This window comes from Anastrepha obliqua, chromosome 4 (assembly GCF_027943255.1).
Source record: "Anastrepha obliqua isolate idAnaObli1 chromosome 4, idAnaObli1_1.0, whole genome shotgun sequence".
Taxonomy (NCBI): domain Eukaryota; kingdom Metazoa; phylum Arthropoda; class Insecta; order Diptera; family Tephritidae; genus Anastrepha; species Anastrepha obliqua.
In genome coordinates this window covers 63,503,900-63,575,988 of record NC_072895.1, presented here as the reverse complement: position 1 = coordinate 63,575,988, position 72,089 = coordinate 63,503,900, and the positions used below count along the sequence as shown (strand labels likewise).

The window sequence follows — 72,089 nt, the reverse complement described above, 5'->3', positions numbered from 1 at the left end:
CCACAAATAGTGGGTGGATAGTGGATTTGTACAAATACTTACAAGCATTCTCTACATTACGTTTGTACATTCCAGTCGAACGAATACGTTTTAAGGAATTTATGTATGTACTATGCATACATACATGTAAGAGTGTAGTTGCATACATACGTACATTATCATTAGCAGTATTGGGGTATACTTGAAACAAAATTAAAAAAGTATGCACTTCTAGGTATTACATTTGTATGGAACTTCTCATATCTTGCGATGTAAAGCCAAGACAAAAACTAACAAACACAACTGTTTGGCCTAAAGCAACATTTAAGTATATTCATTACATACATATGTATGTATGTATGTATATTAGATCCTTGCAAAGCATTTACTGCTATTGGTGGTTAATTTCAAAGACATACCTTAAGCCGTCCTGGTCGCTATGCCATTCAACGCTTCATTCAGTGACAAATTATATAGCTTATGCAGTTGCTAAGCTATTATTAAAGCTACTAAGCCTCGGCAGACTACTTTTCTTCAGTGAAGGATTAGAAGGAGCACCTGCCACCATTCTTCATAAAAGATTTAAGCAAATGCATATGTAACTATTTATTCGTAAAAGCTTCATAATTTTCATTGAAAATCAATTTCCATTTAAATTTAATGCAAAGCTTCATTTACTACTTTAATTTCTAAATTTTAAACTAAACCGAATATTTTAAGGGACCCAAATAAATAATAACCAAGAACTGTTATTTTGCTTTAAATCCAGTGTTTTTACTATTTACTAAGTTTCAATCATGTACATTCAGCTCTAATATGCATATGTATGTAGACTTGTTTGTAAAAACAAAAAAATAGTAACAATTTGTGTATGTGTATGTAGTAATTATTGAATGCTCAAAGTAGAATAATTTTATTTTGCATAGTAAAAGCAAACGCTTATCGGAATTTTCACCTCGCAAACGGCCTCGTCTATCGGCATAGAGCTGACCTGCCGCAATGAGCAATTGCTCACTAGCCACACTCAATGTGAGAGCAGTTGATATGATGATGATCACGGTAATTTAAAAAAATGTGATACCAAATGTGTGTGTTGATACCAATATTAAAAATAACCTTAAAAACAACTAAAAGTTCGACGAAATGTTGGCCGAAGCCGAACTAAAATCAAACTTTCATATTGTGGCCGATGTTCGGTCGTTCTCTATACATACATACATATGTGCATATGTATGCTCCCAGCTGGCAGATTTGGCAGATATTTGTCAGATATCCTTCAGACTTATCCATAAGAAAGTCTGAAATCTTTAAGATTTTTAGCCGATATTTTTCAGAGAAACGAATTGAGAGGTTCACAGGAGAAACAAACTGACAAACTCATCGTTGGAAATTCTAAATTATTTGCAGCCAAACCTGATGGATATCTGTGAGGTTTCGGGGAAAAGGTCTAATGAGGATCTAACTCAAGTCACTTTATATTTATTTTTTTTTTATTTTATATTCAATTTAACATAAATTTTAAACTTATTTTGTAATTGTTTCGCCTCTTCTTTTCGGTCATGTCCATGCCTTTTGAAATATGAAATATAGAAAATTTATGTTATTTAAATCTTCCACATGTGAGTTTTTTGCCTGAAGTAGTATCGATGGCACTATCGATATTTTTTATATCGATCTCGATTATTTTCATTGATGAATTGTCCTAAACACTAAGAAATTGCACAAGCGCCGGTAAGTTGTTTTGTAGCAAAGGTCACATGAACAATTTCATGGTTAAATAATCTTTGATCTCTTTACTACATCTTTGTTTTTTCATTATATCTACTTACTTGAATTTTTTAATTTGAATTACGTTTTTTATCGTAATACCTCTGGATGACCTCTGATGCAGATGGACAAAAAAAGTTTTGTTTAATGCATAAATGTTTTATACATAAATTCTGCTGCTAGGCATGCTATTAGCCTTTCATCTCGCAACGGTCCATGGCAAAAAATGAAAAATGAAAGTACATACATACATACATTAAAAAATATAAACAAAATAAAAAAATATTCATTGTCCTTCACATTTTTCACATAAAATGAAATGATGTTGTGATCAAATCGGCACGTGTTAAAGTTTACTTTTGTCTGTTTTGAGTCGATGAGAGGTTTAATACGATAAGGTTCATATAGTTCATAAGTTCATATTAAATTTTTATCCTATACTAATCATTATTCGTGAATTAAATATAATTTTGGTGTTCAGCAAAAATGTTTCTTATTTTTATTTATAAAAACGAGATTATGAAAAAATTCATTAAATTTTCCTTAAAAATTCGTAAAATTGCTTTGGGTTCTACAAAAACAAACTTTGATAAAAAAATTAATTTTTTCTATTAGTAACATAAAATAAACCAGCATTTTACATTCAACCCAAAAATCGTGTAGACTGGTGTAGTCTAAGATTTAAAGGTGATTTCACTTGTTGTTCTTGACCGCCACTTGTCCCTTTGAGTTTAAGCTACCATATTCTTCGAAGAAAGTGGCCGGTTATTTAAAAAAAAATTAAAATAATAAAAAACAATGTTGACGCAGTAATATGTTTGTGCATCAGTGAGTTCAGATTTGTTCTAAACGTATATATAAAAAATAAAATAAATAAGTTGCACGTACACTTCTGTTAGGTGTTTGGCCGAGCTCCTCCAATTTGTGGCGCGCGCCTTGATGTTGCTTCACAACAGCCGACTTCGACCGGTAAATGGTTTTTTATGAGGAACTTTTTCATGGCAGAAATATATTCGAGGGGTGACCGCTATTAGAAAAAACCTACGCACTCCCGAATGGTAGTCACGCACCAGCGCATTCGGGTTCGACGGCCGCCTTACCGGAATGTAGCTAGTGCATTTACTTTGCTATGTATGTAATAAGATGAGTTGCGTATTTAGAGGTTGCAAAAATTCAAGAACCAACTGCGAAAGAACTTGAAGAGTTTTCGATTCCCGGCGGTACCACACATGGGCGGTATGCGAGGAATGCATAGTGCAGATGCACTAAAAAAATTGTGTCTTCGGACCACTTTACCGCAAAGGCTCTTGGATGGATATGTCCGATTGACGAAATCTAGTACTTTATCTAATATGCAAAGCTTATTTTCATGAACCCAAACTCAAGATATTGAAGATGTAAATATCTTGATAAATAAATAAATAAATGGTATGTAGATATTTTTTGATAATTGTGTGGCATACTGTCAGAGTTAAACGTTAGACTAATTCAGGTTTGAAGAAAATTAAAAAAAAATATCGCGACCTAACGGAGTAAATTTATATAAAAGAAAATCGTTTAAATCCTACGGCCTCTAATCATTCACTTTACCAGTTAAGATTATTTTACACACATTTTAAATGCACCAGATATCCTGAGGGGAACTCCGGAGGGAACCAGCTATTAAATGGTTCGATTGGTCTTATGTCCCTATACTCAATTCTGACAGTCGATTTGCAGGTCAAAATTGTTTCGGTCTTCCATCAGGGCTCCCCTGACTTCAACCTGATCAAGTATAGTTCACCGTCCGAAATACAAAAGACGATTTTTACACATGATGATTCAAGTTAGACTTTTCATTGCGGTCCGAGTTACACTAGGCATATAGTTCTTTTACATTTATTTTACAATTTTTCCCTAAATTTGTTATAAAAAAATAGTTCATTGTATAACAAAAACCTTATAAATTAAAGTTCCAAACTTTATACAAAGTTAACAAAAATGTAACAAATTTCAAAAAATTTCAATAAAAAAAATATTTTCAACTTTTTAGTGAATTTTTGATATTTTTTTTTATATAATTAGTTATATTATAATGTTACATACTACTATACTTAGTTACATGATCACCCTATTCCTATATTATACCTACTCTTAATTCTAACTTAATCTTACTCTTATATTTAATTACTTATGCTAACTCTTATGTAAACCAACAACTGCTTTACATACTTTCTCACACTCTACACCCACACGCTTACTCACGCACTCAACATACACACAACATGCATTCCTACATTCATTGCTAGTTTTACTTTCTCCCATTCTCATTAAATGTAAAATATTAGTTAAGCTTTAAGCTAAGAAGAGTCTTTGTAAAAAGGGAAGTTAAATAAAGTTCTTTGACAGAAGAAGACGTGTTTTACTTCATTATTATATGCTGTGTTTTCTGCACATTCTTCCATAAAAAATAAACCTATAAAATAACCTCATAGCATAGCCCATTATAGTTTAAAAGGGATCCCTTGGTGTACATAAAAAGTTCTAGTAGTATCACAATGGAACTACGACAGGTCTAAGTGTGCCATATTCGCAGCCACTAAATCCACACATTATAGCAAAGTCCTGCGAATATTTCCTTTGCGTAGTAAAATATTAATTAATGCACGCACATACACACGTAAATAGTATATGTACATATGTATAGGTATGAATGAGGAAAAAACTCGCACCCTCTTTCGCTACTGCCATTCCAACACGGAGGTGTGATTAATCAAGTTTGGCACGTTTCCATTGTGCATTCCTGCAAGGGGTAGTTTCGGGCGAGCAATAAATTGTTCAACTAATTTCCGATGTACTCGTTTTCTCACTTCTTGTAATATACCTACTATGATTATTTTTTTGTGATGAGAAGTAACTGAACATCAAAAGCATATCCAGATCCAGGTTAGGCACTGCAGAATGACCGACAGTTTTTTGTTTAAAACAAGATAACCCGTTTTTGGTGAAAATGCGAGATTTTTATCCATATCCGTATTAAATCATGAATGTGTTTGCTCTGGTTTTTACCAGCTAAGTTATGCTGCTTTCTGCAACGCCTTTAATTGATTTGATTTGAATTTTCTTTTTCCAGTCAACGAAGAAGAACTCTGCGGACTCTGTTCGTTAATGATTAACATGAAATAAAGTTACTTTACTTTAAAATTGAATTAACTTTTGGATAAGTGTCACTAAATTCCCAAAACTGTAATGTGAAGATTAGGTTTGGTTACGGCATTTGCTGCTCTGCTTAAGGGTATAGATGGGTCCTGGAGGCCTAGAGGCCTGATATCACTAGTTCTGACCCAAGTTCACTCTATATTCTTGTTACCTAATTTTATTTAAGGTGTTTTTTTTTTACAAATAAAATAGAACACATTGTGATTCATTGGTTTCGCAATAATGCATCCTGCCAACCCAATTTTCACAGACCCTGTTGAAAGTTTTTGCCTCTATTTCACGACTGGCTGGGATGATATTTTAATATCAGCTTTACCTTAAAACTAAAACTCATTACCAAGCGTTCCATTCGTTATGGAGTTCTAGCTGTATTATGGATTTCTGTATAGCATCGATCTTTCTGGACATCCCACTTAAAATCGGCACTACGATTGGGATATTTGCTTCCGTGGACTGAGAATCAAGATTTCGAGTGCGTAAGAGCTTTCACTGACAAATAAAATGAGCAAGAACTATTGGCAGAGTGTAATATTGAACAATTTTCATTTGAAAATTATGCACATTTTCGCAAAGGAAATAACTTTGAGCGCCAACTTCAAGCAATTGCAAAAATGCTGTTCTACCGACGGCAAACACGCCTACACAAGTGCTGCTAGTAATGGCAAGGAGGCAACAGCCATTGGTGCGCTTCTGTGCAATAAAATAATTTATAAACTCTGCGTTAATACTGAATTGGCACTTTGAGCCAAATTGGAGTATCTATGCGTGTATGTATGTGCATATTAGGCCGGGTCGATTTGTGGGGAGGCAAAAAAATCGCCCATTGCTCTGTGAAATTATATTCTAGGGGTCAAAATAAGAAACTTTGCCGAAGGAACCATACCTCCAAAACGAATTCTGATGTGCCCCAATTTGGGTCGAACTTTTTAGTTTCTTTTCTCATGTAAAGGCCAAAAATGGTGATATTTTGAAATGATTGTATGGGGAACCCCCCAGGGGAGTTCCAGGGGGTGTGCCACTGGCATGGGTGGATCGGCCGTCCAAAGTTAGTGGGGATCGGTCATACATTTGGACTCGATTGGAGCACTCTAAATGGGTCACAGTGGGATTTTTCGTTCGACCCAAATTGGGGGACATCAGAATTCGGTTTAGAGGTATGGTTCCTTCGGCAAAGTTTCTTATTTTGATCCCTAGAATACGATTTTCACAGAGCAATGAGCGATTTTTAAATCGACCCGCCCTACTGTATATGTATACATATTCCCATACGTATGCAATGCTCCAATTAATAAAAAGTGCACGAAATAAAATAACTCTGAAGTTAGAAATTTACTTGGAAAAAAGTGTCGGTTTTACCTTTTTCAACTCAGTCAGCGTTAGAGACAGAAATAACTTCTCTCCCTCAAAACGGCTTAGCAGTGGCAGTAGGCAATCGAATTTAGTAGAAGATGCGGAAACATTGCAGCTCCTCTGTTAATAAAATATTTTTCACTCAATTATTACCGTTCACCCTTTCAAAAATAAATTTTATTTCCCATACATATAAAGTACGTATTGAAATACGTATTATTTTTGCATTGGCTTGAGCAATGTTCTTGTTTTTATCTTACCGAAAACTTTAAAATAATGATTTTTTTTTATAACCTACTAGTACAGTCGTGTCTGGATATAATAAACTAATTATAATTGCAAGGCCAGTTCACAGAACTCAAGTTGTTCACTGTGAATAGGAAGGTTAACATTTTTTATTTAAAAACAAAAATTTATATTAAAAAAATTATTTTATATGCTTAATATATATATACAGGTGTATTTATATAAATGCCTGAGATCAATAGAATAAGTACTCGCTTCCTGTTAAAGTCTTCCGCTTAGGTGCTAAAATTCTTTGGTGAAAGATAATACGTCTCTTTAATTTAATTCCGAAATTGTTGGTTTAGCTGTCCCCCATATTTTTTCCAAAGAAGAAACACGAAAGTCTTTTTCGATTTTTTCAAAGATTTCATGTTTTTGGCTTAAGGAATGGAATTTTTCGAAGGCATAATAATACTGTGAATTTATTAGTATTCTGCTTAAATATACCTAACATAGCACACTTTCACTACCAAACTTGACGAAAAACAAAAAATTAAACGCTAACGTTAAATAAAAAAAAATTATTGGTGCGTACACTTCTGTTTGGTGTTTGGCCGAGGTCCTTCTCCTATTTGTGGTCCTCTTGTATTTGTTCAACAAATGGAGGAACCTACGTTTTTACGCCGACTCCGAACGGCAAACGGTTTTTTTATGAGGCAGAATTTTTTATGGCAGAAATACACTCGGAGGTTTGCCATTGCCTGCCGAGAGGCGATCACTACTAGAAAACGGCGGCTGCTAAATGACAGCAGTCAAATCAACAACCAAATTACAATATGGAGGAATACCCGCTCTCATTTCTGATTGTTTTGCGTTTTTCTTTTTGTTCTTCTTCTTTTAAAATTTCGTTCACTACTTAGAGGTTTTCGATTGTTCACTATTTAGAGTACTCAATGTAAAAAATTCCGTGTTGACTATATCCAGACACGAGCGTAGTATTATTCGTTTTCATATAAAAAATGATTACTCTTAGTTATGCTCGTTAACTATTACGGCAAAGTCGCAGCAACGTTGTAAGGCTTTTTAAAATAATTTCATGTTTTGTTATATTCCCTTATTTACATAGTTTTATGTAATCCTGGCCTCGGTTGTAAAAAAATCTTTCAATTCAGCGGACTGGATCTAAGCGCGCTGAAAAGGGCTAAGCGGTATAGCCCACATACATACATACATATGCATTTAAAAAAACCAAAATAATAACTTGGGTAATAAGGCCTCGGCAATGTTGCATTCTATGGATACATACATACATGCGCATACCTGTGAATGGTTGGTGGGACATGTATTAAGGGGTTAGGCCACTCTAGGATTTTCAAAATATCGAAATTTTTTTTTTTTGCTTAAAAGATGCTTTAAACTCTTTAGAATATAAAACAAAAAGTCCTATGCGTGAAAAAAATGTTTATCTCTAATATTTCGCACTTTTGCGCGAGCGCCTCTGACGTCTCTGAACCGACTATTCAAATTTAAAGCGTGTTTATCTCAAAACGTGATTTTTCAAAACGGCAAGCAGCATAACACAAACAATTTTTAATATTTTCACTTGTAATTGTACAAGGATCTTTAGAACATTATTCCGCACTGAAATACGTACGGATTTTTTTATTAATTAATTAGAAAAATTTTTATAAACAATTAACGGTTCCATTTTAGACGAAAAATTCTACTTTTGACTTCAAACATCTGCAAAATACACAAATTTCAATATTTCTAAAATCCCGTACGTATTTCTACAGCTATACTCACGTCGATTGAGAAGAATGTTTTTAATTTGGTTTAGGTGGACATTTACGTCAGTTGTACTGCTTGCCGTGAAGTGCCTTTTTCGCAGGGCGCGTTCAGAGATTCACTCCAAAGGCGCCATTTTGTAATATTTTTCAATAAAAATATTTGTAATTACACTTAAATACATGCTTAATAATATACTTAAAAAGTTTTTTCCTGGCACCTTTCTTTCAATGTAAAAAAAATCCTTAAAAAACTGCTTTTTTACAGTAGCTAGAGTGGCGTAACCCCTTAAGTAATGCATACATAATAACAACAAATTTTCAATGCTCATCAAAAAATGTCTTGTTAAAGGTACATATTTTTGCAGGTGGGTATATACTATATATACATAACTACATACAGCAAATCAACAACATCTCTAAAAACGTTATTCTTTCTTTTTATCGTCCTACCCATTCGCATAATTATTTTCTCAAATTACTTGTTTTGCTGCCATCGGCAGAAATCCGTGTTCAGTTATGTTACCTACCTTTTTACATTTTTCATGTCTCTCTTTCAAAGTACCAATGCGTCAGCTCACATTTACAACAAATTTAATGACGCATTGAATTACATCCAGCAAATGTATTCTTCCGCTAAATCCAGCTTCTGTAAAACACGTTTATTTCGAAAAATTTTCATTCGTTCGGAAAGACCTATCGTTTACTATTCGTAACCGCCCTATTGCTCTCGTAGCTAAGCTAACGGACAAATGACACGCATGCATTTGAGTGGGAATATTTTGAGTGCTGTTAAGCAGCGTTCATTGGGTGGCGTTACCCAATGAGAGTGTGGCATAGTTCACATAAAGCACAGGGCTGGTACGATGTATTCGTTCGTGCACACGCCTTCTACAGAGAGAAATGCAGAGAACATAGCTCATCGAGAGTAGCAAACAAGTCGTCGCTGTTCGCAGAGAACGTTAACATACACGTTAACATATACATTAACGTTCTCTGCTGTTCGTTTCGTATGAGAAATAAAAAATGTGAACAAGCCAAAGAACTCACCAGCTCGCAACTAAATAAAGCGTTGAGAAGAAATGTTAGAACAAAATTTTAAAAGGAGAAAATGTTAATGATGTTAATGCAATGAGAAGGCGTAAATGTTAAATAACATTTTTTCGAGCTCTAAATAGAAGTTTTTTGAGTTCTAAATAAACTAATAAGGCATTCTCGTTTATTCACCCCATTTGTAAGGAATTCACCACTTTTCAAGTGGTAAAATAATTGTAAGAAAACTTCTTGGCCTTTTCATATCGGAAAGGAGTCATATATAAAGCACTTAAAAAATACCAAAAAAAGCAGAATTGATCAATTAATGATTGATTTGCATATTTTCCACAAGTTGTATTGACTTGCTTTTGTATAGAAACAAAAATGTAAGAAACATACTAAAATAAATGTAAACGCGTTCAGCTGCAATCACAATTCGCCATATGCTCTCAGCTGCTCACAGGGAATCCAATGAATTGGCGATTAACGCAGGCGTTTTTTTATTGATCTGGCTTTTAGAAATTTAATTTCTCTACAAAATATTTCACACTGCATATGAACTTATGTGTATGTATGTAAATCAACCATAAAGACAATTATGTATATACATATGTATGTGTACATACATACTTGCATTTAAGCGGATAATGCTGCTTCCGTATGTTTTTATCGTCCACCAGCCCAAATTCCAAATATTATATAATAATATGCTTACAAAAACAAAATAACTTCATAGTCGTATTGGCGGCATTCTAAAATGTTATACAGCGCAACAAAAACTAATTCATTCATAAACACAATCGCATATTTTTGAGAGCAAAGCTCTTTCATTCATAAAACGAGCCCACCACATCTCATCGTGCGGACATCAGCCATCCATAATTCAATTTTTCTCGACGCGGCTCTAGATTTTATACTTTTTCGAGTTTAATTCACAATTCTTAAAGTAGGCTCCAAACGACGAAGATGCTCGCCAACATGCGCGTGAAGATTCCTCTCCTTTTCTTTTTTAAGAGCCCAACGCAACTTAACTGTGTATTCAGACAACCATTTCTAGTATTTTGGAGAACGATATTGTTGCCAAGACCTTTTCAGCTCTCATTTCTTTTTACCTAAATCTTCTATAGTCTCATCATTGTTCCGCTGGGAAATAACCCGACTTTTGCTAATTGTGGCCACTGCTGTTCTAACAGCTCCATGCATTAGTTCAGTCAATGTGCATATCTGCCTATCGCGTTCACTATCGTTCCTAGGGTTGAAGATACTGTTGCAATCTTGCGATCTATACCCTTTATAACAACAAAATCAATCAGGTCAGGCATCTTCTGGCGGCCAGATGACCAATATATTGGCTGTCCCGTAGATGCAACATCATGTTTTGAATTTGGTATGCAGCTAAAAAGTTTTCTCCCTCTAGGTGTGACTAGTCTAGAACCCCAGTAGTGATGTTTGGCATTGAAGTCACCTGCAGCTTTGGTCCAAGTTTGGCAAACAAATCTTTGAACTGTTGCTCGGTAATATAATTTGAGAAGGTGGGCAGTACACAGCTGCAATAGTAATCGTACCGAAAAATTCATTAAGTTGAATAATAGTGGCCTGAAGGCATTCTTCTCTAAACTCCTCTAATTTACAGTGCTTTAGACGTTTTTTTAATAAGATTACTGTACCGCTGTAGCGAACGTTGGTTCAAATCTCGGTGAAACACTAAGATTAAGAAAACATTTTTCTAATAGCGGTCGCCCCTCGGTAGGCAATGGCAAACCTCCGAGTGTATTTCTGCTATGAAAAAGCTCCTCATAAAAATATCACCCGTTCGAAGTCACAGGGGGCCAAATCTGGGGAATACGGTGGCTGTGGCATCATTAGTGTGTTGTTTTTGGCCAAAAAGTGGCGCACAAGCAACGATGTGTGAGCAGTGTCGTTATCGTGATGCAAGAGCAAATTTTTGTTCTTCCACAAATCCGAGCGTTTCTGGCGGATTGCTTTCCGCAAATTGCGCAAGTAATATTCCTTATTGACCATTTTACCTTGTGGCAAGAACTCATGATGCACAACGCCCCCACAATCGAAGAAAACGGTAAACCAAACTTTTACATTCGACCGAACTTGGCGCGCTTTTTTCGGTCTTGGTTCGTGCGGCAGCTTCCATTGAAATAATTGAGCTTTGGTTTCCACGTCATAATCATAAACTCACGATTCGTCACCAGTTATGACCCTCTGGAGCAAATTTGGGTCGTTGCGGACAGAGTCCAACATCTCATTAGTAATGTTCATGCGATGCTGCTTTTAGTCGAAATTGAGCAGATTTAGTACGAATTTTGTGGCGACCCGTCTCATGCTCAAATCATTGAAAAAAATCGAATGGCACGAGCCAATCGATATGTGTAGGTCGTCAGCAACTTCTCTAACGGTGATTCGACGATTAGCCAATACCATTTTCTTCACTTCATCAATTTTTTCGTCTGTTGTTGAAGTGCTCGGGCGTCCGGCATGCTTTTCGTTGTTCACATCTCCTCGGGCTTCTGAGAACATTTTGCACCACCGATACACGTTGCTTTGGTCCAAAGTAGCTTCTCCGTATGACACAGGCAACATTCGGAATGCATCCGCGCACTTAATTTCGTTTTTCACACAAAATTGTTTACAGGTTCCCTGATCTATCTTTTTGAAGAGCAAGCAAAGCAACTGTCAACAATTAACTGAACATTCAAAATGGCCGAACTCGTCGGCATGAGTGAGAGACATGAGTACCAACATATCGCCACCAAAAAATCGAAATTTCGTATATACGTAACCTGCGAAAATTCAAAATTCACGATACTTTTTGAACACACCTCGTATGTACGTATTTGTAGCTACGTGAGAAACCAGAATTTAAAATAGGTTACACTAAACTTCTGCAAGAGATGTACCCATGTACAGAAAGCTATGTAAGAACTTCGTCAATACTGATTATTTAATTTATGAATAGTACTAGTCGATACTTACCTACAGTATTTAACATTTAAGTAATTTCAAAATTATTTTTTTTCGTATCAGTTTAAGAAATTTCTATAACGCTTTGCGTTTCTGCATTTAAGAAAAGGGAAATTATTGTACAGTCATGAGAGTTCTTCCCAAAAATCTATATGTCTGTGTAAAAACGTTATATTTCCTCTGCTTATCTTATCTGATATTTTTTGCTTTGTACAATACTGATAAAAAAGGGAATTTACAGTAGTACACTAAAGAATGAAAAAAGGGAATAGAGTGCACAGAACTAAGTTTATTTAATTTATTTTTAATTTTTTTTTTTTTTGTTTATAAAGTGCTTTTAATATTAATCGGGTGGCTTTAGCTTATATACGTACATATAATTTATATTATTATTATTATTTATTAACACTCTACAAGGCTCTCATCAAGGCTCTCATCTTCCCTGTCCTAACGTATGGCGCAGAAGCGTGGACGATTACAACATCCGATGAAGCGACGCTTGAAGTGTTTGAGAGAAAGATTCTGCGCAAAATTTTTGAACCATTGCACGTTGGCAACGGCTAATTTCGCAGGCGATGGAGCAATGAACTGTATGAGCTTTACGACGGCATAGACATAGCGCAGCGAATAAAGATCCAGCGGTTTCGTTGACTGGTTCAGATTGTCCGAATGGATACAAATGCTCCGGCTCTGAAAGTATTCGATGCGGTACCAGCTGGTGGTAGCAGAGGAAGAGGAAGGTTTCCGCTGCGTTGGAAAGATCGGGTAGAGAAGGACTTGGCTTCACTTGGTGTTTTCGACTAGCGCCGGTTAGCACGAGAAAGAAACGACTGGCGCGCTTTGTTAAACTCGGCCAAAATCGCGTTTTCGGTTATCGCGCCAATTAAGAAGAAGAGAAATTTATATTATCGGTCTTTTTTTCGCCAAGGCTTAGCAAGTGGCGAATAGATGAAACAAATGAACATACATATGTCGGCAACGCGGGAAGAGTGCTACCTTAAATTACATGTGCTGGTAAGGCAGTGCGGCCTAATGAGCTATAGCGAATTCGCTAGCGGCGAATTTTACTGGATAATTTTGTTGTTGCTTTCGCATGCAAATTTTTCGTCAAGTTAATCGAGATAGATAGCGAACTGGGAAATGGCGAATAGAAAAGGCCTTATAATTGTATGTATTAACTTAGTATATGTAGGTATTCATAAATAAAGATATGCTTATAAATTCGAAGCTTTAATGAAGCATAAAATCTCAGTCTGATAACTTCAAAGGTGCAAGTGAGTAGACCCTGTTTCCCATGCTTTTTAAATTTACGAGTGAGTCCGCTTTGCATCTTCTGCGGTATTTTGAAGATTGTAAAAATGCCATTACAGAGGTTAATAACTATTTATTTTATATTTGGCTCGTAATACATACAAGGTGGCGCGAAATTAATCATCCGGTTTGTTTTTCAATAACTTTTGTATGGCTACTTACAATTTAGAAACGTCGCAAGGGAAGAACTCAAAAGAAAAAAAAAATGGATTGATTGATGGATTTCATACTTGAACTGCAATATATACAAGGTGGCGCAAAATTAATCCTACAATTTTGTTTTTAAAAAGTTTTTTTTTAATAAAACTATTAAAAATTTTTTTTTTATTAATAAAAATAAGTAATTGGGGTAATTTAAATCTTTATTTTGACCTTTACGCGCTCCAATGCTTGTATGTTTGTAAACCACAGGATTATTAAAAATTATTTATTTAAATAAGGAAAACAATATCTTATTATCGTTAGGTTCTAATTAAATTTTATTGACTTTTCCTGGAATTTTTTTTCAATAAATGAAAAGGTTTGCTAATTGTTTACACATCACTGTACGCTTTTGGATACAACTTGTCAGTTGCTACAAATTCATATACAGTTATAGTTGCGACTTCAAAGCCTAAATAGCACACAAGTGCAGAGCTACAACGAACAAGTGCGGAAATATTGACTTTATTATTCGCAAGTCATTGACCACATAAGGCATAAAAACTAATATAATGGGTGAGCAAAACTAATAATTTTTTTTCTTGTAAAATTGTGTGACTAACATCAAAATCATTTAAAAGGATGTGATTATATACAATATAAGAGGAGAGAAAAATAGTTTGGTATTTTTATTTACCTGCTTACATACATAAAAGGCCAGAAGTTTCAATGATAAAGTGAACTTAGTAGTGATATTAAAAGGCGATGCAACATTTTAGTTTTCTTATGTCTTGTATTAGTTTCAAGGCCTTTGATGTTGGTTTCCTTGTCATTTTTAAGCTACCTGTATGTAGGCGGCAAACTAAATTTGAGCTGTTCCGAAAAATTAGTTTTGCATAACTAATCAGCGCCAAAAATGTATTGTGTTCTTGAGCGGTGTTTTATTGAGGTAAAAATTTACGCAAGTATTTAAGAAAAAAATGGTAAAATTTATATATGTACAGACTTTTAATTGAACATACATATATATGTATGTATTTGTGCGTATAAAAGCAATTGATATCGTTTTCGCATTTAAAAATAATTCTTAGAACTATACACAATCGTTCGAAGTATTTAATGGTTTTTCTATGTCATTTGTTAACTAATAAGATATCCAAATTTCCATTTTTTTTTTCAAAAGTATCAAGCAAAAGTGATAAAAAAGATATGACTGAGTAAAGAAGGTGAAAGTAGGTAGGTAACATTTTTTCTCGTAAGGGTAACACAAGTTTGTTCAGATTACGGTTATTTTAAATAATCTTAGAAAATTAGATATGCATACATAATTTGTATGCATAAAGTGGCGCGAAATTTATCACGCTATGGGACGATTTACATATATATAATTTTTCCAAATGGCTTCGTACGTCATATTTGACACTTGTGAATTAAACAGCTGCAGGCCAAAATAAAGATTTCCATCGCAAAAAAATAATTTTTTTTTTTTGTTTTGTCTATAATAAAAAAGTTATTTAAAACCGAAATTGGATGAGTACTTTTGCGCCATTCTATATTCCTTTTAATATATCCAGAATGGCGATTATACTTTTTTAGTAATGTACACCCGAATACCCATGCGAATAATAACTTGATTAAAACAATGAGAAGAGTTTTGTATTCTGACTCTCTTACCAAGTAGTTGCTTAACTAAATTACAGCAACTAGAAAAGACAAAATGATAACATTTGTTAAAAGTGAAATCATTTAGAAAATAATTAAACAATGAATAGAGGTGTTCGTTTAAACTTTTAAAAGGTTCGTATATCCGCCTCGTAAACAATCTTTCAAATGTCTGCATAAATTTATGGCTTAATTCTGAACTTAAATCGTTCCATCCGCGAATTCACAACTCATATATGCATGTAAATATATGATTGGCGCTTATAACCCTTTATTTGATGTTTGACCGAACTTCTTCTCAAATTTGTTTCAAGCGTCTTGATATTTTTCCACAAAGCGTCATTGAATTTTACACAGCCTCCGAAAGGTAGATGGTTTTTCATGGTGTTTCATGGACGGAGATTCGAACCTTCCGAATGGTAGTCACGCACCAACCCATGCGGCTATGGCAGTTGCCCAACGCACAACTAGTCACTTAAAAAGGCATATTACGGATTACGACATACGTGAGCGTACTGCATTACACATGTTTCGGGATTAAGATATCCGTGAATGTATCATTGAACGTACGCGTCATATCAACTGTTATTCATTCACTAGATGAAGTTCGAGAGCGTGCAAAAGTTGACAAATTTAAAACATTGACACTTATAAAGATTGAGGTTAAAAAGGATACAAGAGATAAGAAACTGTGTTAAGTGAACTGAAATTATTGTAAATGAATTAAAATTAAAAAATAATTTTGCTATTGTAAAACTAATTATATTATAATAAATTGAGCCCTTAGCTAAACGAATTGCAGCAGGGTCGATATTATTTCAAAGACTGTGCTGGGGCACATTCCAAGGTAGTCACTTACTATCACGGACGATGGATTAACGTGGCTTTCTACTGATTGGGTGCTAATTGTAGTATTGGAAGCACGGCTTTCGCTTTCTCGCTTACTCGCTTTAGGATTTCTTATCAAACGAAATAGTTTTAAACATATGTAATCGATGGCCTACAAAAGAACTTTTTAAAACGAATTATAAAATACACAGGCCTGCGAAATTTAACTTCTAGAATGGCTGTACTTGTTTCTTGTAGTTTTTTATGCGCTGAAAACGAATCTGACCTTCAAAATGCTCCATCACGTCAGGATTTTTGGTAAATGAAGCCTAAAAGGTCAAAAAAATGGCCATTTTAGCCATTTTTGATAATTTTTTTTGGGATAGAAAATTTTTTTTTCAATTTTCGACGAAAAAGTCGCATAGTACAACTCTTTAGCTTTAAAACCCATTTTTTTAAATTATTGTACGATTTTTTAAAAAAAAGTTATGACATTTTGAAATTAACAGTTTCAGTTACGCCAATAGACGTTATACCCAACGTATACGTAACTGAAACTGTTAATTTCAAAATGTCATAACTTTTTTTTAAAAAATCGTACAATAATTTAAAAAAATGGGTTTTAAAACTAAAGAGTTGTACTTGCAACCTTTTCGTCGAAAATTGAAAAAAAAATTTTCTATCCCAAAAAAAATTATCAAAAATGGCTAAAATGGCCATTTTTTTGACCTTTTAGGCTTCATTTACCAAAAATCCTGACGTGATGGAGCATTTTGAAGGTCAGATTCGTTTTCAGCGCATAAAAAACTACAAGAAACAAGTACAGCCATTCTAGAAACTCACCTTCGCAGGACTGTGATATTTAAGCGACAGTGTCAATGGATTACTAGGATCCCTTAGCTGCCTCATTAATTTTTCATATCCTTTACTATCACTTGAACTTAAATAGAAAATCGAAGTCCGTATATGTTAGATTTTGCTTAATTCAAGTTTTTTTAATTATTTTAACAATAAAATTTGTTCGTGCTTTTCCTTCGCTAATTTTCTTCTCTATGCTGATGACCTAAAAGCGTACGCTGAAATAAGAAATTCTAGTGATGCAGCCGCCCTACAGTCCGAGTCGAATACTTTATTTTCCTGGTGCCTTATGAATCGTCTATTTCTTAATATTGAAAAATGTCATAAAATCTCATTTTCTAAGCTTCAAAACCCCCTCTATACTTCTTATCATATCAATTATACATATCTTGCTTCATCTGATGTGATAAAAGATTTAGGGGTCTTCTTTGATTCTAAACTTAATTTTATCGCGCACCTAAATTATGCCATTTCCAATTCACTTGCTATGTTCACTTTTGTTAGACGTCACTCATCGCACTTCTCTAACCCATATACTCTTAAGATTTTATACTCTGCGTTTGTGCAGTCCAAATTAGATTATGCCTATTTTATTTGGAGACCTTATCATGCAGTCCATATAAATCGAGTGGAGAGGGTTCAAAAAATTTTTGTGAGTTTCGCGCTACATTCACTCAATTTCTCAGACCCCAAACCATCATACGACTCACGCTGTCGTTTGATTAGTCTCTGTCCATTAAGTGACAGAGGTACGTTTCAGGCAGCTTCTTTTATCTTCGATCTCGTTAATGGACAAATTGACTGCCCGTTTCTTCTAGAAATAATATGTACATTTTAATGTTCCTTGCAGGAATTTTCGCCGTTGAAAAATTTTTCATGTTGGCTTTAGGAGGACATTATATAGTGCTAATGCGCCTCTCGTTAGAACGCTGCCTGACATTAACTATCTCGCCTCCCTTTTGGATTTAGACTTTTCCAGGGCGAAACATGTATTCAATACCGAACTAAAAATGTCTTTCTTTATAAGAAATCCAAATAATTACCTAGTATATATTTTTTAATTTAGTTCCCTAAGCTTTAATTTTGTTAATTACTTCTATATAAATACTCTTAGTTCTATGTAGTATGTAAGAACCTTTGTATTTCTTGACTTACCATAATGAAATAAATAAATAAATAAAAAACAAAAAATTCCATATTTAGGTATTGTGAATCAAAAATACAATCCAAAACAGCAAGGCATCTTCTATTCGCCACTTCTCTGCTCGCTATCTCTCGGCTAACCTCACTTGACGAAAAATTTTCCTATGAAAACAACAACAAAGTTATCGAGTAGGATTCGCCAATAGCGAGTATGGTTATGCGTCCTAAAACTGGTACGATTCACTATTTTACAAACAAATGTAATTTTAGGCAGCTCTATTCCTGCGCTGCCAGGGTATGTTTATTTATACCAATTTGCTTGATCTATTAGCCACTTGCTAACGCTTGGCGAAAAAAAGATGTCTTTCATCGACTTTATTGATAGATTAGATAAAAGAGACATGACAAACATTTACAACAACAACATTTACATGTATTTTTTATTTTTCAATTGGGTAATTTCATGCAAAATTGCAATAAGAATGTAGACAAACAAGGCAACAATAAAGAAGATGTCACATTAAAAATACCAAACCGTAGGAAAAAAAAATCAGACAGATCTGCTGATCTACCGATATAGATTCGCCTTGATACTAACTCATTTTTTGAGCACACTCAATTTCGAAGCAGTTACTAGGTGCCCACTTAAAATTATGCACTTCCATGATTTTTTTGTTGTAGTGATTATCGATGTATTGTAGATTTGTATACAGATTAGTTTTTATGGCATTCACACTCAGCGCTAGCAAGTGCAATAGTGATAAGGGGATTATATATGTATGTATATATTTCTTTATGTATGGATACAATAACAAATTTATGTGTAAGTGAAATTACTAAAGAACGTTCAATTGTTTATTTGTTAGCAGCTTTTATTCGTCGATGATTCAACACAACTTTATATATAATATATATATATAATCGGCGCGTACACCCTTTTTGGCTGGTTGGCCGAGCTTCTCCTCCTATTTGTGGTGTGCGTCTTGATGTTGTTCCACAAATGGAGGGACCTACAGTTTCAAGCCGACTCCGAACGGCAGATATTTTTTTATGCGGAGCTTTTTCATGGCAGAAATACACTCGAGGTTTGCCATTGCCTGCCGAGGAAACAACACAACTTTAAATTAACTAAATAGGCAACATGGATTATCGCAAGATATCGAAATATATTTAATGACGGGAAATTATATACTTAGCTTATAGTATACTGAGCAGATTACTTCTAATATCTATGAAAATAATAATTTAATACGCACACACACACACACACAAGCCTATATAATTTTCAACAGATCATCCTAACGTTAACTAATTTATCTTTATACGAATTTTTCTTACACACTGAAGATCACCACTGGGAATCGACAAATATCGAAGCGGATTTGCCACCATTCGCCGTGCAAGCCGGCCATGATTCAGATGGTGCCCCGATCTACGTTGGTCGCGCATACCACAAGGGTGATGTGGTGGTTGCAAAAATTGTACCCAACAAGCATCAAGCATACGTCGCTTGGGGCGGTGAAGAGGTGAACAAACATGATTTTGAAGTATTGGTTGGCCATCACTATCATTGGGTCCCCGATGCCAATGGCTCAGTGCCGCCAGGCGCTGTCAGCTGTGGCCTAACAAGCCTTGGTGAACCATTGTATGTTGGTCGTGGATTTCACGCCGACAGTGTGACACCCGGTAAGGTCCATCCATCGCAGGGGTGTTTGTATATTGGATTTGGAGGTGAAGAAGTGTCCCTGAGCAACTATGAGGTGTTGGTGCGCCATTAAACGGCTTTGGCGATAATGACTCTTCGAATTAACAATTTCAAACAGCAAATGCAATGAATAAATACTTTTTTCTATAATATTATTATTATTATGTTTTAATTTACAATTTGGCTAGTTTGAAGTCACATGAAGTGTTATGTGTTTTTATATCATTTATAAAAAAATTGATACTTTCTAATTTGTTTGATGGAAATTATTTTGCCTTCCCCTAGTGTTAATACTGTTCTAATCTGAATAACGGTTCTACTGAACAAAATGGCCACTAATACGTATGCATTTTGCTTTATTAATTATAACTTCCGGGCCAATAACAGAAAATAAAAATTTCATTCGGTTTATCGCAACTGTTATTGATAATCTAATCTTAAAGGTACGATTTAATACCGTAACTTATTAATAAACGACATTTCATAAATTTCCAATATTGTAACCCAATCATCGATAATGCAGGTAAATGTTTTTTCGAGTACGATTTATGCTATTTTAATGTTATATTTTGCATCTATTAAATTTTTTAGGCTAACGTAAAAAATCAAACTCGTTCAATATAGTAATACTGATAATACTTCAGAGTTTGAAGAGGAAACATATGTGGAGAAATGTGGAGTCCATAAATATTTTATTAAATACGAGGTGTGTTCCAAAAATAAGGTGAATTTTCATTTTCCTCAAAAAATATTTATTTATTCATCAAATTCTATTTTATCTTCTTCAAAGTAGTCCCCCTCAGACACACTTCTGCAGCGTTTTTTCCAATCCTCGAAGCAGTTTTGGTAAGCACTTTTTGGTATGTCCTTGAGCTCTCTCAGCCATTTGGTTTTTATCTTCTCAACCGTCGAAAAACGACATCTTTCATGGGTCTCTTCAATCTTGGGAACAGGAAAAAGTCGTGTGATAACGGTGCTGTTTTGGCCAAATAATCTCTCACAAGTAAAGATTGCTCACAGGTGCTCAGGTGCAACAATAAGCAGGTGCATATTGTTGTTGTTGTTGTTTTTTATAACAACAACAAGCAGCTGCATTATCATGATGCTAAAGCCATGAATTCCACAATTCCGGCTTTTTTTCGTATTGCTTCACGCAAAGGGCGCATAACTTCAAGGCAATACTCCTTATTTATCGTAGGACCTTGTGGTAAAAATTCCTGATGCACTACGCAATGGTAATCGAAGAAAACAGTGAGCAAAACCTTGACATTTGATCGAACTTGGCGTGATTTTTGTGGTCTTGGCTCTCCTGGACTCTTCCATTGGGACGATTGGGCTTTGGTTTCGATGTCATAACCGTATACCCATGGTTTGTCACCAGTTATGACCCTTTTAAGCAGATCTGGATCATCGTTGACGTCATTTAACAATTCTTAAGCGCTACTCATGCAACATTATTTTTGGTCAAAATTCATCAGTTTTGGAACGATCTTCGCTGCCACACGCTTCATGCCCAAAATTTCTGAAAATATTGTGTGGCTTGAGCTAACCGATATGCCGACATCCTCTACAATATCTCTAATTGTGATTCGACGATTTTTCATGACAATTTTCTTCACTTTCTCAACATTTTCATGGGTTGTTGTGTGCGCCCAGAGCGAGCGTCGTCATTCACAATTTCTCGACCTTCCGTGAAAAGCTTGTACCACTTGTAAAAATTTCTTTACTCAGAGTACTCTCACCTTTTCACAGCAGAAAAAAACACTTGTCTTATTTATGCCTCTCACGAACAAACTAAACCTGCTATATTGATAAAACCGTGAACATATCTTCGAAACGAGTGCACCAACATAAAAAATAATAATAATCGAAAGGCGAATGTACGAGGCCCGCGAAATTTTAAAATTCACCTAATCTTTTTAAAACACCTCGTACGTGGAGAAAAGAGGAAGAAGTCCATAAATATTTTACCAAATAAATCAATGGAATGGAATTGTCAAGGTCGAGTTTGTGCTAACTCATGCGGTAAGAAGTATTGGCGGAGAGATTGTGCTCTAATATGACTTCATTGGCTTATTACATATGTTGAAAGCTTGATTCGTTCGTGGGTGCGAAAGTTCCAGACAATAAGTTCGGTGGCTCAGCAGAACAAATGAAAATATGGAACTCCTTGCCACAAGTTTGCACGACTTTCAAAAACTATTGAGTATGAAATATTGAGGTTGGATCTTAGACTTCACCCCTTCAAAATTAAAATCGTGCAAGCTCTTAAGCTTAATGATTAAAATTTGCATAAATATTTCTGCGAGACAATATTGTTGCTGTTTTCGACGGTAAACACTATTTTTGGGAGTGATGAAGCTCACTTTCATTTAAATGGAAGTATAAATAAGCAAAATTTCCGTTATTGGTCACCTAAAGGCAGAGCCTACTATTAAAACATCAACACCCAAAGTGACGATTTGGTGTGAGTTGTCAAGCAGTGGAATAATTGGATAATTTTTTTTTTGAAAATCGACGAGCAACCAAATCTTTTAGTACACACACATAACTTTAGCAAGATGGCGCCACGCCGCACGCAGCCAGAGAAACCATGTCGATACTGCGTGATTTCGTATTTATCAAAATGATAAGCCGTTTCGGTGACAAATCCTGGTCACCCAGACCGCCTGATACCTCAAAAGTACCGCCGGACATCACTTTTCCAATGAGTGACACGGAGTACGGAGGCCAAATTGTAAGAATGTCGGATACATTCGGTCAAAATTTAGAGGATACAATTCAAAAAAAATAAAGTCTGCACTTGTCTTATTTATAATAGTTATTGAAATAAACTTTTATCATCAGGAATTCTTTTTTTGGCACCGGCGAGTATCGTAGGTTATCGTAAGCGGTTATCGCGGCAATCAAGAAGAAGAAGATTTTTTTAGCTTAACTTTTAATTCCTAATTCGGCCATCATAGATAGATAGATAGATATATGAATCAGGTTTGCCCTTCGGCCTCATAGTCTTTTGTGCCCTCTACTCATCACCTTATCCAAGCCCAGTTCCCTTATTAAACTCAGGAAAGAACTGGGCTGGATTGAGCCTTTCCTATTGCTGCCGTTGGCCAAGATGTCTCAACCTTCTCCGCGCTATAGCACTGCATTCCAGGAGAAGGTGTATTGAAGTGTCCTGGGATTGGTCGCAGAAACGGTAAAAGTCCGCAGATCCCGATCATGTGCAGATGACTTCGGCCATGAGTGCCGCCTGATTGTCACTCAGAATAGCAATTCACTTTCTCCAGACAGTCCTGTCTAAGTTTATCTCTGAACATACCCAGATGGCATAATCTCCGCTTGGAAGATGCTTGGAAAACTACCCATCGGCACAGACTGTTTGGTTCTGGGGCCGTAAGTTCCAGCGCCTATGCCTTCAGAGGTCTTCGAGCCATCTGTGTACCAGTGCAGGGTACACTCCTGGAGTTTCTTTTCAAATGCAGGTCTACTCCAGTTCAACTTATTTTTCAGTTCAATTCTGAACTTCTTTTCGAATTTGATCACCTTAGTGATATCATCTCTAGGTAGCTGGGTGAGTGGGAGCTGCAGCTTTAGCACTTCCATGTTTTTTGATGACATCACTTTTCCTCTCCCGAAACCTTCCTTGGTAATATTCAGCAGGGTACGCTTGGCTGATTGCCGAATGACAATATGGAGCGGTGTTACCTCTAGCAACACCTCTACCACATCTGCCGGACAAGCCCGCATCGCTCCCGTGCATGCTAAGCGTTTAAGCTTAGTTAGCGTTGCCCGTACTGTCGAGAGAGTAACTCTCGATGCCCAAGCGACTGCTCCATATATCACCATTGGTCTTATTGTCATCATGTACATCCATCTCAGGATTCTTGGGTTACAGGTCCAAGATTTTCCTGCTGGACGTTTTGCAGATCATGAGAACCTTTGTTGCCTTGGACAGGGTTGCGCCAGCATGCCTTTTCCAGTTAAACTTGACATCTAGCACAAAGCCAAGATACTTAACTTCACTGACTAAATCAACAGCAACCCTGTCTGGTGAAAGGGATGAGGGCTGTTTTGGACGGGTTTATGTCCAGACCTACCCCAGCACACCATCTTTTTGCCAGGTTTAAAGCTCTTTGCCGTGTAAAACCTCTTTATGAGAAAGATATAATTCCTGAATACCAATATACAAATTTGGGATATCTTGGTAGAGACCGGCAATGAAGGTGAAATTATGTCACTGGATGAAAATGAGTAGTTTCATTTTTTTATAAATTATATTATATCCCTGCTCATACATTTGAGTTTTTGGTTTGGCTTTAGAGAAATACTCTGATTCCATGAAGGAGGCACAATAGATCTTTCAGGTCGCAATGCAAAATCCCATCATAATTATACATCTGAGTTTTAGTTTTGAAGCTCTATAGCTATTTTATTGATTATTCTCAAAATAAATCAAAGAAAAATTAATAAAAACTATTGCAAGCGCCATTTGGCCATTTGAATAAATTCTAAAAATCATAATAAGTAAAGTATCGTAACCTCTGCATCTGATTGAAAGGAGAAAGTGTGTCAATAACCTAAGTAATTTCATTGAAATTCATTCGGAAATTAATTACAGAACCACCGCGAATGTAAACAACAACATTCATCCTTTATATAAAGACTAAAAAATAACAGGATAACAATACAAACTTTTTTCGTTCCCTCCTGACATTCGGTTCTATGTTACCGGAACGACCCGGAGCATTCCCCGTAAATGTATAGGAAATGTTTTTGCTGCAACAACAACAACAACAACATTTTTTTTTTTAATTTTGCATTCAAATAAAAATCAGTTATTGTACAGTTTAACAAAAAACAAAAAAAAATGTCTACTCAACAATTTGGGGTTTGTCGTTTTTGATAAACTCGCAATTAGGGTGTAAAAATCAAAGTTATTATATAAAAAATTTATATTTTTGGAAGTAGAGAGTGTGATATGAAACTATCAATTACGCACACCTACAGCTGTCCATCAATAGGTAGGCAGCTTATAAAGTAATGCATGTTTTTTTCAGCTTTTAGTACTAAACAAAAAACGAGCACAGGCTATACTTACTTATACATTTTAATTTATTCATTTCAAATGTATAACACATAAATTCTAAATCTGAAATATTATTGTTTTGAAAAATAGGTGTAAATTTCATTTAGAAATTAATTTGTAATTAATTGCTGGTCTACATATTTTTCGGTAGTGAAGCAGCTATGATTTTTTTCGATAACGCAATATTTGCTAAGATTTTATAACAATGCTTTTAAAACCTATAAACAATTTCATGGGAAGCTAAATTACCCTGAGCAATTGCTCCATACGTATTTACTAATTTATTTTGGTAAATGAGCTCAGAAGTTCATTTGCCAATTCAAATGCACATAAATACTAAAGTTTTACTTCCAAAAGGCGGTAATGCCTTAGTGCTCGTATTTGGAATTCATATGGAAGTTGTAAGGTCCACCGGAAGAAAAGTAAATTGATGATAAGGTATTTTGACATGTTTTATATTCCCATCGGGTTATGTTGAACAACGATGTAGAGACATATGGATGTGTATGTATATGTATTTATGTATGTTAAGTGAAATCCTCACAATTGAAGGGAGAAACAATATAGTTGGAAATGCTTTTAGAAAAGTTGTACGTTGGGAGGGGGAATTGGTTCGTGATGCCTCCAAAATAGAACAGCGAAGTCGTTGCGAATCGTTTGCGATCTAACAAAATGCACAGTACTGCACATACAGTGGTGTTCTCGTAATTAAAAACTACATTTGAAAGAAACGAAATTGTAATGAAAAGTATATATCAGGTCAGTCCATAAGCTCGTGCGTTTTTAAAGGTGGTTTTAAAATTAATAAAAAAGATGTTTTAAGTATTTCTTAATCAATAATATATTTTCCTTCATTATTTACAATGTCTTCCCAACGTTTAGGCAAATTTTTAATTCCCTGCTCAAGAAATTTTTTGTTCTTGGAACCAAAATACGGTTCGATATCCCTTTTTATAACTTCCTTTGAGGAGTAGCTCTTGTTACTCATATGGGATTGAAGTCCACGGAAAAGGTGATGATCACAAGGTGCAATATCCGGAGAGTATGGTGGATGCAACATTAGCTCCCATCCGAGCTCGTTCAGCTTGCCTAATGTTTGCCTTGCGGTATGAAGTCTTGCGTTGTCGTGGTGAAACAAAACTTTGCGTATATTCACTAAAGACGGTCGATTTTTTTTAAGTGTCTCATTTGAATAATAATCAGCAGTTATCGTCTGGTTTGGTTCCAGAAGTTCATAATAAACAATACCGGCCATATCCCACCAAATAGACAGGAGAATCTTCTTGGAGTGAAGGCCATCTCTAGAGGTCGGTTCTGGTGTTTCATCTTTATCTACAATAACTATTGGCGTTTGCGAACAGGATTATTGTAAATGACCACTTTTTCATCACCAGTAAGGATACGGTTCAAAAAACTTTCATTTTCAAGCCGTTGCAGCAGCTGAGAACACACATTCACTCTCTGCTGAAGGTTGGCGACGGAAAGTCTATGCGAAACCCATTATCCCAACTTTGAAACCTTTCTCAACTGAACCACGTGCCTGTGAACTGCCATGCGATGAATTTAACCTCTGAGCTATCGATTGTCAAATTTGGCTCAGCTTCCACGAGTTCGAGCAAGGCGTCGGAGTTAAAGACTTCAGGACGACCAGCACGCGGGGCATCCTCCACGTCGCAGTTACCACTTCGGAATTTTGAAAACCACTTTTGCGCAGTCCTTACACTCACGGTATTCTCTCCGTGAACAGTGTTTATTTCTGCAGCAGCAGTTGTTGCATTTTTACCACTTTTATAAAACAATACAAAATATGCCTCTTATACGCGCTCGAAGATTCCATTTTATTTTTTAACAACACGTGCTTCTATCCGCGATTGAAATCACTTGTTGAATGCACAATATATCAAAGAAAATATAAATTGTTCAGTTATATTCCGCGAATAATTTTTTGTATGCAAAAATCGTACAAAAGTGAACTTATGGGTAAAATACGGACGAACTTATGGACTGACCTGCTCCTTTTACTTTTTCAATTAAAAGTTCAGATATAATATTTTAACGTACAAAAATGAATCGGGATTAATAGAAGAAACTATGATATATTTTACTTCTAAATCGCATAAGAATCTAAATGAATAGACTCAGCAGTAGTAGGTAGTCCAAGGTAATGAAATATCGATTCCAAATACTACCTATTTAGTAATTGGCATAATTTAAACAATCGAACAAATTTTAGGAAAATAAAGAGAATTTGTATCAGGAATAGGTGCGGGCATGTGGAGAACACATTATAATGAATAATAAGCTTGAATTGTTAAGTTTTTTGATTTAGTCAGGTAGTTTTACGACTTTTTCTTTATTATGAACATTCACCGTTTATTAATTCGCAATCCGCCTACGGATTACTTCAGTCATTTAAGTGTTATACCTTTTTGGGTAGCTTAAAGGGCATACTAGAAAGAAATAATTTGTATAATTGTTTCTATATAAAAAAGCTTTTTGTTTTATTGATGTGAAGTAGGGAATACAACGGAGAATCTCTCATCTCTTTGCTTTATAAGTCCCTTATCATCCTATTGTATCCAATAAGGCGTCAGTTGGAGTGTTTGAGAAAAAGTTCTGCGGAAAACTTCTGGACCTTTGCACGTTGGCGGCGGTGAGTATCGTAGGTGATGGAACAATGAACTGAGTGACCTTTACGACAACATAGACTCAGCGCAGCGAATAAAGGTCCAGCGGTTTCGTTGATTGGTTCAGATTGTCCGAATGGATACAGACATTCCGGTTCTGAAAGTATTCGATGCGGTACCAGATGGTGGTAGCAGAGGAAGACGAAGGCCTCCTCTACGTAGGAAGAATCACGTGGAGAAGGACTTGGCTTCATTTGGTGTTTCCAACTTTCATGCGGAAATTTCCAATATTATAGCTTCTACAACCTATTACCTAGGTAGAGAGCGGTCCGCGTGCTCCTGTGACTCAAACTTTAAACTCATTTATCTCGGAACGACTTTTTTTGGTCTGGTGTTGTCAAAAAGAAAAACTATTCAACCAAATCGTCTGAAATTTTAATATGTTTTTCACACATCAATGGCTATCGCCCGTACTAGAATAATACTCGTATACTTATTTCAATTAATTTGTTTTTTTTTTTTTATTACAAAACTTAAAAGAAAACCCCCGATTTTTAGAGTGTCATTCAAAACCGCGCCATTTGTAAATTTTTTGTTTTTGTATTTTTTTATTCTAGTACGGGCCATAACTGCAGTCATACTGATTAATAATTGTTTTTGGTTTTTGTGTTTCAGATAAATAAAAAAATCAAAATGGACAAAAGAATCAAAATGGTCTAGGTCCAATTTTTCGGAAGGGCACTTTTAAAATTATTAAAATTAAAAAAAAAATTATTTCATTTTTGTATGTAAAAGAAGTTAAATAAAAAACCCAAAAAATTTAAATACTGTTTTCCATTTTTTATTGTAAAAAAAATTCCTGAAAATACCCTAAATTTTTTAGCTCTAGACCACCGGGACAACTTAAGCGGTTATTGCGCCAATTAAGGGAGAACACCACTGTGACCCCCTGTTTTTTATGCCGTTTTTCAAGAATTTTTTTTGTGGGAAAAAAAGAGATATTTCAAATTTTTTTGTTTTGTTTTGTTTGTTGTTTATTAAAGATACATAACAAACTTTTTCAAAATTTTCAACCCCGATGGTGGCGCTGGGGAAGCTCCCGCGTCAGGTGCTGTGGCTTCTGCAGTGATCCGCGGCACGCAGCAGAACTGTCTTCAAAGTCGATCTGAAAAAAAATACCGAGTGTTTTCGTTAATAATATGATATTTTGAAGAGAAGTACATAGGGATTTGAAAAAATATGGATTTTTAAAAAATTGGAACGCTTTTCAAATTTAAGGTCGATTTTCGAGCAAAATTTCTCTTCGAAAAAAGGCTATAATTTTTTTTTTTTTTTAGATATCGAAAAAACCCTATGTACTTCTTTAGATAATCTAGTTTTATCGATGCAGTCCAAATTTGAAGTCGATCGGATAAGAATTGCTCGAGTTCTACTGCGTGCCGCACTCAAAAAAGTGGTTTTGAGAAAAACGTGTTCAAAGTTTGAAGTTATGCGATAAATTGCGCTGCACCGCTCCACAAAATATTTAATATCTCCGAAAATAATTATTTTTTCGACCTGGGACAAACGGCATTCTATTCTTAAATGTATTCTAGATTTTTCTAGATGGTTTTCAAAAAATCGATTTTTTGAAGTTGTCACAGTGGTGTTCTCCCTTAAGAAGAATAAGTAGGAAACAGTGAAAAATCTTAAATTCAAAAGATTTTCAAGTAGTTTTTTTAACTGCCAGAGCTTGGTTCAAATTTGGGAATGATTTTTAATAATTAATTCCTTTAATTAATTAATAAAAATTTTAACAGGAAAAAATTAAACCTCGAACTAACAATAAAAAGGAAGGTACCAAGAAAAAAAAACATTTTTGTTTTTGATAATCTTAAAAGCCGATTGCATCGAGAAGGGTTAAGTTTTGGGCATTATGTCATATAACAAGCTAATTGACAGATGACGCTCAAACTCTGCGACACTATAGGGGACAGTTGTACCAACATTCCAGCAAGAAAAAGTTAGACATACCTATGTGTAACGCGCGCTTTTTAAATGAATAATTCCCGATATTTTTTGACAGAATGCATATCGATTATCCACCAGTCAAGTGATTTCATAGCTTTTCAACATTCGGTAGTAGTCATTTTCTCACCAGGTGTTCAACTTGTTGAACAGACCAGCGTGCCAAACTGTGTCAAAAGCTTTTGCTATGTCAAGATATACAGCTAGATATACAGTTCAATTTTTTTCACAAATGAGTTGTTACAGCTTTATAATAGGTTCACATATCTACTTTTTCGAGCTTAACTCCGAATCCGTAATTCAAAAGCGAGATTACCCATACGAAATTTCTCTCCCGAGATTATAAAATAATCTCAGATTATAAACATACTTTTTGCTGTACAACCCTGTGTTTTCTGTGTTACCGATAACTATTATTACAAATTTAAGGAATAACGTAAAACTAAAAAATGGTTGCCGGCAAAGAAAAGAGGTTTGTAGGCATAATACTAATACAATTTTTGTTAGATATTACTAATTAAGCATTCATATTATAGAAAAAAGCGAATCAATATCGAATTTCGCATGCGTACTGCTGCCATAATTTTTTGCAACTTCAGTAGATGTCGTTTACGGATTTCCTCCAAATTTATATACCAACAGCTAATTGTCCAATTAAATTAACTATTACTTCTCTTTGCTTTTTCTTCATATCGTTAATAATAATTAAACTAACCAAAACACTAAAATATTCCACCAAACCAATTTCGATTCAGAAAAACCTCGCAAAACAGTCCGACAGTTGTATTGTTGATTTTGCAGGTAATCTGCCAGATGTGAACGGGTAGATTAATTTTGTGGGTTTATTGCTAATCACTGCATATGTAAACGTACTTTTACAGTGACATCTACCGACTAAGATAAGATTTCCTCTTTGAGGTAAAATCTTAAATTAATTAGAATACAAATTGGAAGATGCAGTGGTTCACAGCTTATTTGGTGTGTTATATTTTAAAAAATAATTAAATGTACACTATAAGATACATATATTTGAATTAAGAACACCAACAAAAAATTAAGAGTAACTTTAGTTTAAGAAGAAGATTTACAAAAAAAAAAAAAAGAGTAAAATGCTTTCATATCTATTTTCTTACAAATTTATAAACATTTCATGAAGATCTGCACTAATTAATACAAGGTAGCGCAAAATTAATCACCCAATTTTTGTTTCTGAGTAACTTAAATTCAAATCACATCACGGCTTATCTGAACCCATTCGGGTGAAACGACAGCGCAATCGCTCGATCTCAATGCAATTAGAATTTTTGCGGTTTCTTGAACGAAAGGACGTTACAAGTGGGAGAAAATGTCACCCAAATATACCAAAAAAATTTAAGACTCTATACAGACTCGTCTAAAATCAGTTTAAAAAGAAGAATATACAATACAGAATAAAAGGTGGCGCAAAATTAATCACCCTATCGGAAGATTTATAATTTATCAATTGACGTTGTACAACACTTATATTTGACACTTGTGAACTAGACAAGCAATAGAGGATCGAAATAAAGATTTGCATCACTCAAAATCATTTTTTACTCAGTAAAAAAGTTATTCAAAAACAAAATTGGATGAACAATTTTGGGACACCTCGTACGAGACACGTATGTATGTATATATGTACACCCAGCATTCATCAACATTTTTACAAATTTTTACTATTTTTCTTTTTTAATGGCCATTATTTTTGTGAAAAAATATGTCTTATTGTCTAACAAAAACAATATAAATCAAATTTTCAAATTTTATGCGAAAATAAAAATCCCCTTTTCGAGAGAGACTTTTGTCATGCGTTTTACAATAATAAAGTGCAAGTATGAAGTTGTTAAAAAATTTCATTGATTTTTATAATTTTTTCCCTTGACGATGTTGCGTAGTTTCTTCATATGATTTCCTGTAAATTCCTGTAAAACTTCCTGCATTTGTTACAATATATAAAGAAAATTATTGTTGTATAATAACATATATCGATAAATTTGGGTGAATGGGTCGTATAGCCTCTAATTTATTCCAGTTGGAAAAAATTATTCTCATCGTCGTGGATGATTCTGTATTTATTTCGAATAAGTCTCACACAGAGGCATCTGAAAGGGAGACACTGGAAATCCTCTGTTGATATTTCATTCGCGGTCAAGTCGTCGAATATGTTGTCGGCAACATTTGTTGACGTTTACTTCTTAACATTTTATATTTTCGTATATGTAAACAAAAAAACAAACAATTTATTATTTAACCAAATCACTTTGCCTTCTTCATTAAAATATTTAATGAACCGACGAACGTTCTCGGCTTTGCATTTTCGCGAATTGTAGTATATATCCGAAACAGTTGGACGGATATTGTTTAAATGCAGTACCACTTTTTTGTTGCTTGAACAGCTATAGAAGAAGTGGGGAAAAATATTTGGGATTCAACATAAACATTCCCATAAGTTTTTTAAATCATATCTACCTTACTAGAAAAAATCAGACTATATTTCCAAAGCAACGTTTGTCATCTATTTCTTCCATTTGATAGGAAACTAGCACAGAACTTTCTCACACAAAAGAAGAAGGCGAATGAAGCAAGCGTCAAAAATTGTTTTGCAGACAACTTCAAGTTCGGCAATACGAATAAGAAGCACAAAGCGTGTCAGTACGGGAAACAAAAGCCCCTCTTCTTCACGAAACGAATAATGCTTCCCTGTGTAAATCAGGACTAACGGTTGAATTATAAAACTGTAAAGGTCAATTTGGTTGTAAAATTAAAACTCTTTGTTTATTCTTGTAAATCAATTTCATCCCCTTCAAAATAATCCCCTCTCGATGAAATACACTTATGCCAACGATTTTTCCAATCCCTGAAACATGCCAAATAGTCCATTTCCGGTACAGCTATCAGCACCTTCTTCGATTCAGCTTTTATCTCCTCAATCGATTCGAAACGCGTTCCCCGGAGTGGTCTCTTGAGTTTTGGGAATAGCCAGAAGTCACACGGAGCCAAATCAGGTGAATACGGTGGTTGCGGAACGATATGCGTGGAATTTTTGGCGAAATGGTCACGAAGAACGAGTGCAGTGTGAAACGGTGCATTATCGTGATGCAAAAATCAAAAGTTGTTGGCCCATAATTCTGGTCTTTTTAGACGAATTGCTTCACGTAAACGACGCATAACGCTCAAATAATATTCCTTATTAACAGTTTGGCCAGGTGGAAGGAATTCATAGTGCACCACACCACGAAAATCGAAAAAAACTGTCATCATGACCTTTATTTTTGAACGACTTTGACGTGCTCTTTTCGGTCTGGCCTCGCCTTTAGCACGATATTCGCTTGATTGGTCGGTTGTTTCAGGGTCGTAAGCATAAATCCAAGTTTCATCTCCCGTAATGATACATTTGAGCCTGTCCTGATAGTCTGAAAGCATTGTTTCACACACATCAACGCGATGAATTTTTTCCAAGAAATTGAGAGTTTTCGGTACCAAACGAGATTTTACTTTTCGTAGGCCCAAATGGTCTTTCAAAATGGTTTTCACAGATCCTTCTGGTATTCCGATCATATCAGTAAGGTCTTTAACAGTCAACCGACGATTTTTGAGCACTAACTCCTTCACTTTATTGATGTGTTGGTCATCTGTTGACGTCGATGGTCGTCCGGAGCGCTCCAAGCCATCAACACGTTCTCGACCCTCTTTGAAGTCTTTGTACCACTTATTAACATTTTTCTGCGACATGGCCGAATCACCAAATGGCTTCTGCAACATGCTAAACGTTTCCGCAGCCGAAATTTCATTCCGCAAACAAAATTTGATGGCACTTCTCTGCTCAATCAAATCAGACATTGTAAAAATCGAAAAATGCCCTCTTGGTCGTTTGGTAAACACAAGCGTAAATATATTACAGATAATGTCATTCACATGAAAGTTGGCCCAGATGTTATTAACAGTGCTGCCAACTCATGAAAAAAATAACTAGAGCGAATTTTTTATCCCGCGAAGTTTGACAAATAAATTCACCTTACTTTTTGCCCACAGTAGTAATATTCGGGTACAAAATCTTTGTACTCCGATTTTCGATAGCATAACGTATTTAAGAATTATTCGTCTGTCTTTCTCTATAATACGAGTACAATTTACTGAAATTTTTACTGTCCGCGAACGATTTAATATTATTATAGAATGAAATACCAACAAGAATGGGAAGCCGACCAATCGATGCTTTTACTATAGTTTGTTAGGTTATTAGCGAGAATTATAAAGAGTATTACCATATTTGCATAAGTAGAAAAGTCGAAAATATATAAGTGTAGCCAATAGGAGTACTTTGTGAACAATAGGAGTACTTTTTTCTTCAATAGAATTTGACTAAAATACATCCAAAACGTCTCTCAACTGACGTCGTTTCTGCTTGCGCTGCCACCACTGTAATTTAGTTATAATAAAAATTTGTTCATTTCAAAAAATTATGTATTTAAAAAATCAGTATCTAAAGAACATACGATTATGTACATATGTATACATGTTTATAATTGAATGTGTGCAACTCATGTACGTTGGTTGTTAGCTTTTGAGTTGCATAAAGTCATATATTTATTGCTATAAGCCAGAAACTCCTTAAGCACGCACCAACACCTCATAGCTTGTGAGAGTTACTTCCTGACCACCAAACGGAATGTATAAGCGGCCATGCGATGGATGAATCTTGCCGGGTGTCAAACTGCCGCAATAGTGCGCGCGGCCAATGTACAATGGTTCGCCGTCGCTGGTACGTCCACAAATAACAGCGCCTGGAGGTACCGAACCGTTTGCATCGGGTACCCAACCATAGCCGTAACCGGCTAACAACTCAAAGTCATGCTTTACAATCTCACGACCACCATACGCAACGTATGCGCAACCCTTGTTTGGAACAACTTTTGCCGGCAATAGATCACCCTCATGGTAGGCGCGCCCCACGTACATATCATCACCATCAGCATCATGACCGGCGTGTACGGTGCCAGGTACAATGTTGTTGCCAGACGAGTTCACCCATGTTTCAGGTTGTACAAGCACTTCGTAGCTATCGAGCTTCTGTTCGCAACCGCCATACGGAATGTAGAGACAACCATGGGATGGGTGCACTTTGCCGGGTGTCAGACTGCCTTGCCAATGGCCACGACCAATGTAAAGAGGTTCGCCATCGCCGGTCTGACCGACGCGCAATGCATGTGGTGGCACATTACCACCACCTGAAGGGACCCAGCAGTAATGATGACCAGTCAGTACTTCAATGTCTTGCTTGTTGATCTCTTCGCCGCCCCACGCGACGTACGCTTGATGTTTGTTGGGCACGATTTTGGCAGGTAATATGTCGCCATTGTGATAGGCGCGTCCAACATAGATCGGATCACCGTCCGAATCGTGGCCGGCATGTATGGCGAAAGGTGGCAAATCACTGTAAATGTTTGTGGAAACCCATGTGTGTTCGGCTGCAAGTAGATGAAATGTAGAAAAGGAGATTTTGAGAAAAGTTTCTTACACAATGCTACTATGTATATAAGTCAGTTATACTTATACTTATGTTTGTATGTACATATATGTAGTTTTACTTATTATTAAATATATGTATTGTACTTGAAATTCCATACACTTGTACAATAGAAAAATATTATATCACGCTCATAAATCAATTTTCCTAGAACTTCAGTTAGATAACCGCCGGTGCCTATTTACAAATGAGATTACTGTCGACTTTAGTTGCTCGTTCTATTTTTATAAGCTTACCAATAGCTCATCAATTTTCTAACTCTTCTGTACATAAAAGTGTTAAACCTTCGTAAGATATAGTAAATATTATTTATTCTTTAGACTACTTATCAACGTGGTGTTCAATAACAAAATCATAAATATACAAGAAAATAAATAAGTATATATGTCACATACATACATGTATATGTATTTCTAGCATTGGCTCTTAGGTGTTTAGCGATAAAATGTAAAATTGTATAGCTTGTAAAAGGATATTGTTTCGAAATTAAGCCAATTTCATAAGCATTTGTATATACATACATAAGTACGAGTAGTGACACGTAGTTATATGTACATACATATGTATGATTGTGCACGTATTCAGTTCATTTGTGACTTACTTAAGCGTATCCCCGACATACATAACAATATGAGTACACACAAACTTGCATGCATGTGTGTGTAATTACAAGTAAGTCATAGGCTACAACTAGTCATGCTTTTAAAATCGAACAGGAAGTGACTAATTCAATTCAGAAATAAGTGCAAAGAATATTTTCTTCATAGTACGTCTTTTAGTACGATTTTAATTTGACAGAATTCTATTTAAATATCTACTCCTAGTGAAGCTCTGCCTTCTCCATGTCTCACGAAAACTTTCCTTTTAAGTGATTCTCACTAGAATGTCATACTTATTGCGCTTTAATAAGAATTCATCTTTCATTTTTATGAGCGCGATATTGCAAATAAGATGTGTTAAAGTCTGATACTTGAAGAAAGGTGCGTTGTCGATGTTTTGTTCAACTCATTTATAATAAGCAGCTCTTTAATAAGTTGCTCAACAAGCGCTTACTTTTGATCAAGATTTTGCAAATTATATATTTATTTATTATTGTTTAGTCTCTGAAAACAAGTTTTTTACAATTTACAAAAAGTAGAATAACTATCGACTATGACTTAAATACCTAAAAAATAGAATATAAAGTAATTGGAAATACACTTTTCGCAGCTAAAAAATATAGTTGGAGAGAACCCGAGGTTTAAGTTTCGAACAAGAGTAAAATTACGCGCATACTCCGTTGTACATTTAGCACTACATAAGAAGAAGGGTAAAGAGCTCCGAAGATTACACAGTGGTATATTGAAATTAATTCTGTTCAACATTGATGATGTTATAAACTAATGAAAGCGAGAGGTCTTACTTCGAAAGACTTTAGGTTAATCAAAAGCAAACGAGACTGATAGGCACCAATTAGCACAACTTCGTTAATATTTTTCCCGAAGAAGGGAAGACGTGAAGATGGTGTAGTGCTAGCAAATACTTGACATGCGCTGCAAAGTGTTCATATCTTCTGCTCAAATATGAACGAGACGGTATCAATAAAACGGTCCGCGGATGACATATGGCAAAAATAAATTTTTTGTTTTTTGGTAGGACTGTTATAAGCTTACATGGGAAATTTCAGCGTGATATGTCACATAGTTTGTTTTCTGTGCTACTGTAAACAAGTCAAGCTCGAGTGTGTTCTTCGAATTCTCTTTTATGACTTCAATTGTCTCAAAATGTTTTCCACGGAGCGGCAACTTGAGCTTGGGAAACAGGAAAAAGTCACATGGAGCCATATCAGGCGAATACGGTGCTTGCGAAACGATATTAACATTATTTTTGTTCAAATAATCGCGAACAAGACGTGATGTGTGAGCTGGTGCATTATCGTGATGCAAGAACCATGACTTGTTGTCCCACAATTCCTTCCTTTTAAGACGAATGTTCTCGCGCAAACGCTTTAAAACGTCTAAATAATATTCAGCGTTAACCGATTTTGCGATTTATGCGATTTTCAAGCACAATTTCCTTTACTTCTCCGATGTTTTCGTCGTTTACTGATATTGCTGGACGATGTTCATGAGGCAAGTTTTCAACCGATGTACGGCCCTCTTTGAACGATTTGTACCACTGGAAAACACGTGCACGCAATAGAGCAGAGTCCCCATAGGTTGTCTGCAACATTTTTAAGGCGTCTGAAGCCGAAATTTTGTTGGAATAACAAAATTTCAAACAAATTCTTTGTTCAACTTGAATTTCCATCGTTAAATTCGAAGAACACACTCGAGCTTGACTTGTTTACAGTAGCACAGAAAACAAACTATGTGACATATCACGCTGAAATTTGCCATGTAAGCTTATAACAGTCCTACCAAAAAACAAAAAATTTATTTTTGCCATATGTCATCCGCGGACCGTTTTATTGATACCGTCTCCTTCATATTTGAGCAGAAGTATACTGAAGAGTAGTGAGCACCGAGCACCACAGTATAAATAAGCAGATTTAGAAATCAGAGAGCATTCGTTTTTCATCTTTGCTGTGGCTGGGATTAAACTGGAATAAACGCTTAAGACTATGCGCAAGCAGGCAACTAATTGGCAGTTAAGAGCATATAAACAAATATGTTTTAATTGTAGCTCAATTTACCATACAAATTCAACCTACTCAAATTATTAATTATGAATTAATACTTAATTGACAATAAATTTGAATCTTATTCACTAAGTAATCCTGTGAAATGAAAAAGAGCAAAGCGTCTATTCAATGAAAAGAGCAAAGCGTCTATTCAATAAGAAAACTAAACATCATAAAAATGAAATGGCAATAAAATCAAATTGAGAAAAAAGAGCACAACGAATTTTCAATGGAAATATGGACATATATTTTAATAAGTAATTTTATTAATACTCTTTAAAAGTATGTTAAACACTGGAACTCTAGGAATTTGTGATGATGAATAAGTAGTTTTCTTTGAAAATGATACTCAATTTAAAACCAAATCTCAAAAGCAAGATGGAGGATGCAGTTTTCGACCTATGGCAAGAGCGTGTGGAGAAGAACGAATCTGCAATTGACCTACAAGAAAAAATATTGCCAACTCTATAATAAAGGAAACATTTTTAATGGGAGCAAAACTTATTTTAACTTATATAGTTTATCTTAGTAACTCTTTGAGTTGCATTTGACTCTGCAAGGCGCAATAGCTGCTGCCTCCTTAAACTTTGAAGAATTAGCAAGTTATACTTTTTGCTCGAAATTGACTAATAAAATGTATTCTAAAGTAAATGTTCGCCCATTTTCTACACTGCTAATTTTTCACATACAATCTCTGAACACTTTCAGCTATAAATATTAACTGTGTAAGTCAAATTGTATGTGTGTGAACACCAAACTCAAACACGTCAGTTAAAGCTTAATTGCCTGAGCTACTTGGTCTGTTTGAACAGAGTCTAATGGAGTTCGGCACAGAGCAAACATACACGCATAGCAATTTTTTTTAATTTTTCTTTTATTTTCAAGATTGCAATAGTAAAAGAACATAATTGCCAAATTTTTGTTTAATACAGAGTAATAGTAAACATTAAGAAGAAGAATAGTAAACATATCAAAATTTAAAGGTAAAAAACAGTATTCTATTCTATTGAGTCATTTCTGATTTGTTGTAGTTAGAAAATAATTTAATGATTTTTCAACACTTTTTGGTTTATAGACACGCTTCTTTTATACATTTTTGCAATTTTTGTCGACAAACAACTGTCAGTAAAGATTGGCTTCAAAATACAAATCATCTTGTGCAAATCAGAGCTTCCTGCGCATAGTTATTAGCTGACTTATATATGTATGTTGGACTTGGTTAATATGATGTTGTGATAACTCGAGAGTTTCAACCTGCTAAGTACTTAATCGAAGGCACTTAAATGCTGTTTTATAACTCGTAGAGAAATTTATTTAAGCGTGGCCATCAAGTAGACTTTGTATACTGTTTTCCTAAAGCTTTCGATACTGTTTCGCATAGTAGAAGTATATTATTATTGAAGCTGGAAAAATTAGGCTTCGATTCAAATTTCCTTTTTTGGTTAAGGTCCTACCTCTCAAGCTGAACCTCATATGTCAAAATTGGTAATATCAAATCACACCCCTTTGTTGCTATCTTTGGTGTACGTATTCTTGGTCCGTTATTTGCTTTGCTTTAAGCTTTTTAATAATGGCATTCGTGTCTGTTTTAACCATCCTAAATTACTGCTTTACGCAGATTATTCGAAAATTTAATTTAATGAGTGGCGTCGTATTAGCACCATTACCATTTTTTTATTGTTATTTAGTCTCGGAGTTTTAGTTCTTTTTTCATGACATTTTGCTAGCCTGTTCTAATTAAAATGTAATGTTTATAATTTTGTAAAATGTACATTTTTTAAAAATTAATTCAATAATTCAGTCAGTTTTATTTAGCTTAACTTTTTTTTAACATCTCATCGCATTGCCCCGATTGCGGTTATTGTTGGTGTTTTTCTCCTTTCAGCAGTCAAATCTCTCTCTCGCTACTGCAGTGTTGCCTAGCTTTGGATATAAAAACGCACTAAAATGCCCATTTCAAGAAGATAAAATAACAAATTTTTATTGAACTACTTAAAGACCTTTGTATGCGGGATAAATTGTCTTTAAAATGTGCGTTTTTTTTAATAAATGTGTTATGGTTATGTACAATTTAATTAATGAGTTTTTTGTTAAGAGAAAGTCGTGTGTTAAGGGAACGACTTTTGGCTATATTTGAGGTTATGTAACAAGTTAAAGTATTTTTTTTGTAAAAATGTCGTTATAGTTTCTTCTTTGCTTAATTTTTACTATGAATACATCTCTTGATGGCCAATGTCCCACTATTGAGAACCGGAAGAAACGATTACACCACTATGGTTTTAATTCCCATTCCGTAAATTCAAACGCTTTTTAAAATGTGTAAAAAGGTTTTCAATGTTAAGAAGAGTTCAGGGAAGAACATTTAATATTCTTGCATAATCTTAAAAGGAGCAAAAACTTAAATTTAAACTTTGAAAATATGAAATTTTATAAGAATCAACAAATTTTAATTAGCATTAAAATCTTCACAGAGTGACCTTTTTTAACCTTCTTTAACCTTTTCGGTAGCTACCTTTAGTTTCAGTAGCTTTAAATTTAAAAAACGAAACAAAGACCAAACTTAAAAATGTTCGCATTTTGATGTATAGTATAAAAAAGCACTAAATTTATTGCGAGAAGCAAATGGTTGGCAACACTGCACAATTCAGCCAATGTGACGTCACGCACTCTCTGATGAGCGTAATTTTGTTTCTATCATTCTTGGGAATCCAATTATATCAAATTTATATTGTCTATCCCCAAAGCATCGAAGGTGTTCAACGCAACTTTGTCTGGTTTGCTCTGTAATCTTTCATTTCAACGAGCCGCATCCGACTTATGGAGCCCGTTATACAATATGTGTGTTAATAAATCTAAACCACTTTCCTCAAGTCATATAATACATTCACTGATGTTTATCGATGACATTGTCTGTGGTATCATTGATTGATATCAGATCTACTTGAGCAGACAAGCTTCGATTTAAATCGAAAATTTTTAATTAATTAACATTTGATTACATAAATATGAATGCAGGTACTTGTATCCTATATCAACTAATATACATACACATACATATACTCGTATTTAGATTATCTTTTTGTAACTCTTTAAATTTTCCTCTCTTATCTTCCTCTTACAGCCATAATTTATGAGTATAAATAGAAAATTTTATAAGGATAGTAACGGAGAAGCCCGGTCATATTAACCGCCGAAAACTTCTACAAGACACAGAAACCTCCTCAGGGATAATGGAGAATAATTTTTCACGTATAAACCTCTTTGATTTCGACTAGTATTTGCCTATACATTATTGAAAAAGAGTAGAGCATATTTACTATTTGTTATTCACGACAATTTCTAATAAATAAATAAACTAATAAATCCCTCCATTTGTGGAACAACATCAATACGCACACCACAAATAGGAGGAGGAGCTCCGCCAAACACCTAACAGAAGTGTACGCGCCAATTATTTATTTTTATTTTTTTTATTTTAATAAATTGAGTTTTTATGCCACAGTCCATTGGTTTGCCAAACGTGTTTCAAAATAATCAAAAATGCTTTTTTTGTATTAATTTCAATATCCTTGTGAACGAGCAAAAAAGGCTTCTTCACTTCTATAAGAGACAACATTTTTTTTAAATGAAAATACTATATAAATGAAAAAATATTCCATGCTTTGAGCTCTAGCTTATCCGGGTTTCATTATATTAGGCCTTACCGCCCTAATCTACTTAGAGATAATATTTTGATTAAATTAAAAATCATGAAGCTAAGTATATTAATGGGATATAAATTTTGATTATCTTTTTTGATAAAAAAATGAGAGTGAACAAAAATAAGTTAAAGATATTGTAATATATAAATTAATACATAAATATTAATCCGATATTAAATTAGTCTATACTTTTTTTAAGAAATACTTGTTTCACGGATGCCCTTCTATTCAACTTCCATATAGAAAATGTTTAAGTCAATTTATTTTAAATATCCCTTATTTTCCCAAATTGCAGCCCGCTACAGCTAGCGCATGAGATATCTATCTATTGGTGGGTAGTCAGAAGCTCGTTTATGGGAAAAGTGCGATAAGGAATAATTTTTTTTGTTGTTTGTGTGAAAAGTATGCAGAAATTAGCGCCAGCGCTTCTTATGTGCTGTATAAAAAGCATAACGGCAACAATTATAAATATGCCTCTGTATCTACGGGTAGTAATTTGAATACGACGTTCATCCAGCAAATGTGCCCTATTTTTCTCAAGTTGGTTTCAGTTATTCACTAGAATATTTCCAAACATTCAAAAAAACGAGCTCTCTCCTCAATTTGATGATTTTATGAAACGTGCGTTGTGCTCATATAGGTAATTCATCTCATTTCAAACATCATCTTCATAAATCAACGCGGCTTTTGAATGACTTCAAACTTGCATTTTAACAACTAAATTCAATAGGCTATGAAACTGCATACACAGAAGGTTTCCAAAGATTACGATTAAGAAGTTGAAAGTTTCGATGATAATTTTTTGAAATATTTTAATAATTTAAAATTTTATTGATATCATATAAAATGTGTAATATTGATTTTTTGTTGTACAATGAACTATATTTTTATAAAATATTAACGAAAAAATTTAGCACGAAAATATTGCGAACATTGAAAATTATGTGCTTAATTATGTGAGCACAAGTGTACCTTTAAAAAAGTACCTTTAAATTGACTGCCAATTTTTCGAAATAAAATTTTTGTTGAACGACGTGTTATGCATTTTTTCTGAGTTCAGATTTTCGGAGATCACACGTTAGTGTGTAATAAGGCACCGCTAAGTAAGTAAACGCATACATTTGTACGAGTATGTATGCGTAGTTTTCTAAGTTTATAAAGCAACTAATCAGGGACTTTTTATTTAGTAGCCATTTGCGTTCATATTTCATTGAGGGGCTTAGTTTAAAATATGCCTTTTTTGCCACTCAAACCACTACTTTCCGCAATTGTTTAAAACGTGTCGCAAAGACTCTCAACGTTCACATTGGTATGAAAAGGAGACTGCACTTTTCATCATGTTTCACTTTATTAGAACAACTTTGATTAGATAAAAATTAGTTAAAGCACCGGCTCGACAAACATTTAAAAGCAAAACTGACACGTAAGTAAATTTGCTGTGGCGAAACTTGTGGAATATTTTCGAAAGATATATAAACACTTTTTTGTCTTAATTAAAACACTGGATTTTAACCAAAATCGGACATTTTAAACATCAATACTTTGTTTTATTATTAATTAATTTTTACTTTTAAATATTTCCTTCACTATTGAATCGTCGATTTTTAAAATTCAGCATAGAAAAAACTTTTGTAAAACAAGAATTCCTATTTTCTATTTAAAAAAATTTTTTTTTTCGTACTCACCCATTATATTTAGTTTATATAGTCACTAACTTTTAATAAATAAATTATATTTTCGTACTCGCTTAACGCAGCTTAGTACTTTTACGTTGTTTCAGGTGTGAAGTCGCAACTGTAACTGAAAATAAATATGCAGGAACTGACCAAAATATAAAATTACGTACACTGGCAGATAAAAGAAAAGTCACACACAGCGATATATGTGAGTACTTGTATGTCTGTTTTTAGCTTTACCCACTTCAAGCTGCTTTGTTGAAAATATTTATATAAAATATTTCGTTTTAAAAATTATAATTATCAGAAACAAAAAAAAAACGTGAATATAACATTTTTATAGCTTAAAAAATATATAAATACTTCTCTAGCAAATATGTATGTTTCGCCAGATATTTATAAATATGTAGTTAGCATTAAATTTTTTTATCAAAACAAATTTAAGAGGACAGATACCTGTAAACGGCCATATTTTCCTTGATTTTCATTAAAATTATTTAAAATGAAGAAGTCAATATATTTTTTTCAAAATTGGCATACAGTTTATTTGTACATTAAAATAATATAATTTTTTTTTATATTTTAATCATTTAAAATGGCGGATGTACATTCAATTCTTCCAGGAAGGTCCCAGCGGGGCTTATCAATCGGCGTCAGTGATCTCAATACAAAAAATCAAAAATTTTTTTGTTTAGTAATGTCATAATTTCTATATGAATTAAACAAAAATGGAAAAAAATTTAGCGGAATGAAATGCTTAAAAAAATGAATTTTGGGGCTAATTTTCCTACTATTCTTGCTTCGAAAAAATTATTATAAAATTAATTTAATTTAATTTTTTTTCGAAATTTTACAGGTATTTGTCCCCTTAAACCAAAATTGAACCCTCTCAACAGAATACATAATCGGCAAAAAAAAAAGCGACGCGATGCGTGAAGTTAATGCTGCCCGTCTTAGCCTCATCCTTACTTGGCGTTTACATCAGACATTTTTGCAAAGGCAATTTACAATTCTCTCATTTGCTTCGTCACTCTCTATAATTTTTCGAAGACAATTGGCAATTGGTTTGACGTAACTGGCCAATTCGGTGACGTTGCATTGTAATTTGTGAAAGAATCGATGTTGGAGCAAGTGGTTTATACGAAACGACACTAACTACGGATTCTCAGATGTAAATTTTCTTTATAACTTTCTGGACGCCTACGTCTCACAAACATTTTTTTTCTTCTAATTGACAGCTAATACGTATTTCCAATCGTTTTCAGAGCATTTTGTTGTGTAATCCCAAGGTTAATCTGAAATTAACTATAACCCGTTTTCGATTCGCGGCTTCTATGTTCACTAAGTTTCGGCTCTCCTAGCTTGACGAAAAATTAGCATTTCAATACAACAGCAAAGTTAGCGGGGAGTATTCGCCATTAGCTGGTTATATCTCATAAAACTGGTATTACTCAGATGGCTATAATCAACTTAGATTCTGATTGGATTTTGAGTGAAAATTTTCCTAGTCTAGTTTTGTTTCCTTGTTAGTTTTGTTTTTATGTACTCTTGATCCTAACGCTTCCATTTTACTTGTGCACTTTATTAGATTGAATACGAAAAATAAATAAAAAAATTGTAAAAAGATAAATTTACAGTCGCTAAAGAAGTAAGACTCTTTATTTGAACGCTGGTGTAGATAAGAACATGTGTTTCACATGAATCTTATCAGTTTTCAATAAGCTTTTTAGTAAAGATAAAAAGTCTGTGACAGTGCAAAGGTTTGATAATATTCTGTGGAAGCAGCGTAAATACATACATATGACAAGTATGTATTTAAAATTGCAATATTAATACATATGTCAGTAAATAAAAATTATAAAATAGCGAATATTCTTCCTCTTTTCCGTCTCTCATAAAACACTTGTTTACACCTGTCCACCAATTGTCGTGGGCAGAGGTGGAGGCAGAATTGGTAAACTGTGAAAAAATTAAGAACTTGGATAAAATCATTACGAACTCTATCTTAATTGTATTTTACAAATACATAATAATTGATGATTTAGTGCAAGTGATATTTTCTGTGAGAGGCGGTATTTTAAACTAAAAAGCAATGGACAAAAAAAAAACTAAGCAGAAGAAATAAATAGTTGTAAAGGTGTGAAAGGTGTTTTAAGCCCCAAAGTACAGATTTTTACTAAAAATGCATTGAAATTTTACATAAATTTTGCTAATGTGTTGGAATAACTATTTGTTTCATTATAATATTTTTACTTTGGCTTACTGACACAAAGATTACTTACAAAAATTAAAAATAATACAGAGCGTAAAGCAAAAGGGGCAAATAATGAAATGTAGTTTTACAATGAGGTTTGCGACACCCTGCCTATCGGAACTTGTTACATAAGTTCCACCTTCAGATGGCAAGCTAAACAAATTTAACATTTTAATTTTCGTTATTTTCAAAATTCAAAAAAAAATTTCAAAAAGAGTAAGGATCAGCAGACACTATTGAACCCTATTTCCATAATTATATTAAAACTTAGGCAGGGACTTAATACAAGCAAGTGAAGAAGTGCAAATTTGTTTGGAATCTCTTTAAGAGTATATTGGCACAATTTTCCAAAAACCGGCATTTCTTCCTCACAACCATAAGCCAATAAAATTTCACTGAAATCGAAAAAAGTTGTGCAAGATTTAACGTTTTAACTATATTTTCTATCGGCGCAGTGGTCGATTTCGTCCCTTCAATCCTTTCGTCCTCGGAAATTCGGAACTCAAAATTCGTTTTGAATATCTCTAGATAAGAAGAGCTTCGTAAAGGTCTCGCCGAAATTGGAAACTGAATGAGTTGCAAGAAAAACGCTCAATCAATGTCTCCTTGAATTAAAATAAATACAACAGACAGCGATAGAATTGACCTTCTGCATTCGAGTGTTTTTAATCTGATTAATAACAATGTTAAATAAGATAGAGATAAGGTTGTAGCATACGCCGATGAGTTGGTTCTAATGCTATCAGGATCGTTTCCCTCAGTCATGGCTGCAATTTTGGATTTGGCTGTACTCAGTCGCCGAGCTGCCAGTTTCGGCCTCAGAGTCAACTCTGATAAAACGGAGCTTTCTACCAGAAAATATAAATCTCCACACTTTAGATTACCCAGATTAATTAACCACGTTTTCCCACTTTCAGTGAAAGCTAGGTATCTTGGACTCCAAGCTTCATTGGAAGCTACACATTGAAAATCGTTCTCCGGCCTCTGAAGACAATCTCTCAAAGAACATGGTAGCATTTTCAGGCTGTTAACACCGCATTTCCCTGAACTTCATACATATCTCTCTATCGCCAAATTGGCGATTTAGGGTCGTGCCAGGGCAATTTTCAACCATTTCATCCACCCACATAACAAACGGTGGCTATAAGAAGGAAATGGGACAGAAAAATTTAAAGGCCAAATTTTAGAAACAACTTTTACACCCCTTTTCTATTCTTGTGACAGCAAATTGGTAATAATGTCTCCAAATAAAGAAAGTATAATTCGAGCCTATACCGAACAAACGCGGTAAACTGTAATTTAATTGTGTAAGGATTTGCGAAATTTGAACTATTACGTCTAACAAAATCCAATATCGAGTATGATTTTGAGATAATAAAATTGATATGACTTGAGAAAGAAAAATTTGAGTCAAAAATTACTCCGAGACCTTTGATCTCATCCACACATTGAAGGACATTACTAGAGAAATTATATGACGATTGTAGAATACCTACCACGAGCAAACGACTTCAAAAACTTTTTTTTTTAATTTAAAGAGATGCATGAATATAACCAGTAAGAAGCGAGTTCATTAAGGTCAACCTAGAAACTAATCAAATTCTCTGGGGATCTTATTGGTGGTAAGTGACTGGCAAATGGAAAGATACTGCTACGATAATATAATTTATAAATAAGAGGAAATTACTACCTTGTGGTACTTTAGAAGAGCAGCAGAAGATTCATCGCTAATTGTAATAAAACAACTCCTTTAACTTTAATTTTAGCCATTGAAGGAAAGCGGAGTGTAAGCCAAGAAAGTCCATTTATGGTACACATAAGATTTGTATGCGATACGGGGTCAGATGCACTAAACCTGTTATGGTCGAAAATATTATGTCATACCGTACGAGGTTACGGTTTTAAATTGATTTCGGTGTTCCTAATAAATCCTTCTGGAGACAATGTGGATGGATTACAACATTTTAGTTGAAAATACTGAAACAGCTCGTGAAAAATCAATAAATGCATGTCAAGATACAAGAGTGACTTATCGATCAACAAGGGCTATGCATTCATATAGAAGAATTTATTGTAAGCTTTGCGTGCACTTGTAACTGTGTATCTTGATATTGTCCTACTGATGGAGGACCCTACAGTTGTAAGCCGCTTTCAAAATGCAGATGTTCTTAATGAGAAGCTTTGTCAGGGCGGAAATATACTCAGTGGTTTGCCATTGCTTGTGGATTGGCGACTTGCTTCAAATTTTTCATTTTGATATTTAGGTGTAATGGTAAACACCCGCAGATGAATTGTCATTCAATCTACTTTTATTATTAGACCTAATGCCTTTATGTCACGCACAAATTCAATGGAATACGACAACGGCCTACCTTTTATTCCTACGGTAACTTACATATTTATATAGAAATTTTACCAAAAAAAATTCCAATACACACTCAAAATTAACATTTAAAGATTTTCTGCGCTTTAACTCATTTCTGGCGCTTAACATGAATTTGGAGAGCTGTGGTGTATTTTATGGCAAATATTTTTGTTATACATTTTAACCCGTTATATTCCACTGTTATGAGTATTTCTTAATTTTTCTACAAAAGAGACAAAAGAGTCTCGACTACTATGGATTTAGCGCGTTAGAATGTATCCCGAAAATTTCTCAGTTGTTTTTTTTTCCATAGAACTGTGAAATACGTCATATTTATATCTAAAATGTGAAGAACACTTAGGTTCCTATGCCGATGTACCATAAGAATGTACAAAGGGGTAATAACTCTGACACTTCATATGAATAAATTCAGGCATAAGCCTTCAAATCTTCGATACACGAAAGCATTATCGAAATATTGATGTTTTTTGTGTTGCACAGTGTAATCGGCGGTTAGCAGTAGCCTTCGGATAGGCGAACGCATTTAAAATTTTTATGGCCAACTGGTATATCATGTGCAATAAAATGGATGGCCAAACATAAGTACAGTGATCAATAATTTCAAGAAATTATACAACTATATGCCTGTACTTGTGTATAAGTATATATGTAAGTACATATGTATATATGTAGATAGCGCTGTATAGATCACCCAGAAATTACCCTATAGCCAAGCCTACTAGTTCGGAACTACCTTGCTACCATTTTGCCAAGCAGCGTCTTTTCTCCGTTTCTCTTATTTATTTTTTGAATACTACCAACTGGTCTTTTTAGGATTACGATTTTTCTCCAAATGTCTATTGCCAGACTAGTGCTTAATGGACAGATAAATAGATCATTGATCCAAACTCAACATATGGATTTTCGTTTAATCCTCGTTCGTTCCGTGACCTTTTAAGCATTCTTATTTAAAATAATGGAATTAAAAGTAATTAAGTAATTATAAGTAACTTTTGAACTATAAGTAGTATTGACTTCCCCCATCAAATACCAGTGCATGAACTGAAAGGTTTGTTGAGCAGTTTGGCATTTCGCTGCCTATAGGTTTGGCTTCGCTTTGCTGGACGTAAAATGAATATACCATGCAATTGTTTATATAGTAAGTACATATGTTCTATGCATATGTGTAAGTATATACATCCAAATGTGCATATTTGTAGGTGCTTTACCACTTGGTGACAGCAAGTGTTACTATGTAAGTAGGTATCTATCTATTTTGTTCTAAGTAGACAACGACCGAACATCGATTTTAAAGGCCAAACCGAAACCGAATATTTCTAACGGCCAAGTCATAAACAAGCAATGACTTTTTTAAAAATCCCGTATGTTTATTAATAAAACAGCAAATGAAGGGGGATAAGTTTTTACCACATTAACTTCAGCTCAAAAATATGCTTATGTTTGTAAAAATAAATTAAAATAGTAAGTATTTTTAATATTAAAATAATGATATCACTTTTACATGTGCACATGTAGTAGTTATTCAATACTGATAGTGGAATAATTTTATACTCGTACGGCAATGTTTTACGTATAGCTTACAGGCATTTTCACCAAGCAATCGGCATCCTTTATCGGTATAACAACTGCAGCAGTGAAAATTTGATACGAGTTTTTAATAATGTTACAATTTCTGGGTTGCAATTATTAAAGAGCATTATATGAGCCATTTTCTTTGAAAGTGGTGTTAAATTCATTTTTTTCATTTTTCCAAAAAGATCTGTTAAAATTTGCCTTTTTATCACTACACATTTTCGCAGTTAATGAAGCTACAAATATAATTACTTTAAAAGTGGTTTGATCAGAAGAAATTCCACTGACTTTGAGACCCTCAAACTTTGAAATCTCTCTATGTTGCCTAAGGATCTCTCTTAGAGTACTGTTCATTTATATGGAACCCATACTACGAGGTTCACTCGAGGAAAATCGAAAATGTACAAAAGATTTTCACAAAAATAGCGTTGTTTAAAATGGGCTGGCAAGATTATTCTGTCCCTTATAGAAGTCGCCGTAAATTACTTGGTTTACAGTCATTACATGATAGGCGAATATACTTCTTAATAATCTTTGTCTATAATATCATTAATGGTAATATCGATTGTAAGAAGTTAATAAGGGGACCAGATACCAGTAAAATTTTGAAAAAAAATATTTTTTTTTCATAAAATGTTAATATAATCCTTTAAGAATATGTCAAAAAAATTGTAGAACGTAAATTTAAGTATTTCTTATATTATAGATCGGCAACCGTGACGACTCTATTCTTTGCGTCCGAGCGCGTTTTTCTCAAAACTATATTTTTCGATTTGGCGTACACGATAACTCGAAAAGTTATTAACCGATCTCCCTGAAATTTTGCACACATCTTTTTTATGATATTGCTTTCTATGTTAATTTACAAGTTTTCGAAAATTTTTCGAAAAAATAATTTTTTCGAAGCAAAAATAGTAGGATAATTCGCCTCAAAACTAATTGTTTTTTAAGCATTTTATTCCGCGATTTTATAGTTTTTTTTATTCTGTTTTTTTATTTTTTTATTATTACTTCAACTTAAAAAAAAAATTTAATATAAAAAATTCCGTAGTTAAAATTTTGTAAATGTAATCATTTTTATTCTTGCTGCCTTTGAAAATGGTGTAAGTCCTTTTGAAGACATTAAAAGTACAAATTTTTGTTAAATTAAAAAATTATTACACAATAAATTTAAATCAATGTAATGTTGCAAAAATACGAAACTAATGAAACAACTTTTATCCATATTATTCAAATTATTCAAACGCAAAACCTTAAATATCTCCGTATAAAATAAAATACACTTACACCACTTTCAAAGAAAACAGCTCATATTATAAAACTACGCCACACTAAAATAATTTACGAAATAACTTTAGTGCAGAACCGGTAACTCCGATATATTGGGGCCCGGCGTCTGACACATAGGCACGAATACATAAATTGTCAATACCTGTCTTATTGTGAAATGTGTTCCATTTCCAAATCACTTTTCTCCGGAACCACAAAAACTAAGATAATGTAATTTGATACAGGTACACAAATTGTCACTAACTGTCTAGTGGTGAAAAGTGGTAGGCATTGGAAAAGGGAGCGAAGCACTTCCCACACAAACTGAAACCTTCATACGAGTATAAATTTTCTCTGGAACCGCTTATGCTAAGGTACTGAAATGCCATACAATTGCATAAACTACGAACGCCATATTTAAGGCTAAAAGTATTAGGTATAGGAAAATGAGGCGAAGCAGCTTCCATACAAACTTAAATCTCACATTGGGTAGACAAAAGAAATGAAACGGAGATTTCAAGAATTAAAAGAATTTTTATGGATCGGTACCAGGGTTTGAAAAAAATTATATATTTTATCTACTACTTGAATTGGGAATTGGTATTGATCGAATTTTCGACCACGGCCGGTACTAGTTAAAATAAGTGTCCAATTCGTTATTTTATGAAATCTAATTCTTTTCAATATTATTATTGCAAATCATATCGATATCATGCAAAACCAAAAGGCTGTTTTGAACTTTTCTGAAGAAATACAAATTAAGAAATGCTCGGCCAAAGTTCGGCCGAACCCAAACTGAACTTTTGTGGCCGAAGCCGAAGTCCGGTCGACCTCTGGTTCTAAGCCTTTGTTTTTCTTTTAAGTCAAAAATGCACTTTACCACAGATTTAAAATTTGTGTAAGCACCATGAAAAAATCACCATAATTGTTTAATTATAAAATATTGGTAATTTGGTTCTATTTGGTCACAATAATAAAAGAACTGAATAAAGTTACTGTAAACTGAAATTTTCTGTAATCAAAAAAATAAACGGTTTTTATTGAAACTTTTGAGTACCACAGTAAATTTAACGAACTTTAACTTATTGTAAAAAAATCCCCCTTAAATTTTTTTTAAATATTTTTAATAAATTGTTGATAAACACTTGGAAGCACAATGCATTTGTACGCATTGCACCTTTACGGATTCTGACCCCATAAGGAAATATTTATTTAGCTATAAAAATGTGTTCAATTGTTTACTCTTTAAAGATGTGAATAAGTGTTTAATTGTATATACATACCTATTTACATATGTGAGGATTGCATTTTGAACAATACCAGATAGCTTCCAGAACAATTGTTCTTACATACTATACATTTCTTTTGGTTTCTTCATTTCATAAAGATTGCGTATTTCCGCGTTATACGTACATGAATATATATAAGTATATAAAGGGTGATCAGATTCGAGGTGCATTTTCCAATAGGGGTTTTTAACAGATCACACGTGACTACTGTCAAACTAAATATGGTACATAATTTTTTGCAGTATTCATTGACATTGCACCTTGGAAAGGCAAACGTTCACAAATCGTACAATTGTACTTCGCTGTAAATCAACGCTCTGTGAAAAGTGGTCATCGCGCGCTCAAGCGATGTTGTTCAACAATGAGGCCCATTTTGGCTGGTATGGATTTACTGCGTCGTCGTTTCAGTGAGCAACTTATCTCTCGTCTCGGACCAGTGGATTGGGAAAGGGACCATTTTCAAAAACAAATGTCATGAATGGTTCTACACAAAAATAATAAAAGTTGCCCAATCAATTTGAATTTTCGTTGTTTTATTTCAATTTATAATTCGAGAGATCTAAATTGATCACCCTTAATAATATATCCACAATATGTATGCATGCACTAACAAGATGGGGCATATAATCGAGCTGCTTCGGTAAACTATCGTAAGTTCGGTTGCTTTAACTTAACTGACCAAGAATTTTCACACGAATACCAGTTTTAGTTCTTTGTTTATCCGAAGAAACGTTGCGCTGTTTCGAAAGCTTTTGTAGGTTGCTGATCCTCCGATCCGCGATATTCACTACTGAACGGAGAAATGTAGAACCAATGCAGTTTAGCCGTGACCTGCTTAATTTTTGATGATAGAGTTTTAACGATAGCGAATGCTGGAATCCGTCTGCAGGGTACCTTAACATTAACTCCTTTACTTTCCTTACAAACAGTACTTGCATCCCTAAGTAACACCTACTATTTTGCCTCGTGTAATGTTGTAATATTCTCTATGTTTGTGTAAGGTTCGCAAAGATTTTCATTTTATTTCTTTATAATAGAAAATTCTCCAAATCGTAGTTAGTTATTATACAAGTTTTTATTATACAAGAATTTAATTGGCTATAAAAGTATATTACTTACCAGATATCTTTTTTTTAACTTTAGTTAAGAAGTTAGAAATTTTGATGAAAATTTGTCGAATTTTTATAAATCTTGTGCAAATTTTGAAGCTTGTATTAATATGTCCTTTGTTATAGCATGAATTAAATTATTATAAAAAAATTAATTCGAATTAAAAATAATCTATACTAATATTATAAAGAGGAAAACTTTGTTTGTTTGTTTGTTTGTTTGTTTGTAACGAATAGGCTCAAAAACTACTGGACCGATTTTAAAAATTCTTTCACCATTCGAAAACTACATTATCCACGAGTAACATGGATTACATTTTATTTTGGAAAAAAATAGGGTTCCGTAAGATATTTGGATTTTTCGGACACAAACTGAAAAAAATCTTATATATAAAATAAAGTCAACTTTTTGTGTGTGTTCGCTAACCGGCCGTGTCTGCACCGAATTAAACCAAACTTACACACATTGTTAAGTAGGTATTGAAGATGATTTCGGTATAGTTTGGATACCTATTGGTAGATAGAGTCTCGAGATATAGGTCAAAACGTGGACCCGGGTAACCTTCGGATGTATATGTACAATATGGGTATCAAATGGAAGCTGTTGGTGAATGCTTTAGTTCAGAGTATTTCCATCCGCTCCGTGACTAGGGTCTCGAGTTAGAGACCAAAACGTGGACCCTAGAATGTGTTTGTACAATATGGATATCAAATGAAAGCTGTTGATAAGTGCTTTAATACGGGGTAATTTTCATACCTATTGATGACTAGGGTCTCGAAATATATGCCAAAACGTGGACCCGCCGTGTCTTTGAACCGAATTAAACCAAACTTACACACATTGTCAAGTAGGTATTGAAGATGATTTCCGTATAGTTTGAATACCTATTAGTAGAAAGGGTCTCGAGATATAGGTCAAAACGTGGACCCGGGTAACCTTCGGACGTGTATGTACAATATGGATATCAAATTGAAGCTGTTGGTGGATGCCTTAGTCCAGAGTATTTTTCATGTCGCTACGTGACTGGGGTCTCGAGATATAGGTCAAAACGTGGACCCGGGTAACCTTTGGTTGTGTATGTACAATATGGGTATCAAATGAAAGTGCTTTAATACGGGATAATTTTCATACCTATTGATGACTAGGGTCTCGAAATATATGCCAAAACGTGGACCCGCCGTGTCTTTGCACCGAATCAAACCAAACTTACGCACATTGTTAAGTAAGTATTGAAAATGGGTTTCGTAAAGTTTGGTTATAATTCGGAGCACTGGCAACGGGTACAGCGTTCTTTTGAACCAGCCATAATGTCGGTTACTTTTTTAATGCTTGGGGCGGAACTGAACTGTCAAATTGACAGTGTGAGCTACAATGTGTCAATATTTCTTTCTGATTTGGATGCCATAAGGAAAAAACGTAAGTGCAACATGTAAAAATTGTTTGTGCATTTTTTTGGAGTGGATTTTGGAACAGTGATTAATTTCTTACGAAATTTGAGAATTTAATGTGAAATCCGAATGAAACTATGTATTCGTGGAAAAAACAATTTTTTTCTTTTTTTTTTTTGAAAAATATAAATGGATAATGGTTAAAAAAGCTCCAATGCTTAATAAAACATATAAATTGAAACGAAAAATTCATGGATGATCAGGAAAAAAGACGATTGTTTATTCATATGCGTTGATTTGAAATTTAAAAACAATCTTCTTTTTTCCTGATTTTCAATTTATATTTTATATTTACTCAAAAACAAATAGAAAAACAAAAAATATTGTTTATGCCAAAGCGCTTGAATAAAGAATAAAGAAATAAATAATATGAAAACCATATATTTTCTGTTCTAAACCATATCTATTCTATTTTAGTGTGCCCAGCGAAGAGGGCCGGGTTTGCTAGTTATATATATAAAAAATTGTCAATATGTGGGACTTTTGCAATATTGCAATTTTTCATAGCAATTTTTCATTTTTAAAGAATTTACATGAAAGTTAATTATAAGGTGCAGTAAGTGGAGTAAAATCGTCTACAGAAATTCTAAGCGGAAAATTTTACTAAGGGTCAGCTAAGGGGAAAAATTCCTACGGACTAAAGAAGAAGTATTGCAAATACAATACCATGAAAAGCACCTGATAATTGCGACTAACTGACCGGAAAAAATACATTGTAATTTATCAGAGTCAATTGCATACAAACATATACAAGTATATGTATGAATAAGACCCACACACCATCTCTATATACTCTATTTTACAAGTATGTATCATTGTCCTCCATATCTGTTTTTGAAATAGTAATCATTCATCCGCTCTGAGTCACTCCCGTCGCTAAAAAAGAAACATCTGACGAATTCTGATAAGATAATGAAACAATCCACTATTGACAACCGAAAAAAAACTGTAAACAATTACAATTGGTTTGTTTTGGATATTCGCACGTAAAAGTGACTAGAAGGTTCACTGCTAACGCCCTCAAGTCAGTCGTACAAATAAACAATTAAAACAGAGTCTAAATTCGTGCCGTACCAAAAGTATACACTGCGTTAAATAACTATAGCACAGGAAATTATAGGATTTGACCATTTGACCATTTGCTTGTGCCTTGCTTCATTTTATAATTATTTCTATGAAAATATAGTTTCCTCTACTATAAAAACCATATAAATCCAAGTTTGAAACTTTGTGCAAATTTAAAAATTTTCATGAAAATTTCACACTTTTCACACAGAGATTACAAGAGTTATCCGAATTAGAAGGTAATAATCGATTGCGGTTAGTTTTGTTTGTGATGTTAAAACAATGAATAATTTTTTTGAAATTTGTTCATTGATTATAACCACAATCAAAGAATTCACTTAAAAGTTTTGGTTTAAAAGTTTATAAAAAAGTAATTTAGTAACTTTTTGGTTGTTAATCTTTGTGAATATTTGTAGATCAATTAATTTTTTGAATAAACAGCCTTTATTCCTCCCGTGTCCCAATGTTTCGTTTCAAGTCTGACACTTAAAAATTCAAATAAGAACTTAGCCCGTCTTGAGGAAATGTTACAAACTAATGATTTATGAAAGCCCCTTAAGCCAAAATCGTTTAACGGCAGTTTTTTTGAGGTTTCGCTTTCACTTTCACTTACATCTGCATCAGTGAATTTACAAACGGGGGTTCTCTTACTCGAACGCTGAGTTTGGTTAGTTTTCAGTAAATTTTGAAGCGAGATGTACAATAGCACGCATTAATATGCGGCTCGGTCAAACACCTAACAGAGGTGTACGCGCCAATTATTTATTTTTTTACTTTTATTATTATTAAATAATAAACAAATAATAATTTTGGTTATGAAGAAAATGTTGTGAGTGGCAGCTGTTTAAATATTATAATTCAATCAATTTCGTAATTAAGCGGTTAATGATTCAGTTAGTCTCAACAGGAAATTCGTTTGGAGAAAAAACATACCCGATTAATGCCATTCATTTCACAATATCGAAATAGGGTGTCACACTGTGTCACAATGAGTGATGTCATAATTTTGCTTCGCTTGTTCGTTTGAAGACTGTGAAACGTACTTTCCTGGTATCATAATTTCTTTTCTACAAGGTGGCGCAAAATTAATCAAGATGTTATATTTTTTGCAAATGGCGTCGTACGTCTATCATATTTAACACTTGTGAGCTAAACAGCTGCAGTATACAAACAGACAAGTAACAGAGCGATATACTTCGCAAGAGTGTGGAATAATTGAGTCCATTTTTTACCAATAATCGGTTGTGGGTGTTTGCGTGAATATCGACGTCGCGCCAGCTCGAGTCGAACAGACTGGAAGCACACAAGAGCGAGCAGGATGTGACTGCCACTGGGTTGGTCGTTCGGCGGAGAATATCGCGGCTGTGACTGTCAATGGCGCTAAAAACGAATAAACGTCAACCAGACGACGCGCCATGTAATTGAGCATCACCAGGCGGACTTTAAAGCGAATTTTAGTGAAAGACTTATACATGTTTCTATACAAAGTGTGATCAGTGCATCACTACTGTCAATCCATTCTTAAGCTTAACAACGAAGAGGGCAATTTTGTGTCGAAAATCATCATGAGCGACGAGACGCATTTCCACATAAGCGATTACGTTACTAATCATCCCAGACTTATTTCTTTAAGGCTTTGAAATCGCAGGCTTATGCCAACAAGTTTCAGACAATAGCAGCTTTTAAGGGGCCCGATGGTCTAGAAATTTCAAAAAATCGATTTTTTGTTTTTTTTCGATATTTCGAAAGTAAGAAATACTAACTACAATACTATAGTTTCTACAGCTCATTAAGTAGGTAGAGAGCGGTTCGCGCGCTGCTGTACCTTAAACTTTAAACTCATTTACCTCGAAACAACTTTCTTCGGGCTGGTGTTGTCAAAAAAAAAAAATCAATGGCTATCGCTCATACTAGAACCATATTATTATTTCAATTATTTTGTATTTATATTAAGAAACCAAAAAACAAAAACCGACTTTTAGAGTGTCAAATAAAAAATCGCGCCATTTTGTAATTTTTTTTATTCTAGTACGGAATAAAGCTAGTATGACTGTACTGACTTATACTTTTTTTTGGTTCTTGTGTTTCAGAAAAATAAAAGAGCCAAAATGGGCAACATCGTCCAGGTCCAATTTTTCGGGAGGGTCAAATTCAGTGCCATTTTTTAAATTATAAAATTAAAAACATTGTTTTTTTCATTTTTGTATGTAAAAGAAGTTAAATAAAAGCCTAAAAAATTTAAATATCGTTTTTCAAAATTCCTGAAAATCCCTAAATTTTCGAGCTCTAGACCACTGGGACCCCTTAAGGAGAATATTCGACAGGAATCTGAAAGCGAAAATCTTGCGAAAAGTCATGGAAAATGCGATAAAACGGCCACAAATGTGTGTCAACATGGGCAGCAGCCATTTGACGGTTTTCATCTTTTCCACTTAAAACTATAAGGGTCACAATAAAGATTTCCATCACTCAAAATCACTTTTTTGTTTTTTTTTTTATTAAAAAGTGAGTGATAGGAATAAACCTTTGCCACCTTTATAATGTGGGTTTAATTATTTTAACGCGACTCCAATATTTTTTCATAAGTTATTGAAAGTCACATGTTAATTGGCCATAATCCTTTCAGTATACATATGTACATGTATTATCAATGCTACAAAGTCGTAAACGACTTAATGTTTTGAAAACTCCAAGCGCCGTATTCTGAATTAGAGTTAGGGAAGCAAAAATGAAAAGCCTTTTTTTGAGGAAGAATATGGGCAGGCTTCCAGTAATACATCTGTTGATCAACAAAACACATATGACAAATGGACATATACTTATACATATGTATAGTAAATCATACGCTTACATAGACATGTACATGGCAAATCTTTACCAAAGTCCAAATCTTCATGTATTGCTTATTTGGTGTAAGAGTGTCATAAGACAAAATAAAAAAGTAAATTTAAAAAAGTATACAGAAATGGCCACACGCTCACTCTTTATAATGTTTAAAAAAATTGTGATGATATATATTAAGAGTATTTCCTTAAATGAAAAGGTGTCCTTACTTTTACTTAGGAAGGCATAGAGTAAATTGAAAACTTTGAAGCCGTTTTACTAAACATTTTGGACACATTTTGAGCTTTTGGATTATGACACTTTTGCGGGAAATGAGCGATATGCACTTGTACGTAAAATTGATAAAACTTTATGACATATTTTTGTTTAGGGAATGTATTGCTAGGTGATTACCCTGAGAAATATAATAATCAAAAGCTTGATAGAATTTTATGGTCGTATATAGTATATACTTTTATCTCATACACATACGTTTGTGAATATTAATATTTATAGATTAGTTCATTTCAAAATAATAATGTAATATTAGCAGTAGTGTATGGAAAAATCACATTATCAGTGTACCTATTTTCACGTGATGCCTCGCTGTATGTAGTCCTATTTTCATCTAATCATTTACCACATACATATATGAAAGTGAATTCTTAAACAGCCAACATTTATTTGATTATAAATGTGCAGTTGATAAACTCATCACATTAACTAATTATTGATTATTTTTTACTAATTATCCAGAATTAGCAAACCATCCAAGCTACCTACATATAATATATACACTCCGCGACGAATTGGGCGCAGGTCAACTCTTTGTTTTCTTTAATACTCGTTCTTTTCATATAAAAGTATTTTTGTTTCCTAGGAATAACTAAATGCAAAATCTAGGAAAATTGCACAAACTTTCCATCTTAATTCCATGGTTTTTAATTAGAATTTCTAGAAAAGTTTTTCGTATGTATTTTTATAGCTTATTAATTTTTAGTATAATTAGTTTTTGGTTCTGCATATAAAAAAATTTCGTACATTCATAATATGCAGAAAAGTATAAGAAAAAAATTATGAAAAATCAACAGGCTTTTCATCAACTTCAACCTTGCACTTTATATATAAAGGGTGGTTTAATTTCAAGGGCCGATGTTGAATGTGAACCACTAAACGTCAAGTTTTTTTCTGCATTTCATTTGACATTTTTCAATTTCAGACTAACTCAATTTGAATCATGGAAATATACACAATCGAGCAACGCGTTTAAGTTATTCAGGCTTATTATGAAAACGGGCGTTGAAATCAAAATGCATATCGCGCACTTCATCCGTTGGACTGCTTTCTTTGGGGTTATTTGAAAGAAAAAGTGTACGTCGATAAGCCAGCAACAACTCAAGAGCTAAATGATGAGATAATTCGGCACATTAACGGCATAGAACCTCAATTATGCCTCAGCGTCATCGAAAATTTGAACCATCGGACGGAGGTATGCCGCCGAGGCCGCGGCGACCATTTAGCCGATATTTTGTTCCATATTATCATAATAAAGAGAAATGATAATAATTTCCTAAAATAATTGTATTTTATTCAAAATCAACACCGGCCCTTGAAACTTAACCACCCTTTATATATATATATATATAATGGGCGTTGACACCCTTCGTGGGTGTTTGGCCGAGCTCCTCCTCTCATTTGTGGTGTGCAACTTTATGTTGTTCCACAAATGGAGGAACCTACAGTTTTAAGCCGACCCCGAACGGCAGATATTTTCTTATGAGGAGCTTTTTCATGGCAGAAAGATCGCAAAAATTTGCGCAAAAATTGTATGGAAACTTAATGGATCCCTTTTCCATTTTCATATGAAACAGATGATCCTAAAATTAAAATTTTTTTCGCTATTAGGTTAATTGGTTAAGTCATAAAATCTTATATTTGATATTTGATTAAATATAAATTCAAGAAAATATATTTTTATTACATATACATACATACATATTTGCATGTGTATGCTCTTAAATAATTTCGCTATTTATTTAGGTTTTCCGAACATTTTTCTAAAAAGCTTTAATGTTTGTTCATCAAAGGAAACTTTGACTGCAAGTTGCATGCGCGCAACAGTACTTTTATTTATATGAGACACGTATGTATAGAATAATATAATCTATGTAAGTATATTTGTTCGTTCAGTTTCAGACACATTTCGCATGTATCATTGGATAATTGCCGGCTTTGTTGCATACGCATGTGTGCGAATACAAATATTATTTCACTTGTATGTACAAGTTAGGGTAATCGACCTGACCGTTTATGTTGAAATCTCGGAGATGAAAAAATATACCGGTTTTTGCAAGGGAACGCAGTTTCTTATGCTATATTAACTAAGTTGTAAATTTTCAATAAGTCAATAAAATATTTTACCTACATTTTCTGAGAAAACATTTCTGGCAAACTTAATTTTTTATCATATTTTTGGCTATTTGAATAGCGTTACAATTTACTAAAAAACTTAATAAATGAAACTATTCATAGTTTATATTCATAAATTCATATTTTAAAAATTTCCCTTTGAGGAATTTCATGCTAGTATCCTTGTACCTTCGAGTTTAATTTGTTGAACTAGAAGTGGTCATTACGATGCTTTATCAAGCATTAAAAGTAATGTTATTAAAAAGGAATTATGTTTACGCTTAATGAAACTGAATCTTAAAATAACCTTTTGCACATGTCAAATATTTGTCCACTATACAAATACTTTAAAATTTTGAAATTATTAAGAGATAGAATTTGTTTATTCGTCCAAGTGTACCCTCTCTAACGGCAACAATTTGTTACCTAGGAAATTTGAATTTGGTAACCCCATTTGAAATAATTTCCTTCCTTCCTTCGTTTACCATCTCTTAGCATGCTTTTTGTTCATAAATCGTTAAATTTTGGCGTGATTAAAGGGTTTCCCAATAAGAAGTGCTATTCCCGAAAAAAACCAATGGTTTCGTTGCTTGTGTGGCACGTAGCGCCGTCTTGTTGAAAATAAACTTTGTCCTGATCAATACCATGCAATTCCGGCCATAAAAAATCGTTAATCATCTCTCGATAACGCAATCCATTCACCGTAACTTTTGCTCCAGCTTAATTTTCGAAAAAGTCCCATAAACTGCACCAAATAGTCACACGTTGAAGATAGGAAGGCTTTTCAACAATAACTCTTGGATTTTCTGAGCCCCAGATCCGACAATTTTGCTTTTTGACGAAGCCACCGAGGTGGAAATGGGTTTCATCACTCAAGATGATTTTTCGATGGAATTTCGGATAATTTTCATGCATTTCAACGACCCAATCAGCTAAGACACGACGTTGTTGATGATCGGCCGGCTTGAGTTCTTGTGTTAACTGGACCTTATAAGCCTTAAGACCCGAAATACGGTATAATGACGTTTGTGGAATGCCTAATTCCAAAGAACGACGAGGAATGGACAAACCTGGGTTTTCTTCAACACTTTCGGCTACAACAGCATTATTTTTAGTTGTTCTTGAGCGACGTGCACGGGTTTTATTCTTCACATCACTAACTTGTCCCTACAGCTCGAATTTTTTCACCCATTTTTGTATTGCGGTCCGACAAGGTGCTTCACGATGACCCAAAAATATTCGAGTTGTACGAACCGTCTCTGCCAAATTTTCACCATTTTTATAGTGAATTTTAATCATTTCAATGCGTTGTTTAAGCGTGTATCGTTCCATTTTTATTAATGGCGTAGTTTCTACTTGTCAAATATCAAAAAATAACGACTTCAAAAGTGACATATCCCGGGCTATTCAAAATAGCATCTGTTATTGGAAAACCCTTTATGTGACAAAAAACAATTTACTCAAATTTTTTCTTAAGGGGTTACATACGTCCAGCAGCGCCAAAAATGCGCTAAAATAAAAACTGTGTTTAGAATGGATAACAGTGGAAATAAATATTATATAAAAAATTTATGCATTGCTTATTAGTACTTAAACTTTATAAAAAATATATTTTAATTTTTCTTTACAAAAATTAGTATATAAAAAATCACGTGACCGAAAGTACAATGAAAAAAAGTTGCTCCACGGTCTGCATCATTTCTTCTTGGAATGTTGATGGATCTGTAAAAATTAAAAAAATTCTTGTAAAATAAAGTTGTAGTTATACGTCATAAATGTCACACTTTAATTATGTTTATAAAATTAAAAAAAAAAAAAAAATAGCCAAAATCAAATCTATAGAGAATATTTAAAAAAAATACCGCATCAAAAAATATTAAAAACTGAAGACTGTTATCATGCATACTGTGCCGGAAAATGTAGTTTCGAGAAAAACGAGTTTAGAGTTTGAGGTACAGGAGAGCGCGGATCGCTCTCTACCTACTTATTGGGCTGTAGTAGCTATAATATTGGGAATTTCCGCATGAAAAGTATATATACAGTATATTTTTAAGATGCTATACTATCAAAATATCGAAAAAAATCGATTTTTTTGACAATTCTGGAACTATATGACCTCTTAATCCTGACTGCCTAATGTTAGTCGTTTCGATTACTAAATATAACGTATATAAAATACTATTAATATGCAGCGTTAATAATACATTGGGTGTTATACCCATACACAAATGAAAATTGTGATATTGAGATATTTTTTTATTACTATGTAGAAATGAAACGCTTGTGCACTGAGTTAATCACAAAAGGAAGTCAATCGTCATATTCCTTCTCTTCTTACTCATGTTTCACACAGATATTTTAAACTTGGATTTGGAATATATACTACAGAATAATACAGAATGCATGCAGAGTTGCATTTGCAAAGCCGTGTTCAACAAACTTAAGACTAAATATAACAGGGTTGATATTGTGGCTTTACAGAAAAATCCAGTATTCTTGTAGAGGAGGTCCTGAGGACCAAAGAACGTCGATAACTTTCTTCTACAACAAAATTTGGACCCGGATTTTTCTAACCTAAAAAAAAAAAATATTAAATTTGATCCCTAATTTATTGCACGGCCTAATTAACAATAGCATTCAAATCTACTTGAATTAATATTACTAGTAATTTTTTGAGTAAGCGGTGGAGTAGCAAACATTTTATAGTAAATTTGCGCTTACAGCAAAAAACAAAAATTCACATCGATATGTCTATAAATCGTAAAATAATTTGGCATCACTATTAAACAAATATTAAATCAAGATTTATTGAAGTAATTTACAAACTGAAAAAAGAAGTGGTACGAAAAGTATTTAATGAAAAGAAAAATGTGAATTGATACATCTGTATATATCTAAATTGTTTTCAGAATTCTATGTAAATGAAATTTCGTTTGTATATGTTTATGTAGGTATGCATGTGCACTAGGGTGGTCCAAAAAAAATTTGTATGCTGCCGCCCCCCAAAATAGTAAAGAATGAAAAATAAAAAGATCCGTATTTTTTTTTTTTTTTAATCAGACCATATTTAATGGTGCCGCCGGGGCTTTGAAATATCCCATGTATTTTGCATGGGAAAAAAATACTTTTTCGTAGATTTCATGTAAAAACCTGGAAAATGAATATATTTTAACCGGATAACTCAGTTTCTCTTCATAATTGGTCAGGGAATAACAACCAATTATGAAATAATTAATTTTAATTTTTTTCATAAAAGTAATATAAAATATTGTTTTTCGATTTTTTCTTAGATTTTCGTTTTATGGGGGCTTTTTGGGGTTCTATAAAAAATAGTTAATGCAAAAAAATTAATTATTTCATAATTGGTTGTTATTCCCTGACCAATTATGAAGAGAAACTGAGCTATCCGGTTAAAATATATTCATTTTCCAGGTTTTTACATGAAATCTACGAAAAATTATTTTTTTCCCATGCAAAATACATGGGATATTTCAAAGCCCCGGCGGCACCATTAAATATGGTCTGATTAAAAAAAAAAAAAAATACGGATCTTTTTATTTTTCATTCTTTACCATTATGGGGGGCGGCAGCATAAAAATTTTAATATAAATTATTTCCCATGCATTTTTGGACTACCCTAATGTGCACATGTATAAATTACTAACAAACGGAGTGACGAGCATTTCACAATTTCATTTCAAAATTGCTAAATCGATCACCCTAGTTAGTAGAGGCATTTTGTATTCTATAGTAGATGAGTAAATGCTCTGATGTGTTTGTGGTAATTTATCTGTACGTATTGCAAGTTCACACAAGTGTATATAAACTTCGATAAGACACGAAAACCAATGAGTATTGGACGAATTTCGGTTTAAATACATAACTGATTCGGTTGATTTGATGAACAAGAAAACAGTAATAAAACGACCGCCGCCGTAGACAGGTGTTAGTATCCATTGAATCGAAGAAAGCGAAAAGTTTGATATCAAAAGCAAACTGATAAGAAGTGAGAAGTGCAATTGCAAAAGAAAATTAAGAAACGAAAAATACAAAAAGGAATTTCGGTACAAAAAATTACTAATAATAATGGGTAAGAGACGATTTTTTGGCAGCAAAAATTAAATTTTTTGCTTCAATTTGGGTTTTCTGTACTTGGAAAAGAAAATGTCCCACAAATTACTATGAAATTTTAAATTTACATACTTATAACCAAGTTTCTCTCGTTAATCACGACTCATGGGACTCGAATAGTTTTAATCCTGGCTATTTAAGCGATAACGGTTACAAACAGCTTATGAAAATGTCGTATAAGAAATGCCAAAGTTATGTACTTAAAATCGTATTGGTTCAAATATACATACAAATGTTTATATTGTCAATGTCAGCACTTTTGCACACAAAAAAGCTTGGTGTTAATATTAAAATGTTAACGCATATTTTTAGGCGCTACAACTTCGGTGGAGTACGGTGCTGTTATCAAATACGGTAAATCGCTTTTAATCGATAGAGTATAGATTAGTATCTGTAGAATTTTAATGAATCATATTTTAATTGCGTTTTAAGTTGGAAATGCATAATTGGTATGACTCCTAACTTACTTATACAAGTACACGTACTGGTTCATATGTGCCCAAATATTTTTAAAAATTTTGTGCAAAAATCATGTATTCATCAAATACCAAAATTCACTTTTGTTCTACAAAAAATGGTAAGAATTTACCATTCATCAAAGTGGATTAATTGTGGCATGCGAAAATCATTGTACAGGTCTATAATTAAAACACCTATCAGCTGATTATGAAATTTGTTCACTGTTAAAATCAACGGATTACGCATACGAGCACAGAGTGCCGAATTCATGTAAAAGAGGTTAAATGTTAGAAATGAATAATAAAAGTACTGAAATTAATAATTTTGAATTTGAAGCCAATTACTACATCAAGGATTTTAGATATTTGTACGCATGAGCGTCATTAACGGTGTATTTTAGAGTGTTTTTTGAATTTTCCCTTTTAATGAGTCATCCATGTATACGAATATGTACATTAGATCATTCACTAAATCTCCATAAAATTGTCTAAATTTAAGAACTGATACTAATTCCGTACTTCATTTTGATGATATCCTAAGAGCATAGAATTGCGTAGTATTGAATGTGCAATTTACACTATTTTCAAGCAGACCAATTAGCTAAGGCGATTAAGCTTTGAAATGCGTCATTGAGTTTGGTGTTCATACACATGCAATTTAGCTTGCACAGTTAGTATTTGACAGTAATTTTTTGATTCGGTGTGATGAAAATGGACAAAAACTTTACTTTAGAACGAATTTTATTAGTTGATAATAGACTAATTGAAATTTCTCAGCCATTACAATCTAATTTTGTTTGCAGTCTGGCTTTATTCAGAACAACACAAGGACGATTTGCTAATTCTTCAAAGGCAAGACAGAGACAAATATTGCTCCGTCCCGCATTAGAAAAACATGCAACTCAGAGGTCGTTGTAGAATGAAGTCAAACTAAGTTTTGTTCCAACAAATAACGCTTCGTTTCTGCCATGAAAAAGCTCCTCATAAAAAACCATCTGTTGTTCCGAGGCAGCATAAAACTCTAGGATTTTATATTTGTGGAAAAATAGCACGTCGCACACCACAAATCGAAGGCGGAACTCAATTGCAACTTCGTTCTTTCCGTGACTCAAATCAGCGGCTTCATTCTCTTTACTCCATCCCAGTCGCTTGTTTTTGGTTGTATAATGAGTACCAAAAGATGGGGGCCGCCATAACCGAATGGGTTACCATTCGGGATTCACAGAGAGGTCGTTGGTTCGAATCTCGGTGAAAGCAAAATTAAGAAAAACATTTTTCTAATAGCGGTCGCCTCTCGGCAGGCAATGGCAAACCTCCGAGTATATTTCTGCCATGAAAAAGCTCCTCATAAAAATATCTGCATTTCGGAGTCGGCTTGAAACTGTAGGCCCCTCCATTTGTGGAACAACATCAAGACGCACACCACAAATAGGAGGAGGACCTCGGCCAAACACCTAACAGAAGTGTACGTGCCAATTATTTATTTATTTATTTTTTATCAAAAGAGATGAATTATTAAAGCATATTTGTTCGTTGTTTTATTTTTTCTCAATTCGAGTTTATTGGCATTGCGTTATTTTGTTATTTGTTTTTATGATGTTTTGTTTTCGCAACAGACACCTGCTCTTCTCATGAAATAGACTTGATAGGGTTGCACAGCGAATCAAACACAAGTTCATTACTAAATAAGTATTAATTCGCAATAAATAATTTGAATTTTTGGTTGGTAAATTTGTAAATTAAATTGCTGAAATGTTCTTAATTGCCAATTGGGTGCCTCTTTGAACATAGTCGTAGATGGTTTCACTTTGCTGCAAGCCAAAAAATTAAGATCTCGTTAATTTACCATTATTTTTTATAATTTTGCTGGATATGTAGGTACTAATTTGTGGAACCATCAAATTCAAATTATTTAATTATTTATTTGTTGTTAGTATGAGCATGAATTAGTTAAGCTCCAAAGAATTATTCATTACATTTGTTATATGTACGTAAATATGTACATTTCCTTTCTTTTAAGTCATTTCTTGTAATGCTAGTCAGCGGAATCCTTTTTTACTGTATTATCCATTCGACCTCCTCCTCTCTAACTCCCAATAAAACGACCTCCTCTTTATCGCCCAACAAAAAGCGGTAATAGAATTGATTGGCGATAAAACAGCGCCATTTCGCATTTTTGCATTTTACATAAAATAAAATTTCTAGGCCCCTAAATTGTTAATGGAGCTTTCTTTAATTAATATGAAAATTGAAAGAGAGTTATAGCAATGGATAGATAGTAGAAAAAAAAGACCTTCTATCGGAAGTGAAAACGATGTAAAACAAAAATTATTAAACAAAAATAAATAAAAAAAATATTATAAATAAATGTTTGAAATTTTGTAAAATGTAATTTTCTAACAAGTTTTAGTTTGATTTACATATAAGCAAAATTACATCACTTTTCCTATTAAAAAATTCCATATAATTTGGTTTGTAGAGCCAATATGGGGTTATTTAATTAAAAACTGGATATTACAAGAAAATTCCTGGAACCCAGAAGTCCCCAAGTTCAAGTGTGATTTAAAAAAAAAATAGTATTCGTAATACTTTGGTCAACTCTAACCTTCGCATTAATTAAAGCTATCTTTCTTTTTTCTAAGCTTACATTTTTTTATAATTAACAACGTTTTTACAATTACTTTGCTTTTAGATCCTTTCTCACTTACTTTCGATAGATGTGTTTTTTCTACTTTCTATCTTCATTGCTTTAACTCCCTCTCAATTTGTCATAGATAAAAGATATAGATTTCTTCTTTTCAAATTTGGGGGGCTCGAAATTGAGCTTTGCTCTTATGTTTTTTCTCAGAATTTCATGGCGAATCCGAGTCTGCTAGGAACGACGTCGAAATCTAATTCACCCTCCCCTCTCTCAAACAAAAGCCCACTAAACTCAAAGACGAAGTTCGGATTAAAACTATTACACTTTATAGTATTTATGGCTCTCAGTGAATATTTCGCATTCATTCTTATAATTTATATCCACTTATTAATTTACACATTCCAATTTTTAATTATTTCTCGTATTCTTTTCATTGCAGACAACAGTTGGGTACATTCCTCACCATATCAACCAGTTCCACCATTCGCAGTAATTGGTGGTCACGACTGTGATGGCAGCCCCATCTATGTTGGGCGTTCATATCATGAAGGAGACAATCTACCAGCCAAAGTAGTGCCCAGCAAGGGTACGGCTTATGTTTGCTGGGGTGGCCAAGAAATCACAAAATCACACTATGAAATACTGGTAGGTCAGGGCTATGCTTGGGTACCTTGCTATGGTGGCTCTGTGCCACCCAACGCAGTACGCACCGGCACTACGCGCATGGGTGAGCCACTGTACGTGGGACGCGGTCACCATGCCAACAGCTTGACAGTCGGCAAGATACATCCATCGCATGGCTGCTTGTACATACCGTTTGGTGGACATGAAGTGCGGATCGGTACATATGAAGTGCTCATCAAGCAGACCACAGATCAGTGGGTGCCCGCAACGCCCAATTATGCACCACCTAACGCCGTGGCGGCTGGCTACGATACCGATCGCGCTCCTATCTATGTGGCTCGCGCTATGCATGAAGGTGAGCTGCTGCCCGCTAAATTTGTTCCCAACAAAAATTGTGCATACGTCTGCTGTGGCGGCTACGAAATCAATAAGATCTCGTTCGACGTCCTCTGCGGAATGGGCTACAGTTGGGTTCACGTGTACAATCACGCTATCCCTCCTAATGCTGTATTCAGCGGCGTTGGACGCAATGGCCAACGTTTATACGTCGGACGTGGTCACCACCACGGCAGTTTGACGCCTGGTCTAGTTTCACAGTTACAACGTTGCCTCTTCATTCCATATGGGGGGCGCGAAATTCGCGTCGACTCCTATGAGGTTCTCTGCCGTCAATAATATTTATTCGCATTTTTAAGAGATCAATTTTGTATTTGAATAACAGTAAATAAACGAAAATTTCTTTTTAAAAAATATGGCCAAGTTCTTCAATAATATACCTATGGAGTCAGTACACAGCGCATCGCGGACGTATGCACCCTTATATCCAATTTTTATTTTCTACTTGGTTTTACATAATCTTACTATATATTTTTTGCAAAATTTAGGCTATAAATGGGTGCATTCGTCCGCTTACGCTTCCCTGCCTCCAAATGCCGTAGAGGGCGGTAACGATTTCGATGGCGACACCATCTATGTCGGGCGCACTTTTCACAATGGCGACACGCTCGTAGCCAAAATTGTGCCTAAGAAACAAATTGCTTTCATATCGTGGCGCGGTGAAGCCATTCCAAAGGATCATTTCGAAGTGCTTTGTGGCACAAATCTCATCTGGCGTCAATGTTACGATCATATTATACCCGAGAATGCTGTACTCTGCGGCAAAACAGCGCTGGGTCAACCTGTTTATATTGGACGCGGCCATTATGAAGGCAGCTTAAGTGTCGGTAAAGTGTCTTCGGTTCATCGCGCTTTATTCATACCTTTCAAAAATGCGGAACGTCGTTTGGAGTCTTACGAGATACTGGTAGCACAGAAACGTGATGAGGGTTGGGCTTTTAATGAGACACCACCCCCACCACCAATAGAGGATGTAAAACCTGCATTACCAGTACCGCCGATTGAGGATTTGAAGCCCTATACACCGCCGCAAGATGTTAAACCTCCATTGGGACCGCCAGCAATTACCCCATTGCCAATGCCAATGCCACCACCACTTGGACCGCCATCCATAAGCGATCCATATAGCGCACAGGCACCACCCCCACCACCGCATTGCGATCCACCACCACCTTACCAATCAATCGGAGTACCTGTTTACCCACCAAGCACGCCAAGGTATCCCCCTATACCACCCAGTTATCCATCTGGCAGTATTCAACAACAATCTGATACTTGGGTTGTCTCGAGCGCTAACTATACACCACCAAATGCAGTACATGCCGGACACGATACTGATCTTTCGCCAATTTTGGTATGTCGTTGCTTTCACAACGGCGATTTGTTACCCGGAAAAGCAATACCGAGTCGCGCTTGCGCTTATGTCTCGTATGAGGGTCGGGAAATACCCAAGTCCAACTTCGAGATTCTCATCGGTGAGGGTTATGATTGGGTGCCGGCATCGGATGGCATGTTAGCACCGGGCGCAATAGAAGCTGGACGCACTGCCAATGGTGAGCCTTTGTTTGTGGGTAGGGCATACTATTGTGGCAGTCTTACTCCTGGTAAAATTCAACCTTCACATGGGGCACTATATATCGCTTTTGGTGGTTATGAGAGGCGTATTACGAACTATGAAGTGCTGGTGCGCCGTAACGACTACTATCGAGACGAAGCGATAAAGATCTGCTATTGAGTATTGAGGAAGATTTCAAATCAGATTTAAAAGAGACTTCGATGCTGAAATTCGAAGATACATGCAATCCTCGATTGAACAATGTTTTCAGTATTTTTTCCCTTTGTCTCATAAATGTTAACACATACATATTCGAAATCGATGTAAATAATAAAGTGTAATATACAAATGTATGTGTGTATTTAACCATTCAGGTTTTTCTGAAATATCTATCTTAGAAATATTGATTTATTTTTCCAGGAGTTGGTTTTAGAGATGAGTTTTAATTATAAAGCTATTCCAAAGTGCCCGCAAAATATGGATTTTATGGTATTCTAACGGTAAAGTATTGCGAACGATGTAAAACAGTTCAGGATTATTAAGAATAAAACACTGCCCGAAACAAGGTAACGTTAGTTTTGACTAGTGAAGTTGTTAATAGCCCAGATTTATTATTGCGACCCCTTGAGCAAGAACTGTACTTTTCTAGAAGGCTCCTATTATCTATTTTGATAAAATAATAAATTATTTGCAATTTCATTCTTACAAAGTTCGCCTGACTCAAGAACTGAATCCCCCTAAATCGCACAGCGGAATAAAATTCTGGTAATGTACTAAGTGGAATATCAAAAACATTTTCATCATTAATGACCTTCAAATGGCATCAACGAAATACTATTTTTTAAAAACGGTTAATCATAAAATGCCTTCTAAGGTTGCTGGTTATCGAGGCATGATTATTCATGGTTTTGTGCGTAATATGGATGAAGATGGTATTTGCTTTCGAGAAAGGGATGCTTCGTGTGATTGTATATTTGGAGAATAATTTATAAGTAGTGATTCCTCGATACCGAAGCAGGTGACCCTTCTAATCGTTGCTTTTTCGAGTTTGGCACTTGGTATCAATACCTTTTTGCAGTATTTTCTATATGCCAACGCTCTAACTACCATTCATCATAAATTCATGTCACCACGTCAATACAAAGTAATTAAATTTCAAATTGTAATTATTTTTACTTACGTAACTTTTATGGGTAAGTGTTTTCAAAAGTTGAGATTTTTTCAGTGCCTCCAATATTTTTCGCTGGAAAAGCTTACAAAGAGTTGATTCCAATAAACTTGTGCGTGTAAAATATTTAATAAAAGGGTGAAGTACTCTGTCCCAGGCGGATGACTTTGCCCGAAAGGGGGACTTATATAATAATTATACGGAAAAAAACTGCCTAAC

The 72,089-nt window shown here is 34.3% G+C and overlaps 3 protein-coding genes across 4 annotated transcripts; 2 read left to right on the top strand and 1 right to left on the bottom strand.

The window, feature by feature from the left end:
- Positions 1 to 14,232: 14,232 nt before the first annotated feature.
- On the top strand, positions 14,233 to 20,123 carry LOC129245706 (uncharacterized). The gene is made up of 2 exons (XM_054884049.1): positions 14,233 to 14,345; positions 19,608 to 20,123. The coding sequence occupies exons 1-2, from the start codon at positions 14,342 to 14,344 to the stop codon at positions 20,036 to 20,038; spliced, it is 435 nt and encodes a 144-aa protein (XP_054740024.1). The 5' UTR covers positions 14,233 to 14,341; the 3' UTR covers positions 20,039 to 20,123.
- A 14,025-nt stretch (positions 20,124 to 34,148) lies between these two features.
- Positions 34,149 to 43,384, bottom strand: LOC129246200 (uncharacterized). The gene is made up of 2 exons (XM_054884800.1): positions 43,282 to 43,384; positions 34,149 to 35,174 (listed from the first exon to the last, which is right to left on the bottom strand). Exons 1-2 carry the CDS (start codon positions 43,283 to 43,285, stop codon positions 34,318 to 34,320), a joined length of 861 nt encoding a protein of 286 aa, XP_054740775.1. The 5' UTR covers positions 43,286 to 43,384; the 3' UTR covers positions 34,149 to 34,317.
- A 21,389-nt stretch (positions 43,385 to 64,773) lies between these two features.
- Positions 64,774 to 71,017, top strand: LOC129246121 (uncharacterized). 2 transcript variants are annotated; one of them, XM_054884679.1, is made up of 3 exons: positions 64,774 to 64,987; positions 68,567 to 69,106; positions 69,636 to 71,017. In XM_054884679.1, the coding sequence occupies exons 1-3, from the start codon at positions 64,984 to 64,986 to the stop codon at positions 70,880 to 70,882; spliced, it is 1,791 nt and encodes a 596-aa protein (XP_054740654.1). In that variant the 5' UTR covers positions 64,774 to 64,983; the 3' UTR covers positions 70,883 to 71,017. The 2 variants fall into 2 exon arrangements, with proteins under 2 accessions (XP_054740654.1, XP_054740655.1); XM_054884680.1 differs by lacking the exon at positions 69,636 to 71,017 and having other exon boundaries at positions 68,567 to 69,466.
- The last annotated feature ends 1,072 nt before the right edge of the window (positions 71,018 to 72,089 follow it).

Excerpts from the sequence above, each read along its gene's own strand:
- LOC129246121 (XM_054884679.1), top strand. Across the intron at positions 69,107-69,635 it reads GGCTCGCGCTATGCATGAAG|GCTATAAATGGGTGCATTCG; the intron begins GTGAGCTGCTGC and ends TGCAAAATTTAG.